This window comes from Vicugna pacos, chromosome 9 (assembly GCF_048564905.1).
Source record: "Vicugna pacos chromosome 9, VicPac4, whole genome shotgun sequence".
Lineage (NCBI taxonomy): Eukaryota > Metazoa > Chordata > Mammalia > Artiodactyla > Camelidae > Vicugna > Vicugna pacos.
This window is the reverse complement of record NC_132995.1, coordinates 28278678-28350591: the sequence shown is the minus strand read 5'-3', so window position 1 is coordinate 28350591 and position 71914 is coordinate 28278678. Positions and strand designations below refer to the sequence as shown.

The following is a 71914-nucleotide window of genomic DNA, read 5'->3' as shown; positions in this document are numbered from 1 at the left end:
TAAAAGCAAGGACCCTGGAATGGGGCCCCTGGGTCCCATGCTGGCTCTGCTTTTCGCCAGCTTGGTGAGGGTGGCATTGGGCTCAGTCCCTTGCCTGGTATTGCACAGAAAGTAAATGGCGATCTGGAGGAAACCTAGGTCTGTCAGGCTACAAAACTCATGTTATCCTGCCTCCCAGAGGCTAGTTACAGCCTTCATACAGAGCCCTTGAGAAAAGAATTCTAACATCCTCAGGGGAACACAGGGTTCTGTTATTCTGCAGACCCGCGGATGACATTGAATGCTCCTGAAAAGTGCAAAGTTGTACTGGGAGCACATCTGGCCTCTGTAGGCGATGAGGAAGGAATTAGACATATGGACCCTTTGGGACTGCAGGTGGACCTGGGAAATCAGAGGCCAGGTTTCCTGGCCATGCAGAGCATTCCTGCCTGGAAGTCAAATGACTCTGGGAAGGTTCCCAGAAGCCCAGTTTGAGACAGGGATCTGAATGTATGGAATCTATTGAAGGAGGGCTTAGAGATGGGGAAAGAAGCAGGAGAGAGAAAGGAAAGCCACTCAGCAAGGCTGCGGTCTAGAGGCAGGTCAAGGCGTGGCCACTGGAGGTGGGGACGCTGCATGGTGAACTGTCCCTTAAGGCTCTTTCCCCTGAGAGGGCCAGCTGTCCACGGGCCATGGGCTGCTCGAGGAAGGATGGGCATAACTCTCCAGGGAAGGTGGCAGCTCTGAGCCATTGGCGGCCAACACTCTCAGTAGCTGGAGACGGGGTCCCCTGACCTGGAATGGGCTCTAGACCAGGCCCCGGCATGAACCCCCCACACAGAGCTGAGATGGGTATGACTAAAGCACTCTCTGTGCCAGCACGCCAGTACTTTCTCACTGACGGTAGCATTGCCTGCTTACGATGATAACAAAATGGAGACTCTTAGCTGGTGGTGGTTTTTAAATTCTCTGCAGTCAATGCACCCTCTGGTTGCAGCTACCCCACCCTCGGTACACTGCTGCACACCAGGGCTTCCCGAGCAGAAGGGAAGCCAGGGGGCCCTTTGCAGAAATGATCAGGGAGCGTCCCATGATGCTGCATATTGTTCAGGACTCTGATTTTACCATCACCCCAAAAGCTGCTCCCCTGGGGACCCACCAGTGTGGTTTGAGGTCTTGTCCTTGAAGGAGGTGTCCACCATCCTCATCTCCAACCTCCCCTTCAGTAAGAGAACAGATTTTCTATCCACAGGAAGAATAATTCAAGTCACAGCCAACCTGACCGTGCTTCACTCTTACTTATGAGAGCCATGAAATCAAACAGCTTCATCTCTGACCTCTAAGGAACGGGACGTGAGAGAGCAGCTTTCTGATGTTGGCATTCAGCAAGTTCAAAAACAATGTCCACGTGGCTCAGGGGTGATCTGGAGAAGACACAAACAAACTGGAAAGGTACGTTCTTAATGACATCACCCTGGGATGGACGATCTCTTCCTCTCAGGAAGGAAAATTCTACACTTGATCTCAGCCAAAAGGCCGAGAAGCGATCACGAAGGAAAATTCTGACATCCCCGTGGTGTCGCTTCCCCTGCGGACAGATCTCCGAACAACTCAGTGCCAAGTCAGGCTGGGGCTGCGTTGATTAAAAAGAGGGTTCTTAGGAGGAGAGAAGGATGAGGGCTGCCTTCTGTGCCAAAGAGACCCGATTCAACACAGACTAACTCAGAGATGAAAGGATACCAGAAACTTGCTCCTGTGTGGCAGACAGAGCTCAGAGTCTGGACAGAGCAGGAATCAGATGAAGGAAGGGAGAAACAATATGTCTGAAAGGCCGGTGGAGCTTTATGGAAACATAGGTTATGAAAAGGCATTAAGAGTCTTCCTTTAAACAAAAGCTGTATCTGTAGCAAATGACTGGTCTCTTTTTCACTGTCCAGAAAAAATTGCAATCTGAAAGGAAAAGCATCTAATATTTTACTTTATCTTCCTCCGCCTCCCACCAACATTGACACTAAAGACATCCTCATCACATAGCTCCATAATTCTACTTGGATTTGGACCCTTTTATCATGCAAGCTCACCTAGAGTTCCAAAAATGAAGGTCTGGAAGAGAAAACTGCATCATTTCTTACGAAAATGGCTTTCTAATTTTTTTTAATCAACCAGCACAACTCATATCCTAATGTTGGTGTGTTATTTCCTGAAATTGTATATAATGGGTTTAGAAAAGTTAAAAAAAAAAAAGAGTTTTGAAGTCTGCTAAATGCCCACCATCTCCATAACCACTCAAATCAGCCTATTTTTTGTAATTCCTTTAAATTAAATATCTTTGATAATAAATGCAAATTAGGGAACAATAAATTATAACTTCTAGGCTGACCAACAACTAATTATATATATTATAATTAACTCCGGTTTCCAACACAAGGTATTTATCTTAATAATCAGCCCATAGACATTAGCATATCTTAAAGGGATTTGTAAAACAGGCTGTACCATTTGAAGAGCCATCTGAACTTCCTCCCCTGGTCTATGAAAGGGTACAGAATCAAAAGAGATGGAATTACTTTAAAAAGAAGTTTGGGCTAAATATAAGTTGAGAATCTCAGATTAGAGGCATAAAACCCTGACTTACAAATATTTCTCCTAAATACACCCTCTGACCATCACTAAAGAGCCTTCAGGTTCTAAAAATCTACAATTTTCACAAAGCTGTTCAAAAGATCTTCAACCCTGCTAGGCTCCCGTGAGTGCATCCTTCAGAATTTGGGGTTGAGGTTTGAACTTTACTGAGAGAGAAGGTCTGATTTTTCAGGCAGCCTCAAACCATTTTCTATGAAAGTCAACAAGAAGAAGCCACTTCTGGTGGTGGAAGGACCGATACTGCTGATTTCAGCCCTATCCCTGCTCTTCCATTCATTTTAGAAGCTTAATTACTTCTCTGGCCCACAGCTGGCTGAGCCCTTGGGATTTATCAACAAGGCCAGGAAGGCCTGCACCGGCTTTCTGAGGCCCAGTTATCAGCCGGCTTTTTGTAAGGTTCAAAGTTTTGCTTCCTCGATTTGCTATGGAGTTCAGGGATGTAGTCTGAATGCATAGGAGAACAGCCCCTCGGAGCTCCCCCTCCCTGCCTGTGTGGCCTGCGTTCCTTACAGACGATGCAAACCTCTTCTTAGGGCTTTTTCTCTGGCGCTCAGGAGACTCTGGCGTGAGCAGTTAAGCCTTTTGATACAGCTGGTAATCCCAGCTCTGGTCATTATCACTGCATTTTCCAACTGTCCCTGGGTAATTGTCCAAGGGACTTAGACAAGTCAGACCCGCCAAAGGCACCACGAAGGTCAAACCACAATAGAGCCTGCCCTGATTTTATCCGGGAGATGGATGCGCAAATCACCTTGATTTCGATTTGGCACCGGGGTTATAAAACGCTTGCAATCACCGATAACACGTAAGCTCAGGCCCAAGCGTGGGACACTGTATTTTACACCCTCTCTGGAGTTTTCCCTCCTGCAACCATAAATCAGCCCGCAAAGCAAGGCATCTGGTCCATGCTAATAAAGAGACAACAGCCGGAAACCCAGGCTGTGCGGGCATGGAGACAGTTTTGGGACTTGGGGAGGGCTCAGGATCTTTAGTTTGTGTCAACTTCAAGGGGGACAGAGCACAGCAGGCTCATTCGGGGAAGCCACACAGGAGACGAGGATCAGCCGGCGAGAAACGCACGCTCGTGTCCCTGTGTGCGCGCAAACCTAGATCACTCAGCACCCGAACAGAGATTCAAAACCTTGACGGTGAGAGGAAGAAATCCAAAGAAGAAAGCAAAGTCCTTCTAATGCACACATTTACTACGTGTGGAAAAGAGAGTGTGATGGGGTGAGAAAGGGAGAAAAAGAAGCAATCTAACCCAAACAGGAAACTAGCTACAGTGTACTGCCTGCCGTGTCTTTCCCGCCTCCCTCCACAAAGGGCTTACATCAAATTCATTTACAGATATTTTTTTAAAGACAGCAAGGCCTTTAAATGCTTAAAGACTCACAGCAGCGGTCAGCATCGTTTATATACCATTTCATAAAGTATCCCAAGTGAGAGACTTTTTGGGTTTTGGGATGTTGAATTACGTATCAGAAAAAGGAAGAAGCAGCCGGTACCTCTAAGGCTTATTGTCCCCTCGGCATAGTGGCCTCTGGCCCCAGTTCTGTTTGTGGAAACTGCTCGGCTCCCCCAACCTTCTGTCTCTCCCTAATCTCCCCCCACAAACCACGTGTGGGAGTCCAAGCCAGTGGGCATCTGGCCTTGCTCCCTGGGGGCAGCAGGGATTTGGGGGAGTGGGGGGGGTGGGGGAAGCAGGGAGGGGATGTAGGGGGACAAGGTCTAACGTGCTGGGGTGGGAGCTACCCAGGAAGGAAAGACAAAATCTAGGTGGGAAAAAAATGCAGGGAGAAGTAATGACTTGCATCGTCTTTTCTGAACATTCTCATTCTTCCAGAGCTTCGAAACTTCTCCACGCATCCACAGCAAGTAAGAAAACATCTAATTGAACGATTCCTCTGTTTGGGGTGACACCCATCGCCCTTTCTCCCCCGAGAAAACAAAAACCAACAGGCTGAATTTGCAGAAAATTTTACTCTACTTCATGCAACTAAAATTTTCTGCAGTTTAAAGAATATCTGCTTCAAAGCCTTCATATTTTTTTTCCTTTTTCAGTTTTATTAGGTAGAATTATGACAGCTTGATGCAAATATATATCATATGGGATGTAAATATATATGCACTTTTTTTTTAGTTTGTGTATGTATACTGATCATTATTTCTAAGAACAGATTAGAGCTTTAGCTTTTTAAACTTACATAGTTATCAAAGGAATAAAGCCAACCATAAAATAAGAATCCACAGAATGCGGTAATCCAATCATAAAGGACAGTCAAATGTGCTCACACATAGTCAAGAAATCAGTTATCTAAGTTATAAATAACAAGTACTTCATTTGTGTCCTTTTTTTAATTTTTTAATTTTTTTTTAGATTCCACATATCAAATCCTTCATATATTTTAAGGTTTTGGGGGGTTTTTTTGTTTGTTTGTTTGTTTTGTAGTTCTGAGTATTTTTTAAGAGTGAGCATGATTTGGGTTTGAAGGTGAAGAAACAAGAAACTGATCCCTGGGTGTAAGTAGCCTTGCATTTAAGTAACCCACAGAGCAGTGTTTACCAAGCAGGAATCCTGTTTCTTAACAGATTATCATTCTATGCTTCCCTTTTTCTTTTCATCGGAGTGGAAAACACAACACACACACACACACCCCGCTTCTTTTTTTAAACCATCCTTTCTCTGTGATATCTTATCGAGTAAGAGAATAAGTTACTAAAGGGAAAATTGCATTGGGTTTCGAATGAGGAAGAATCCTACAAATTCTCCAAGTCCAGAGTCTTGAAGATAATTTATGTTTCTGGTATCTGGCTCATTGTATCCAAATTAAACTCTCCAACAGTGGTACACAGTTTAAACGGACACAAAACAAAACAAAAAGATAAGAATAAAAGGAAGCTCCCTGCTGCACTTTGCCCGAGGTCACCGTGTCAATTTGAAACAACAGAAAGAAAAGAAAGAAACAAAGTAGATATCACAGCCTCCCTCCCCAAAGGCAGAGGCTGTGCTCAGTGATTAGAGCGAGAAACCCGCACCCCTTGGCTGTGCAGGTGCCCGTCTCTCTCCTGCACGCGGTAGAGGTTTGGGTACATCTGCCCATCTGTGTGTAAAACGGGCCACCCCAAACCCCAAACGCAGGCTCATCTCTCATTGACCCGGCCAAGTGGGTGCACACAAACCAGACAGACCTTTCTGGATGTTGCCCCCTAGATTGAAAAGACAGAATTCAGAGGAGCCCGGCCTCCTGGGAGCTTGGCCAGCTGCGTGAGTCCCCAGCCAAAGGCCAGGAGGCTGACCTGCTCCTAAAAAGAGTCCCTGAGAGCTGGAGAAGTGGGTGTGCGCATCCTCTGAGGTGGTGGGTGGTGGGAAGGAGGCGGGGGGTGTGGGAGCCTATCTTGGAGACAGACCCCTGATGCAGGGTGGGGGTTACTGTGTGTCCTTCATTTTTTCTTCACATCTCTGAGACCTCAGGGGACTTCATCTCACCTCATCTGGTCACTGCTCTAGGCAGCCATGAGGCCTGTGGCATTACCCTGTCCGGGCCTCAGTTTCCACAGCGGGAAAGGCGATAATGACCCTGGGCTTCACAGTAAAATGCTGAGGGCCGGCCTGGGTATCCGATGAGCCCGGCCACCTGTGAGCTCTGAGAGGGAGGTGAGGCCTCCGGCCAGCACCTCTCCCCGCAGATGAGGGAAGAACTAGTTCCTATTGGTGCCATTGGGATTGGGAGACTGAGATAATACGCGTAAAGGACTTAGGGGGTTGCCAGGCACACCATAAGGCCCAAAGTAAAACAAGAGTGTTTGCCTGTGTGTTTGTTTGAAAAAATATGTATTATCCTTAAAAAAGGAGGAGAGGGACTCAGCCAACTTGAGTATCACAAAAGCATTCCTCCTAAGAGAGGTTCCCTAATACACCCAGGAGACACGTCCACCCCAAAGGACCTCAGCGCTGCCACTTGTGTGCTTGTAAAGGTTACCAGATCAAAGGGGACCTAGGAAACGCACAGATTGAGTCATCCTTTGTCGAGGCTGAGACCTTGAAGTGTTGGGGATCAGAAAAGGCAACCTTTCATGAAGGCTTTAAAAGATATCAGGTAAGTGAGAACATGGCAGAGCCCCAGCAGCCGCCGGGGTACACCAGGCTCACCATCAACTCCTGCTGCCAGCATCACACATCGATTCCAAAAACGCCGGATCCAAAATCGCGCTGAGTGGTGGGCCCAGGAGGCAGCGGTGAATTTGGGGATGATGAAGACGCTGGTGATGTCGAAGTAGTGTTTCTAACCCTGTACAGTGCAATCCACAGTGTCTTCTTATCTCAGCCGAACCAGATGAATAGATTCGATCTTGTAAGTGGACATTGAGAAAGTTCACCGTTGCATCAAAGAGTTAATCCAGTATTCTTTATGGATATTATATTTAGGCTCTTACATTCTTTTCTTGTTGTTGTTATAGTATTTACTTATTATCATTTATTCATTTTTATTGAAGTACAGTCAGTTCACAAAGCGTTGTCAATTCCTGGCGTACAGCATGTTTCAGTCATACATACACGTACATGTATTCCTTTCTATATTCTTTTTCATTAGAGGCTACTATAAGGTACTGCATATAGCCCCCTGTGCTCTACAGTAGAAACTTGTTATAAGAATAAAAACCTATTTTATATGTAGTAGTAAGTATCTGCCAATCTCGAGCTCCCAATTTATTTAGGCTCTTACACTCTTTTTTTTTAAACTGATGTATAGTTGATTTCCCATGTTGTGGTAGTTTCAGATGCACAGCAAAGCTGCACATACATATGTGTATTCATTTTCAGATTCTGTCCCATTATAGGTTATTACAAGATATTGAACATAGTGCCCTGTGCTACACAGGATTTGTTGTGTGGGATCTTATGGTCTTACTAGTGATTCAAAGTTCTGAGGGGGAGGATATAGCTCAAGGGGTAGAGCACATGCTTAGCATGCGCAAGGTCCTGGGTTCAACCCCCAGTACCTCCGTTAAAAAAAATAAATAAACCTAATTACCTCCCCCACTGCTAAAAATAATAAAATAATACAGTAATAAACAAAGTTCTGATGTGGGCGAGGACGTGGAGGATTGAAAGAGCCGAGTGCTGCATAAGACAGCTGGAAGCTCTGGCTCTTGCTCCTGCTGCCAGGTCCGCTGGCAAGAATGGACGGGGTGGTGGGGGGCGTGCAAATCACACACCCCACACACACCCCTGATTCTCTCTTCGAGCATTTGCCTCCCCCAGGGCACACTTTTTCCACATCTATCAGGATGTGCATGTGTGTCTTGTTCTCACCGTCTCCTCTCCCGGCCCCTCCTCCCCCGGCCCCTCCTCCGTCTCTTTCTGACGGCAGGACTCCACACCTCCCACAGACATCGTTCTTGATAATTATAGTTTATCGATTCTCCTGCTGCCCCCGGCGCCGTGTTCTTCATCTCAGGTGAAACACCGTCGCGTCATCCATCACAGCCTGCCTTTCTCCAGAGGCAAAGGGCTGCGGGTTCCAATCCAGAGAGATAGCTGCTACCTTGGGTGGAGGCCAGGGAACCTCTCAGAGGTAGACCTGACCCCTCCCCAGCTCTTAGCCCCCCCACCCCACCCCCACTCAGGCTCTGGGGGCTTAGTCAGGAGGGCAGTTGAAATCATCATATAGGTAAACCCGCATTGACGGGTACCACATGCCAGGCAAAGTGTAAGTGCTATTCGCAGGGACAACAGTCTGCACATCCTCGCAGACTCCTCCTACTCACCCCTACAAAGGAGGCTCAGAGAGGTGCAGGGCTCGCCTGAAGCCACACAGCTACGAAGTGTCCCAGCTTAGGGATCTGCACCCGAGCCTGCACACACAGATTCCCAGCTGTCCCCCGAAAGAAAGGCAGACCAGTGATGTCGGTGAGGCAGATGGTGTGAGTTGAAGGAAAAATGCCCCAAGATGCTGGTAAAAAAAAAAAAAGTGCCCCCTGAGACTCCCGTGACTGGCAGATGCCCCGCCTATTGCCACCCAGAAAGAGAGGGTCCCCAGGCAGCCCAAGCCAGTGCCCCAGCTGCTGTCGGAGACGACCTGGCTCCCAGGCTGTTTACTTCTCAGCCATAAACAGGAAGGCCATAAAAGGGGCCCCTTTGGGTCAGCCACTCAGGGGTTTCTCTCTCCTCCTCCTCTTCCTTTTCCTCCTCCCGCAGTACGTGTCCCCAGGCAGAGGGGGTGTTTCCTCCAGAGTCCTGCTACCTCCCAAGTGCTTTGTCCCTTTGCCTTAAAGTGTCTGTCTCCCCTGGGCTGGACATTCCAACTGTGAAAGTCACTCCTTGGAGAACAGGGTTAATCCCCGCGCCACCCCAGAGATCCCCAGGACATGTGGCCAACAGTGACAGCAACGCTCTGACCTCCCCCCAGTCTCCGCTGCCCCACCTACTTGCTGAAACTAATGGATAACTAGAAATGACCCATTTCCTGAAAAGAGAAAACTGCAATTCTCAAAGAAACCTGGAAAGAAAGAGGCCAGGCTATTGAGAGATGAGGAGAGAAGCCACGAAAGAAAAATTAGCCTGCAAGTCTCAAAGAATGTTCTCTGCCACATTCTTTCCCAAGAGATTCGGGGGTGGGGGGGGGGGGATTCCACGGCCAAGCAGGGTCCCATGTTGCCCTCTCTTTTTTTTTTTTTAAGTACAGTCAATTTACAATTGTGTTAGTGTTACAATTTACAATTGTGTGTTGTGTTAGTTTCTAATGTACAGCATAGTGCTTCAGTTATACATATATGTATTCTTTTTTATATTCTTTTTCATTATAGGCTATTAAAAGATATTAGACGTAATATCTGTGCTGTACAGTAGGACCTTGTTGTCTACCTGTTTTATATATAGTAAGTGTGTATCTACAAATGTCAGACTCCTGGTTTATCCCTCCCTACTCCCTTTACCCCCTGGTAACCATAACCTTGTTCTCTCTGTCTGTGAGTCTGTCTCTGTTTTGTAAATAAGTTCACTTGTGTCCTTTTATTTTGCCTTCCTGGAGATGCTCAGTGCTCATGGCCTATTAAAGTTCTGAGAAGTCCCGCCAAGGGCCTTATTGCATTGTGTAAGTCAGTTTCCCAAATGTTTTTTGTCCACAAGGTTCTATTTCCACAGATGTCCCACTTATTCTTACAGCATCTCACGTTCCCCTCTGTGCTTTGGGAACCTGTGGGTTAATGCACGAGCTCAGATGTTCTGGACCCACACTAGGTTCATCTGACCATGACTTTGCCTGTCAGAGCCTTAGTGTTGAGAGTCACGTGGGCCTGGCCTTCTTAACTACTCATTGTTTAACTCCCCGAGAACGTGCTGAGTCCACAGACAAACAGCGGAAGAAGAGACAGGCAGATGGAAATACCTTGGCCTCATCAGGGATTTATGAAGGACCTTTGGGTCCAAGTAGATCTCCGGTTTCCAGGAAGCCCCTTCTCTCTTTGGCTCAATGACACTCAGCCACATCCTGCTCAATCCCGCAGGCTCACGGTCACAGTCATGCTCCCAGCTACGCATCGCACAGAACCACGAGTGTTTCCTCGAGGGGTATTTGGGTGTGAGGATGGTGGCTTCATAGAGAAATCTGAATAACCGTAACAAACACTTTCTATGTGATTGAGTCCTTGAAAATGTATGCGACTCTCTTTACTTCCAGGAACAACCCCCAACCCGGGTCATCTTACTGCATGAGACCGCTTCTCTCTGGACACTGGACAGATGCCTGTAACCCCGTGTGCCCAGTCCTACCAGCACCTCGAAGCCTTTTCCTCATCTCTTCCCACCCACCCCCTTTTCTGTCCATCTCTGTCCAGGTTGTAACCCTGACTCTGTCACTTAGGCAAACCTCTTCCTGGCCTGAATTTTCTGTTGCTTCTTGTCTTTTGTTTTGTTATTTTAATGAGAAATTGGATGCTATACGGTCCCAACCAGTGAACCAAATCAAGCTCACTGATGTCATGGCCTAGCCACGTTCAAAAAAGGAAAATGACTTCAATCGGTTGCCTAAGTATAATCATTGGGATTTCACATGAAAACTCTAGATTTATGGCCTCTCTTTTAAAAACCCAGAAGATCTGGCAATGATTGGCTCACATTCCTCTTTTACAACCATCAGCTGGAGCTGAGTAGCAGCTTCTGGGTTCATGGGACAAATATCTCCAGTTTAGGAAAGACCCCACCCTTCCCTGGTATCACTGGGAAACTGAGACACTGACCCCAGCTCCACCACTGATTAGCTGTGTGACCCAGAGCAAGTGACTAAGCCTTTCTATGCTTCGATTTGTCATCTGGAAAATGGGAGCAATAATAGCCTATATACATCAGTTAGGTTAAGCTAGGTTTGCTGTGGTTAAAAAAAATATATATATATCCAAACAGACATACACTACTATGTATAAAATAAATAAACAAGAACCTATTGTATAGCACAGGGAACTCTATTCAATATCTTGTAATAACCTATGATGGAAAAGAATCTGAATCACTTTGCTGTACATCTGAAACTAACACAACTTTGTAAATCAACTGTACTTCAATTAAAAAAAATCTCAAAAATCTTCAAGATTTAACAGACCAAGAGCTTATTTCCCACTCGCAATCTGTGTTCACTGCGGGTTGACATGGGGCAGGAGGCAGAGAGGGGCTGCTCTGATCACTGTAATGACTCACAGTCCCAGGGCAAAGGAGGATCCGTATGAGCACACACCCACATCATCCGTGCACGGACGTGAAAGTCACGATCGCGGAGGAAAGCCAGGACTCACACACCGATTATCAAAACTTCCTCCTGGAAGTGACGCACATGAAGCTTATCCACATCCCACTGGCCAGTACAAGTCACGTGGCCTGGCTAACGTCACAGGGCAGGAACGTGTGACCCTAACCTGTGCCCTGGAGGAAAAGGGAACCCCAGGCAGGTTTACCATAAGGCTTCTTCCTTGGGTGCCTTCCAGGACCCTGCCCCTCATTTTATATCAGTAGCTCTGTATTCCTTTTCTTTAAGAGGACCCCCAGATCGCACAAGCTTCAGACCCTACAAAACCCGGACCCACCTCTGGCCAGAGACATTTGTTAAGAACTCTGCTGGCTCCTCCCCCACCCCCGCCCCGACCTCATGGCCTTGCTGTTCCAATGAAGTGAGTGAACCAGGGGCACTTTGAAGACAGTGTCCAGCCCTGGGTCTGCACTCCGTCAGGATCGGACTCTATTATTACTAGAACAAAAGTAAACACTTACACAGTTCTGACTCATGCTGGACACAAAACAAACACACACACCACACACACACTAAATTTTCTTGGTAAGGAGCTCTGGTTCATCAGGAAGTGATCATTAAACAACATGGAAAATTGCCACAATAAAATAGCTAAGTATTGTGTTGTGAGCGTGAGAGTGTGTGTGTGTGTGTTTGTGTTGGGGGATCCTGGGATGGAAAGTCAAGGCACCTGTGACCTTAAAGGAGTTTTATCCCTTTCCTGGACCTCGGTCTCCCCTTGTGTCCACAGGACATGGTGCCGGATGACTTGTCTGCTCCGTGATGCTAAGTCACAGGCCCGTTTCAGGGGTGTGGGCAGCACAGGTGGGACTACTACTTGTGGCAGAGAAAGCAGATTGCTTCTGCAGGCAATCCCACCTCTGCAAACCATCCATCTGGGAGGTCAGCCTGCAGACACTGCTCCTCTCCATATTATAGGCCTGTGTGTCTTGCCCTTAGTCATCCAAATAAAGCATCCCGCCATCCACTTCCGGCGGCCTCTGGGCACCCTGCCCCCACACGTTGTCACAGGCTCACAGCTGTGAGTCCTTTTTCCAACAAGGTTTTCTGGTCAGCGACAAGGGATGAAAGCAAAGACTTCTTTGATGAAGCAAACTCTTCGCCTGACATGTTCTCTGAATTTTCTTTCTTCAGTCCTCCTTTGCAAGTTCCCAGTGGCATCGTCTCCCAATGCTCACGTTTTTTACTATTTGAAGGAAGGAGGAAGCAAAGGAAACTCCCCCACCCTAAGTCACAAATAACAGCCCCCTTCAAGTTGCCTTGCCTGCATTTACTGGCTGAGTGCCCTGGGCAAGTTCTTCAATCTCCCTGAGTCTATTTCCTCACCTGTAAATGTGAAGACACCTGCCCTGCCGGCATCTGAGCATCACTGGTAGGACTTAATTAGATGGAAGTGTTTCACTACGTGTAAAACATCTTATAAATGTAATGTGGTTGGGAGGAGTGGATCACCATTAATTCTGCTCTGATTTCTCTGAGTTAGCAGTATTTGTTTTTTATTGCTGTATAACGAATGAATTACCACATATTTAGCGGCTTAAGAACAACACTCATTTATTATGTCACGGTTTTGTGGAACAGAAGTTGGGGTGGGCTTACTGGGGTTCTCTACGCAGAATCTCACAAGGACAAAATTTCGTAAGGTGGACTCTTTCCTGGTAGCTCTGGAAGAATCTGCTGTCAGCGTCACTGAGGTTGTCGGCATGATCTCGTTCCTTGTAGCTGCAGGTCTAATGTCCTCCCATCTCTGCTGGCTCTCAGCGGGGGTTGGGGGTGGTCACTCTCGGCTTCTCCAGGCCACTCACGTTCCTTCCTATATGGCCTCTTCACCTTCAAAGCCAGTGAGGGGACTTCAGGTCCTTCTCGCTGTTTCAGTCAAGGGCTCCACTGATTGGGTCAGACTCACCCAGACAATGTCCCCGTCGTAAGGTCAATGTACCTGCACTTTCCTTCCATCTACACAATTCCTTCACAACAGTACCTGCATTAGGATTGATCAGATAACCAGAAGAAGAGAATCTTGGAAAGGGATGAACATTGTTAGAATTCCGCCTGCCACACAGGGATTCTTATGAGGAAGGTGAGGAAGTGAAGAAAGGAAAGCCCAGCCAAATGATCTGGGGAAATGCTGGGTTGAGCAGAGTGAAAGTAATTTTGTTGGCTAGGTTTTCACTTCTGGACTTATCAGAGCCATTGACAGACTATGTGACTCTTCGAGATGTACAATTTCCCAATATATTGGGCTTTGGTGTCCTTTCCTGCTAGAATACTTGTTATTCCTCTTCACCAAGTTTGGGAAAGAATTATCCAATTTTTAAAATGAATTTTAGCTCTTTGGATAACAAGGACCCAGGATGCTATATGGGGAATTCCCTGTATCTCTGTACCTCATTTTTGGAGACTTGTAACCTCATACTTCCGAGTTGACTCATTACTGTTAGGTATCCTTCAAGGCACAGTCTGGGATGCCCAGTTATCAAAAGGAGTTAATTCTTTGTGGTCATCCAAGAGGCCTCTGCACTACTTCCTCTACAGGTGAGGTCCATAGTGTTGTGCCAATGAGGCCACCCCAAGAAGGCTGCAGTTTCCATAACCCAATCCTCTGCCCCAGAACTCAGTTTGCTTTCGGTTAAATCTGAAAGGCCAGAGGACTATACCTACAAAAGCCAGAGGGAAGGGACGGTGAGCTTCACTGAAGCTGGGCCTCTGTTCATTGCCCTTGCGGTCTGGGCTTCCCTTGACCATGCCCTGAAGCAGAGAGGAATTCCATCTTGGAAGGTACAGACCTCTAGTGAGCACCCCCGTCATCCCCTCCCTGGTCCAGGCTGGTACCTCTTTCTGCGGCTGTCTCAGGGCTGCAGCTCAGGCTGGATCTCTGGGCACTCCACAGCTTAACCCTGTCCATTCAGGTTAGGAGCTTTGGTGCAAATTTCACACGATCTCCCCGACATCGATCTCCAAGTATTTATTTTTTTATTTATTTTCAATCCATTTATCTGTGACTCTATGCTTGATGTCAGCTTGTGGTTTGTTTTCCCTCTAAGGGTCCCCCGGCCATCTTTTGGGGAAATAGCAGTAAGTTTCGGGACCTCTAATAAACTGTAACTTCAGATGGAAGGTTGCTCTTGCTGGAGGCGAGCGATTAAACATTTTAATAGTGCAGCAAACTTATCAACAGACTCACAAAAAAGAAAAGGAAGCGATTTTATTCTCTTAGCGTGTGTTTCAGAGTATTTTACTACTGGGGTCAAATGTCTGTCAAAGATTTTTGAAGCCCAGATTTGACTTTGAACAACCTCAAAAGATTTCTGTAACACACACTGCATCGTGCCCTATAAACGGCCCAGGATTTTGCCTGAACATGTCTGACTATCCAGTTCAATATCACCATGGCTCCTAAAAGGTTTTTAATATAGATATTAAATATATCCATATCATCACTTCAGTGAGCGCGTGAGCTGTGCTTTTTCCTCTGGGGTCTTTCGAGCTATTTGCTGCTGACATACACTATTAAAAATAAACCTACCCCGAGGAACTAGTCATTTTACACGGTATTAGGACTAATGTTATCATTTAAGCAGCTCCAGAGATTTGCCAAGTACAGAGGCCCCAGATAACGATGGAAACATGATCGTGTGAGATAATCTTCTGCGCGGAAATGACTTTCATCATCTGTAGTATGTCGTTTAAAAGATGCTTATTTAAGACTTATACTATTGAACGAATATTGATGCCTTCAACAAGAATAAAAAACATCAATGCCACGGTTAGATAAAGGATCAGAATCACTTCCAGGGCTTGGGACTGGACCGGGTCTGAAATACCCGCAGCATCCGTGTAGCGATTAGGGAAGAAGGGTGGAAAGGGAGGAAAGAGATCCATCTCAGTTTCTCTCCCCAGCCTTGTGGGAACACGCAGACACTGGCAAGTACAAGTTTAAGAACTCTGCACCATAACCTTATAAAGAAGGTATGGTTTTTATCCCCCTTTTAGAGATGAGGCAAACTGAGGTTCAGTCAGTTTTCTTAAACTGAAGTTCAAATAAGGTTTGAACCACTTCTAAGATATGGCAAGGCCAAGATTTGAATGGTTCTGACACCAAAGTCCACCTGCTCTGTACAAGTATTGTTCTCAACATTTGTAGAAGGACCAGGACTCTGACAGCCATCTCTTTGCTGCCCATAGGGCAGAGACATAAATTTAGAATGTGATTCAACATTGATTCATCCATTGATTCAGACAACCAACGACTATTTCTTGAGCATCTACAATGCACTAGGCACTGTGCTAGGCACAAGGCATCCAGAAATGAAAATGGCCTAGGTCCCAACCCCAAGACAAAAGTCGGAGGTCCTCATGCAGAATCTTGTAACTGGGTAGAGGTTGGATGCCCACCGTGAATGTCTGCACAGCTTGGTAAAAGTCAGTGCCCATGTCATCTGCCTGCACTGCTCTGAGTAATTTCAACCGGCTGGATGGGAGCCAGGTCCTCTTCAATCCATCTTCAACCCATGACTTCAGACTTGGAGCTCCCAAGAGATGTATTACTCTATATATATAACTAGCTTCTGTTGTTGGCTGTTAGACACCATGACATCTATCCACTGCCTCTTCGATCCTCTAACAGCCCAGGAAAGTAGGCAATATTAGCCCATTTTAAATATGAGAAAACTGAGGCTCAGAGACGTGAAGTGATTTATCCAAGAGCACACAGATGGATGGATATAGTGGAGTGAGGACCTGGGCCTGACCATTGACACTCTTCCCCCTCCCACAAACCCATTACAAAGGACATTACCTGAGAGCTTGAAGCTTGCCAGGTCCTTTCAAGTAGGTACTGATATGATAGCCATTTTAGGGTGAGGGGCCTGAGGCACAGAGAGGTAAGTCACTTGCCCAAGTTCACCCCACCAGGAAGAAGCAGACACACAGCGTAAACCCAGGCCTTCTGACTCCTGACACCAAACTTCCAGGCTCTCCTCATAGGGTGGTTCCCTTTGAAAAAGGCAATCAGGTCTTAGTCATGATTTGCCAGGTCCTCTTTGGTCAGGATGCTCCTACTCTGGGGAACAGAACCCTTACTAAAGGCAAAACATCAGAGAGGAAGTCTCTTCTGGTCCCTCTTTTCCTCACTTGCTCCCAGATGCTAAGATTCCTGCAGCCTCGCCAGGTCTGGGGCTACTGAAAGAACTTTTTTTCAGAAAAGTGTGGGGATCTATTTTGACATGAAAAAGAACAATACTTCCCATGAGGGGTTCAGCATAGGGGAGAAAAGGGGATGCAGAGAGGGCACCAGCGCTGGTTCTGGGGAAGGCGTGGACTAGTGATGGGGTCGGTCTCTGGTTAAGCTGCATGGCTGGTCTGATGGGATTTGGCAAATGCCAGCCCCACCCCACCCCCATCTCCCCCGCTAGTCATTTTTACCTGCTGCATTTACATATACATATGATATCTGTTATCCTAATTATATCTATTTCCCCAGGTACAGACAGACATACCCCGGAGTTGGGGTGCCCATTAGCAGATCATATGGGTCTCTGCAGCTGTGTTTTGATTAGCAGAAAAGGCTCTTTGGCATCGGAGAACTGAAATCACCTCTTAGGGCGTGACAAGCGCAGCCGAGCGTCTCACAAGTGAAAATAGGAGGTTTCTCAAAAGCAGGAGCAAGAACGACCATAAAGAATTAAAAGGAGAATAACCTTTAATAGTTTTGACTGTTAAAGCTCAGCCGCGCTGAAGGCCCGCCATCCATCAGGCACAGGACCTCTCCAGGCTGAGCCAGATTCACCCCCAGACCTGCTTTTGCAGGGAGAGGGCAGGCAGTGAGGGCCCCCAGGGGGAGCCCAACCCACCATTTTTCCAGGCTGGGCTCCATTGGTAGGGGTGGGGGAGGCCACGAAAGTGAAGAGGCCAAGGATGGTTGGAGAAGGGATCAGCCACTTACCTCAATTGATAGGCAAAGTATATGCAAATCATTATGCAAATCACCCAAGCCCTCCTGTAGATCCAGAGGCTCCAGGCACTCCTTTTCGGAGCCATGCATGTAGGTATTTTCAAGTTTGCTCGCTCCCACCATGGACTTCCTGTCCACGCTCTTGCAGTTTCCTTGGGAGAGTCTTGCTTAATGTTACAAATGTGGCTTATGGGTTGGTCCTTTAGCTGTTCAGGGTGTGAATGCTTTGGAATACAAGGTATGTTCACAAGTTCTCTCCTATTTGACCCTTGACGACTCTACAAATGAGCTTGAGCCAGGGTTTCGTGACCCCAGTGGTACTGAGCCTAAAGACATTAATGGGCTTGCCTAACGTCCAGCAGCCCAGCAGCCAGGCTGTGCAGTGAACCCTGCCTTGAACCCCGGTGCCGTAACTTGATTCTCGGGCTCCTCGCTCATCATTTCCCTGATTTAAATATTACACGGCAGAATGGTGGAGGAAGGTCAAGGCAAGGGACATCAGGAGAGGGGATTCTCAGTCTCCTTCTCTCCCCTTCCAAGACAGTGGCAGGGTGTCTCACCAGAAAAGGCCAGGTCAGAGAGGGGAGCCAGGCTTTGTGGACTGGAAATACTTCTCCAGGGATGATGAGGTATTCCCAGGTATGTGTGGTTGATAGTTACTCATTAATTCTTTCTTTCCTTCAACAAATATTTATTGAGGACCTACTATATGCCAGGCATTGTTCTCAGCAGCCTGGGTCAGCTGGAGGCTGATCAGGATCAGCTCTGCTAAGGGTGATGACAAAAGAAAATAGACAGGCTGAGACTCACCCAGGGAGACAAGCCAGTCTCAGGAAGAGCACCTGAGCCAAGAACCCTCATGGAGCTTGAGCCAGCCCTGAAAGTGTGGAGGGGAGGGGGAGCTTTCCTACAGGGGTGTATAACGCAGAGATTCAGAAGGGGAAGGGCTGAGTTTGAGAACCAGAAAGGAGGCGGACCTGGCTGCAGTTGGCTGGGGCTGCCTGGAGCAAGGTTGTAAAGGGCAGATGGTAGAGATGAGCTTGGGAAGGGAAGAAGGAAGGAGCCCAAGGGAGCCTCTGAGTTTTTCTAAAGGTAGTTTTAAGCTACCCCCAAATTGGTGGCTTACAAACACTTTTTTTTAAAAAATTAAATAGATTAAAATGATATAATATTTTTTATGTAGTCATTCTCAAACTTAAGTGTATACCAGAATCACAACCAGAACTTATGATCCAGCCTCTCTTTGAGGGGGTGTGGGGCTAAGAACCTGCATTTCTAATGACTTCCTGCTGCTGCTGCTGGTTCAGGACCACATGTAGGGAACCATCGTGTTAAGAATGTGTCACCTAACACCTGCACCCCAATGTTCATAGCAGCACTATTTACAACAGCCAAGACATGGAGACAGCCTAAATGTCCATCAACAGATGACTGGATAAAGAAGTGTGGTATATTTATACAATGGAATACTACTCAGCCATAAAAACTGACAACATAACGCCATTTGCAGCAACATGGTTGCTCCTGGAGAATGTCATTCTAAGTGAAGCAAGCCAGAAAGAGAAAGAAAAATACCATATGAGATCGCTCATATGTGGAATCTAAAACAAACAAACAAACAACAGAGCATAAATACAAAACAGAAATAGACTCATAGACATAGAATACAAACTTGTGGTTGCCAAGGGGGCAGAGAGTGGGAAGGGATAGACGAGATTTCAAAATTGTAGAATATTTAAACAAGATTATACTGTATAGCACAGGGAAATATACACAAGATCTTATGGTAGCTCACAGAGAAAAAAAATGTGACAATGAATATATATATGTTCATGTATAACTGAAAAATTGTGCTCTACACTGGAATTTGACACAACATTGTAAAATGATTATAAATCAATAAAAAATGTTAAAAAAAAAAAAAGAATGTGTCACCTAGAGGAAGGGCAAGCTTTGTTTTTGGAAACCCTTGTTTCAGTAAGACACATGTTAATGTGTACTAGAATCCTGGTGTAAAATGTATTTTTTAAGAGTGGGTCATGTTCGAAAAAGTTTCAAGCTCCTGAATTAAAGACATCGGACCTCTCTCTAGAAGAGAAATCATCATCCTTTAATGTTCTGCAGGCTCTACAGGAAATCTTGTGAGTTCAATAAAAACGAATACACCTGCAAATATATGAATGAAAAATGAAAGAAAACCCAGCTGGCATAGGAAATAAGATTCTCCTATTCATAACCTTACCTTGGCCTTCATTTCTCCTACTGAACCTTCTAAAATGTTGTGTGGCACTTGGCGTAGAGCCCGGAATCATGCTGGCCCCTGGGCTTCCTGGCTTCTGACTCCCGTGCTCAGCTCTCTGGCCACTGTGACCCTGCTTTCCTGCCCTGGTACCACCTCCACGCTGCCGCTGTTCTCCGGAAGGCCCCTCAGCATTCAGTCCTTAAGATGCAAATCCACTCACCTGTGGTGTCCCATGGCTTGGATGGTTTTCTACACATACCCACGGAATGGTTTCCTCTGTACCATAGCCTTGCTTCTCCGGTAAGTGCACTGGCTCCAGCTTGAAGGTGAGTCTCTATTTCCAACAAAAATGTGTCTGCATCCTGTTTATACTGCAGCTCTGTAGTAAAAAGCATTTATTAGCTAGAGAAAGACATAAACTGGATCACAGGTATCAGTATGATGAATATATTGACTGACCTATGTCTTTATTATAAGTAAAATGAGTTAAACTTACACACATTTATGGCTATTTAAATGTATTGTCATTCCCCTGGTGGACCATGGTCAGCTCCCCAATAGCTGAAGCTCCTCTCTGTCCTCTTGGAAAGGCCATGCACTTTGGGGTTTGACTTCAGCTTCAGGGATAGGTCTGAGGTTAATCACATCCAGCATGTGGTTTACTAGTGGTCACGTGACCTGACTCTGGTCAATGAGACCAAGGGAGAGATTTGCTGGAGACTTCTGATAAAGTTCTTTCATGCACTTTACAGAGAGAAGGAATAGGAAAGTCTACTGCCACTTTCCCCAGTGGGACAGGAGCGAGGAAGCCAGGGGCCCTGATGCCTGTGTTTGCCACCCTGAGGCCACGTGCAAGAGGCTGACCCAGGTCCCTGATGTCATGGCTGAGGTGCAGGATTAACCAGTGCTGGATATGGAGGCTAAGAAATGTCCTTACTGTTAGGTCAGTCTGAGACGAATATCGTGTTACCATCAGCTGAGCTCATCCTAACGGGTGTGGTCCCTAATGAAACACAGAGCCGCTTAGCGGTGAAGAGCTTAATGTCTGGACTCTGAGAATTCAGAGTGCAAATCCCAGCTCTGCCCCTTGATGCCTGTGTGAAATTGGGCAATCTACCCAGGGCTTCTGAGCATCAGTTATATTCATCTGTACAACGAGGCCCCTGATGTTACTGTGGGGGTTATCTGCCAATGTGGGCTGGCTGGAAACCCTGACATTCACCTCCTTTGGGGGAATCCCCCAGTGGTGTGTAGTGTTCGTGAAAGAGAGAGCCTCCCTAGTATTACTCATGCTTAGCAGGCAAGATCTTCTTTTTCCTGCCCTGGTCCAGCCACATGGCAGGTCTTGATGCAAAAACTCGGCAAATCCAGATTGAATGTCCAGGGCGGAGAGAGGATTGGAAGTTAATGGTGATTGGAGCAGCACAGGTGACACACAGAACAGCTTTCTCCTGCCGCCTGGCCCTCTGGGGTTCACTGGGTCCCTGCCCTTTCCATAGCCTTGAGTTCCAGCCTCTGACAATTACCATGAGGCCAAATACCTCAAGGTGCAATGATTATCGCTTATACTGGTAGCCGCCAATATCCTTCCAATAAACCCCCTCCTGGAACAGTGAATCAGCCTGGGTTGCTTGCAGCCAAGAAGGCTGCCAGATAAAAAGGGCCTCCTTTGTAAGGCTATTGTGAAGCTTAACTGAAATTGCACTTGTAAAGCATCACACTGAATGCCTGGTTCAGGACACGTCAGCTATTGAGATTCTTACAGACCCATGAAGGGATGATCTGAGTTAAATACAGGGTTTCAATTGACCAGAAAGGGTACACAGAATCCCAGTTGCCGAATTGGCAACTTTTCCCTCCATAGCCAGATGCTGGCTGCTTCAGGTCTGCTGTTTGCCATCTTCACCATGAACTGACAACGTTTGGTGAACACAACAGAAGGCAGGCACAGATCATCCAAGAGCCACACCAAACAAACAAGAACATTGAGTGATGATTCTGGCAACAGATTCTCCTTCTTCGCCGTGGGATGCTAGCCCTAACGTGAATATCACTTCACAGGCTGGGGGGACTCAGCCGAAGGGCAGCGTTCAGAAGACCTAGTGGTGGAGGGACAAGGGCTCGAAGGCAGAGGTCCAAGATCAGCTCCGGAGTCCAGACAGCTGTCCCAGGGACATGTTCCGTAACCACTGGCCTCTTTATCACCACGCACACTTTGAAGTGGTTGAACCTGCTTTTTACTTGACAGGTCAGATGTGACAGGCATGTGGCTGAACCTTGTCATTTGGTGCATTCCAGACACCAGTGCCATCAACAACATCGTCATCAACAGCATCTTTGCCGTCTTCCTAACATTTATTGAGCTATTATTAAACCCCGGGGACGGCTACACGTTTCCTGAACACTACTTCCTTTAGCCCTTGCAACAACCTTAGGAGCACAGCTACTATTATTGTGAGTAATAAGCAGATGCTTAGAGAACTTGGGTGATTTGCCCAAGGTCACAGAGCTAACAAGTGATGGAGACAGAATTCACCGCTGGATTTGGCCACGCCCTTAACCACTTAGCCCCCTGGACACCCCTCTTCCCACATTCACACTCATACATTTGGACTCGAGTTTCAGCCTGGCTTCTTCTCCACAGACCTTCCTCTGCAGCTGTAGCAGCCACAGAAGAGAACTTCTGCTAAAACTTTTGTGGTTTTTATTTGGAAGATGGGTTATATGCCCTGGTCAGGGCTTGTGCTGGATCCCATCTCCTCTCCATTACAAACTCTTATGTCCGTGCCCTAAAAATGGCCCCTTGGCGCTGATGGCGATACATTGATCATGGCCATTTAATCTCACGTGCAAAGGCAGAGGTTTGGGGACACACTCTTTTCTGTGAGTTTGGGCTGCAGGCTCTGGGCTTGTAAATCTCCCCTGGCACACCAGTGCTGGGGGTGCTAAGAAGAAGCATTATTTATGAATGGGATTCTCTGGCATTCTGCCTCAGATTAATTGCTTTCAATCCTATTTAACAGAGGTCCAATGTGTCAGTGGTGGAAAAATGAATCACAGCCATACCACTTCAATGAGGGAAAAAAATCCAAAGAGGCATGCATCTTTCTGAAAGGTCATTGTGTAGGCAGGCCGGCGGGTCCCTGTTGGGGCACAGAACGGTGATCCGAAGGGAACCATTAGGTACACGGACACCCAAGGCAGGGGGTTGGGTGGGGCTGGGGACTGCAGCTCCTGACTTTTTTCTTCTCTTCCCTCGTTCCAAGGAGGCAACAGCCCAGCCGATCAATAAGATGAGTTGACAGAGGTGCCTGAAGCATAGCCATTTCTCAGGCGGGACATGAATGGCATCTATCACTAGCAGTGAAAAGCCCCTGAGACAGGATGGAGGCTGGTCCCATCACCCGCCTATATATTCTTCTCTGATAAACATACCCCCACAAGCTCACCGCGAAGAAAGCATTTCCAGGAGGCATTGTGCCACCCGTTCATCTTTCCAATGGACATTTTCTCGTGTTGCTCCTCAGCCTTTTCCAGGCTCGTGGCCACTGGCTGGGCCACCTCTAAAGACCTCCCCTACCCCATTTTATTCCTGTGGGTCGTGTTGAGGGAGCAGATCTCCCAGGGAATGCTGGTGGAGGGTTGGTGGCGGCTCCTGGCTCCCGGGGAGGTGTTGCAGAGACCCATGTGCTGTTGAGAGGCATTCCAAATTAAATGACTCCAGGGAGGCCACACCTCATCAGGCCTTCCTCAGTTCTTGGAGAGGAAAAAGCATTATGCTGCCAGAGTCATTGCCTAACATGCCTTTTTTCCCACTCTTCTTTCTTTAAGAAAAAAAAGAGTCTGGGTATTGCAGCCAAGGTGAGTCAAGGGTTCTGCCTCCTCACCCCGGGGCAGATATCCCTTGCTGGGCTTGGTCAGAGCGAGGTGGGGAGCAGCCAAGAGTGCCAGGACCTAGTTCTGAAATAGACAACACAGGCACACGCCCACTGGGGCCCTTTTCTCCCTTCCTCCCTATACATATTGAATGGGAAACCAAAATCACTGCATCCACACATCCTCACTGTAAAGGGCAGCAGGTAGGGTGTGTGAATGGCAAGGAAGGTCTCACTGGCCTCAGTTTGAACCCATAGCATGAAGAGGTTATAGGCCTTAAAAGTTAGGAACATAGCATAATGAGATCATCCCACTCCAAAGTCAGCTTAGAGACCTGTAGAACATTCATGGGTCACACTGAAGAAAGTATTTCCTAGAGGAAAATCTATCTAATCCAGAACTTCTCAGCCCGAGCACCATGCCATCGTAAGCCCCATATGACTATTAGTTGTGGGGGGCTGTCCTATGCATTGTAGGATGTTTAGTGGCATCTGTTGTCTCTACTCACTACATGACAGTAGCACCCTCCCTGCCTCCCACCCCAAGGCATAGCAACCAAAAATGTCTGCCAAATGTCCCCAGGGGCAGAAACTACCCCAAGGGGAAAACACTGCTCCAAGCAAAGCTACAGAGGTGGGAATGAGCCCTGTATGTCCAGCATTTAGAGAGCGACATTCCAGAACTGCTGAATTAACACCCATGTCATCGAGTTGCCAAGCGAACTAAAAGAAATGGGAAGGAGTTCACGACACAACCTTCATCAGCTCCCTTTTCTGGAAGGCCTCTCACGTGCCAAGCTTGTGCCGAGAGCTCAGCACACACCACGCCTGACAAGTATTAGTGGTTATTAATCCCAGTGCCATGCACGGGTGACTCAGAGCAACGGGCAGCCAGAGGCATCCCTTTCGCCAAATATGGCCAATGTGGGATACTGTGGCCAGGATGCATTCCCTGCTGCACAAGGAGAAAGAGCATGTGTTTTCAGCCTCTTCACGGATGTGGCATCGAACTGGGGATCTTTCTGGAACCAGGATGAGCTAGAGAACTGAGCCAGGCTCCTACTGGAAGATCACTGGCCCAGGGAACCCCTTACCCACCCGACCCCCACCTCACATGACTTGTGCATTTGCTGGCCACTTACTTATGCCGTACTACCCCAAGAGTTGGACCTACGGCATCTGCGTCACCCAGGAGCTCGTTAGAAATTCAGAATCTCAGGCCCCAGCCCTGACCTTCCAATGCAGAATGTGCATTCTAACAAGATCCCCAGGTGACTTCTGAATGCACTAAAGTTGAGACACTGCTTTATCAAAACAGTACAAGGCTGCGAGCATCTGTCAGCATTTCCAAGTGTGCACAGACGCACTGCAACAGCTTTCTCTCGCTAGATTCATACATTTAACAATATGAATTGAATGCTTGCCAGGTGTCCTGCCCTAGTGTAGCCCATAGTCCGGAAGCCCCTCACCACCCCCCACCCCAGGCAGGTGACTACAGAGGACGTCCTTCAGGTCACACAGCAGGGAAATGAAGCTCCAACAGACTTGGGGCAAATCCTGCTGATAATAACCAGAGCACGTCTAAGAACTCAGACATCCTTTTCCCAAATCCTGGCTGCTTCTACTGCACCCATACAACTTTTCAGTTACAATCATGAGGGCAAAAAAGAGGAAACAGAAGTTTCTGCCACTGAGTCATAAGAAGGCAGGACTGGGGGCTGGGAGGTCACAGAGACTGACCCCCAGCTTCAGCTATGAACTCATCTAGAACCAGAGACAGTTTAACTCACTGGGGTGGATTGGCTTTGCTCAAAGCACTTCACCAGTTCATCAGTTCCAAATCAAAGGTGTTTAAAGAACACCCATTAAAAAAATACAAAGCAATCACAGCACCTGAGATTTTAATCAGCCTGAACCTTCAAGCTGTATCTTCCGATCCTTTTAACTCGAGATGGAGGTCCAGATTATGTCCACTCTGTGAACTCCAAAATCCCAGCCCAAGTCCTTTTCTCATTTGGGTTTCCTAAAACTTGAAATCGTTTTTGTTGTCATTTAGCTCTATTTAGTGTAGTTTCGTTTTCTCATAAAGATGTCATGAGACCTGGTTTTAGGCATCCAGCAGCTCCAAAGCTATGTGGTGCCAGAGAAATTACTCGAGAGCCTCAGTTTTCTCATCTGTAAAATGGGAAAATGAAAAATAACTTCAGAGAGTTCCTGGGGGCATCCAGCGGGCTAACGTGTGCACTGTACTCAGCCCCAGCCTGAGTCCTGGCATGTAAGCAGCAAATAACAGCTCCCTTCTCCCTCCCTGTTTTTCTGAGAACATCCCAGGGGGCTGCTGAGGGCTGACGACATCTGATGAATCCTCTGAGGGGTTCTCCAACACATCAGGATGAGCTGCTCAGAGTACAAAGGAGGTAGAGCCCGATTCAAACAAAGAGGTTGGAGCCCTTGCTGCCTACAGGACTGCAGGTAGGCTCCCTGGCACCTTGGACAGTGTTCTGTGGGCCTTCTGTGATGCTCGGGAAAATAAGACAGCAGTGAAAGTCTCAGCTGGGGCATGAGTCTGTGGGTCTTAGGGACACCTGACATTCTCGTGTCCTCAGGGAACGCCCTACTACAAGAGCCTTAGACTGCCCCTGAGATAGACGCTAAAAATGCCAGACATCCATTCCCTCAGCCTTCCTTGCAGCTAAAAGCAGCCACCAATGGCCCTGAGAGGACTTTGACTCGGGAACCAAGGCCCAGTAAAGAACCCAGTCTGCTGAAGACGCCCGGGGAGTGGGGGCGGCATCCAGCTTCTGCGGGCTAAGCAGTGGGACTGTTTCCAGTGGTGATGATGGAGATTTTCTGGAGATGAGATCTAGACAGGCTGAGCCTAACTCTCTTGCCCCCCTAAAGAGTCTGTGAGCTGCCTAAGTCCCTTAGGAGATTATTTCTATGTCGAAATGAACCGGTGTCTCTTGCTGACACTAAAAACCCTGATGGAAGCATCTCTCGGTTTAATTTTTGGACTTTTTGGGGGGGGGGGTCATAGATCATTTTATTCCTTATTAAGTACACCACCCAAACTAGGGCTACCAGCAAGCCCATATGGCATTTTATACAAATTTGAAAATCTCCCCCTTCCTCAAAGCAAAAAAAAAGAAAAAAAGTTAATCAGTTCTCAATACTAACAATACTAGAGGAAAACAATAATTTCACATAACTTAACACAGGTAAATGATTCATCATAAAATGATTAAAAATTCAAATGTTTAATGATAATATAAGAAATTTCAGTCACTTGGATCTAATTGTTATAAAATCAACAGACATCTTGCTTTTGTAGAAATAATTCTTTTTGATGGTTTTAATGCTTAACTTTAAAAATAGCTTATATTTTATAAAAATGATCACCAGATTGGTAGTCTTTCTTGTAAAATTGTGGTCTTTATTATTGGTTTTAAAGTATTTAATTTTCTTAATTAATTTATTTATCTTTCTGGTATATAGTATCATGTTTTAGTCACACAGATACATACATACATTCATTTTCATATTCTTTTTCATTATTGGTTACTACAGGATATTGAATATAGTTCCCTGTGCCAACATGGATAGACCTGGAGATCATCATTCTAAGTGAAGTAAGCCAGAAAGAGAAAGAAAAATACCGTATGATATTGCTTATATGTGGAATCTAAAAAAAAAAAAAAGACACAAATGAACTTATTTACAAAACAGAAACAGACTCACAGACATAGAAAACAAACTTATGGTTACCAGGGGGAGAAGTGGGTGGGAAGAGATAAATTGGGATTTTGAGGTTTCCAGATACTAACTACTATATATAAAATAGATAAACAACAAGTTTATACTGTATAGCACAGGGAACTATAATTTCTGGTCTTAAACGTAGCTTGTGGAGAGGAGGAAGCACATACTGATGGAGAAATCCCCACCACTGACCCACCTCCGCTATGTCTGAGTGAGTGCTTCTCAAAATGAGCTCCTGGGAACACATGCATGTGAGTCCACTACCCTGTACCCAGGGCACTGATGAAAATGCAGATCCCTGGCCCTCATTCCTCAGATACTGAATTAGCATCTTTGGAGCTGGGGTTCAGAAATATGCATTTTTAGCAAGCCCCCCCCAATTATTTTGCTCACTGAAGTGTGAGAACCAGTGTTCTAGGGTGCTTCCTAACTGTCTCCACAAAGTCAGCTGGAACATCTCTGTGGCTCAGGATGATAAAGGGAAGAAACTCCTTGCAACCAGAGGCAACTGGCCATGGGGGGTGCGGGGGGGGGGGACTCTGTATGCCACAAGCCCCATCCAGCTTCCCTGTGCACTAAGGGGGACCCATAGCTCACACACCACCACCCTCCTTGTGACCACCCTGGGTGTGAGGTTCTGGACTACTCCAGGGCAACTTACTCAATCTGTGGTCTGCAGACCAGTGTCTGGTCCAGCCTGTTGTCAGTCTGCCACACCATAACCAGAGAAATCGAAAGTAAGCATTTAGAAGCTACTTTGACAGTTTGCCAGAATAATTTTACGTTTGCTGAATCCATACCGGGCATATCTTGTTTGATGGCGCTTTGCAGCTACTTCACTTTTTACAAATTGTGGCAACGCCGCATCTCGTTTAAGTCCATTGGCATCAAGCTTCCAACAGCATTTGCTCACTTCGTGTCTGTGTGTCACATTTTGGTAATTTTCGCAATTTTTCAGGCTTTTTTCATTTTCATTTGTGACGGTGATCCTTGATCAGTGATCTTTGATGTTATGACTATAACTTACCAAAGGCTCAGATGATGGTTAGCATATTTAGCAATAGTCTTTTTAATTAAGGTAGGTACTTTTTTTAGACATAATACTATTGCACACTTTGTAGATTGCAGCATAGTGTAAACATAACTTTTATATGCACTGGGAAACCAAAACATTTGTGTGACTCACTTTATTGCGATATCTGCTTTATTGCAGTGGTCTGGAACCAAACCCACAATTATCTCTGAGGTATGCCTATAATACAGTTTTGGGCTTATATTTTGTGTAACTCTGTTTTCTATTCCATTTTTCCTAGTAATATATTTTATTGTATTTTAACAAAAACATTGGTCCATGATATATTGGAGGAAAAAAAAAAAAAAGCTGGTCCTTCACCAAAAATTGTCCTTCATGACCAAGCCATGGTCTATGGCATTCCAAAATAATCATCCAATCAATAACCCATAAGTCAGTTTGAATAGGGTTAGTGCAGCCTCAGACTCTGAACTCCACCTGGAGATACCTGCCACTGGGGACTGTGACCTTCTCTCTCATCACCCATAAGTCCTCTAACTCCAAGACTGTCCCTTCTCCTCCTGACTTCGGAGTTGACTTTTTGTTTGCTTGGAAAACCACAAGGCAATCTTCATGCTTTTCCCAGGATCAAGGTAAGCGCCAATCCCAGTGCCATCCCCACCCAAGCTAATACTTGTTTCAAGATTAAATGTGACCAAGCCCCCAGGACTTTTAGGGTTCAAGTGTTTAATTATGACAGTGGTAATTACCATCTTCTCTTTAAATTCCTTGTCTAGAACATCCATTTCTAACATTGTTTGAAATGAAAAGCCTAATTTTTCAATTTTACTGACCTATGATTTAAGTATACTGAAGCACACATATGTAAAGTATACAATTTGATCAGTTTCAAAATATGTATATAACTGTGAAACTGTAATCAAGAGGGCAGACATTTCAGTTAGCCCCAAAAGTTTCCTTGTGCCCCTTAACAATCTCTCCTTCCTCCCCCTCCATCCCCAAGTAACAATGAAATCACTAATTTTTTTTCTGTCACTATAAATTGGTTTGCATTTTCTAAAATGTTCTATAAATGAAGTGATCCAATATGTACTTTTTTTGTTCTGGCTTCTTTCACTCAGTGTAATACTTTTGAGATTCATTCACATCAACGTAAGTATTAACAGTGTATTCCTTTTTGTGGCTGAGTAATATTCCATTGCATGGATATACCATAATTTGTTTCATCCACTCAGCTGGAAAAACAAAAACCTTAAAAAAGATCATTAAATTTCCCTAATCTGCCTGAAAGTATAACGAGGAGGAAGAGAAGAAAAGAGGAGAAAGGTGCCAAATTTTCCAAGCCCATTGCCTGCCTAGCATCTTTGCACTTGCTCTTTCCTTGGCCCAGAAGGCTCGTATCCTGAAATCGCTGACACCTTCTCATCACTCACATCTCCACACCAATGTCACTTTCTCAGAGGCCTTCCCCGACCTCCCCAATCATTCTCCTTGTGGCTCCACGCAAGTCACTCTCCATCACTGTATAGTTTCATGCACTCTAAAGTTCTTACCTTTCTCTGAATCTACAGAAATTTCTTTACATCTATCCCCTTCATTAGAATATTGGCTCTAGAAGACCAGAGACATTATCTGTCTTGTTCATGATTATATCCTCCATGCCTAAAATACTGAGCAGATAGTAGGTGCTCAATTAAAGTTGGTCAAATGGATGAATGAATGAATGGGAGGTTTTGCAGACACTATAGATTGAATGCTATTTTTTTAAAGTTGTAAAACCTTCCATTTTGAAAAAATCTCAGAGCTCCCTGATATAGGAAAGATATTTGGGAGGCCACCCACCAACACCGAGGGTGGTGTGAGTGGAGGGGGTGGCTACTCATCAATCAACTCTGAGGCCAGGAGGAGAAAGGACAGAACAACCAAGCCATGGAGACCTGTTTCATGCAACAGTGAGAGACCCCGCCTGGGCCATCGCTGCGGTGCCGGCTGGCTCCGATGCTCCCACAAATCATCCGAAAGCCTAAATCATGTTTAAATCCCTCTGATTGTGACCACCGGGAACTATGAAGGACACTCAGGCATAATTTACATACTGCCAAGCTCCTGAGAGCCTCTAAATAAAGCCCCTGAGGCCCCCCGGGCACCATTTTTGAGGAGAAGGACATCAAGTGACAGATTAAATCGAGTCTGCTCCCTCCATACTGGGAGCGGGAGAAGAAACCTCATTCCCCACTCGCTGACATCTGCGACTGTCTTAAACTCCATTTGCTGTCAGATGCTTCCCAAGGAAGCCGTTACTCCATCGAAACTGGTGCACACGGGCTATTGTCTCTCCCGGTTTACACAACAACGCCACTGCTAACAGGTATTTTTGCTCAGACGCCTTCATTTTCTTTCCAGATTCTAACCATAAAATGTATTTTAATCTCAAAGCACAGAGTATGGGGGAGGTGTTCACAAGAGGACTTTGCATTCTGCCCGTCAATGTGAAATTACATTTGGTCACAACATGGTTATAATAACTAAGTTGGTCCACGCAGCAGCCATCCGAGGCTCTGTGTCCAGAACAGACACACACCTGGGGAGACGAGGACAAGATGACAGGAGGGTTTTCCATGACAATCATTCGATCTGACTACAGAATGCTCTATGGTGTTGAGCATGATTAATTTTTATAATCCAACGAAAATGGAAAGCCAAAAAGCCAGAAACAGAAGGCCAGAGTAAACACTGTAAGTGATTTATACCTTTCAAAGGGCCCAAAGGAAAACAGCACCCGTTTTATCGTTCTGTTTTTCTGCACAACTCAGAGGAGGCCGCACAATCAAAAAGACAAACATGTGAGCCAAATAAAACAACCAGGTGCATACTGGCTGGCATCTAAGCAGCAAGCCACTTACATGTCCACCAGTGCTCAGGAACCTTCTAGAAGCCAGAAGATGATCTGCCCCTGGCCCAAAGGACCCACATGCACGATAGGGCTTGGGCTCATGCACAACCTGCTCTAGTTTCAATTGTCTTTATTAGCAGGGAGCTCCTGTTCGAATATAGAAATTCCCTGAGATCACGCACGGTTCTACCTTTGCTCTTATTCTGTTCCCCTCCGCCCCAACACTGAGCCAGGCGATCATAACACGCTCCCAGGAAATCATCAGTTTGATTAATTGTCCGTAAGCAAGAAAAGGAATGAGGGTGTTTGTTTCATAGCTGTACCCCCATACCTTGCATGTTACTCTGTAGAGTGAATGAATAAATGAGTCAATGGATGGACAGATAAAGAGAGAATGATATTTTAACTATATCGTCCATTTGATCCCCACAACAAGGCTGTGAGGTAATAACAATAATAGTTAACACTTATGTGGTACTAATTTTGTACCAGCCACTATTCTAAAGTCTTCATACATATTAACTCTTTTAACCCTCAAAAGCTCCAGGAAAACAGGACTATTATCTCCATTTAACAGATGAGAAACTGTTGGAGGTATGTGAAGGTCACACTGCCAGGAGGAGGCAAAGCTGAGTCCTTGTAGGATGCTCTTAAGCTCTATGTTTCCTCTCTATTAGCTACATTTTATGGGGCAGGAAACAGGGGAGTGCAATTAATTTGACCAAAGCTGCCCACCACATGGGTGCGTACCTAGGACTATGTTTCCAGGACACTGTCAAATGACAGGGCCAGGATGGAAACACCAATAGCCTGACTCCAACACCCAAGCAGGATGATGAAAAAAGCTTGTCTATGGCAAATATCTGAGTTCAGGAGAAGAGAGATTGTCAGGGGGCCACAGGGGGCTGAGTTAAGAGGCTGGTTTTCTCAGCATAATTCTCCCAAACGAGAGGTGCTCTGGGGTCCAGGAGGGAAAGAGAAAATAAAAACAAACCTGGAAAATGTTTCCATCCCCATGCTCCTGAAATCTTTTTGTTTGGTTTGGAGAAGGAGAGACTTGCCAGCATCATCCCGTTTTCAGGGCCTGGGAAACGCCGCAGCAAGTCCTGAGCCAAGTTCTAAGCAAAAGTTACATCCATTACAACCTGAGTAAGATTCTGAGCAAGGTTTCCAGGGATTGGGTTTTACTATAAAATATGTCAAAGAGTCTGGAGGCTGAGGGGGCCCAGTATGAAGAAAAGAGGCCGGGACAGAATGAGAGTTATAAACAGGGAGAAGAAGAAAAAGTTGGTGCTAGTTCCTGACATTAATGTGTAGGTGTTGATGGTTTCAGGATTGTATCTTAAGAGATAATTGCTTCTGTTTTGAGAAGGCACAAGTTAGCAGGGAGATGCAGGTTTGGAACTGGGAGATGTTAGTCTCTGAAATGTAAAACTCCACGTTAAACTGGATATTTAAGTTGGAAAGAACGGTGTGGTCACCGTGGTTGGCGAGATGAGGGTGAACATTGGGAGAAAGAATTAACAGCGCAACGATTCAGAAAATTTCCTGGAGTTGGAAAAGGTGAAAGAAGAAGAGAGGGGTAGGTTATCTCCCGCCTTTTTTTTTTTTAATTCATTACAATATGAATCTAGAAAGGATGCACAGGATGGATGAATTGAAGTTTGCCATGGGGACCGGGTAAAGCTACAACTCCGACCCACTGTAGCCCCAAGAAGAAATACCTCTCTTCCTCAGAGAAAGCACTTTCTCAGTAGAGAGAAATATTCCCTAAGAAAGTCATAGCTCAGCTGAGACTTGTAGGATTGGTAAATTACCCATAATGTGAGTGACAATCAGGCCTTGCTCACAGGTTGCCAGGCAGAGAAGGGGCAGGACCCTAGAGTGGCTCTGAAACTCCATGTGGCTATTTGATTGATCAAACAGAAACCAAAGGGTGCCTTCCTCTGTGAGCACTGACCGAAGAGAAGGCACCCCCAGGCAGGGCCTCACTGTATGCAGTTTTTTTTAATAAAACCAAGATGCACCTCCCTTTGGGAATTGTTGATCTTGTTCTTTAAAAAGGGACCTTTTACTGGAGAAAAAGGCAGAGTATATGTGTATATTTTTTAATTTGTTGCAAGAGATTTGCTAAACTAGTTCATCTAGGAGTCCCATAGGGAAGTCATTTGCCTGGATCTCTTTTATGAATGAAAATGAGTTTCCCGGCAGACCCCAGCCCCAGGCACACCCCCAAATGCACACAGAGTCCAGGGTTCCACAGACCCCACGCCTATTCCCAACACATAACATATAAGAACTGATTACTAGTCACTGGATCCCAAAGTCCTACTTCTTGAGCTCAGCTCGAAGATGAGAATCTGTGAGCCCTGCTGGGCTTCCTGGACATCCTACTGATAGGTTCCAGGAATTAACTACACTCTTTTGCGTCGTGATGACTTTTTTTTTCAAGCTCAGAAAACCGCAAAGGGATTTTAACCAAAGGGAAGCAAAGGTTTTCTTTTTATAAATTCGATTAGTCTTTTCCACTTTCTCTACTTCGAGACATTTCCTTTGGGAGGAATTTTATACCCTGAGACCCCTTAGCGAGGCACTGTTGCATGCAGGGCGCAGCGAATTAAAGTGCAAGATGCTCAGTGTGGATGGAAAGTACAAATCACATGCACTTGCGGTAGCCAGCGAAGTCAGTTGCTAAATGCCGGCGTGGAGATGGCCCTGAAAGAGAAGAAAGACGAAGTTTGCCGGCAGTATGGGACCCTTGGCTGGGGTGCGTGCGGCTGGTGACCAAGCCCGCCCTCCGCTAGCCACCGCTGAATTTCCCGCCGGAGCCGGCGCCTGGGCGCCTGGTCCCCGCGCTGCACCCGGCGCCGGTCTGGAGATAGCACTTGGCTGCGGGCAGCGGGTTCCCCCAGAAAGTGCGCCTTTTGGTCACGGAGACTTAGCTGCCGGGGAGCGAGCGTGCGTAGCGGCGCTGACAGCACAGAGTCCGCAGGGCCGGGGGTACCCGCCAGAGCCTCTTCCCCAGGCCTCGGGTTCGAAGCTTCTCCAGCGGCCGAGGAGCGGTTAGGATTTGAGCGACAGCAGTTCGGATAAGGAAGCAGTTTCTGAAACTCTCGGGGAAGCGAAGTACCTGGGCTTGGAAAATAACCGAGCCTACGGTGGGCTTTCCAAACTTGATCTTTGCGTTTTATCATTTTTCCTGCCCGCCTCCTCCCACCACTCTGGCCCTAACCCTGGGAAAGAGCTTAAAGGCTAGGGTGCTGGCCAAGTCAATCCTTCCTCCCTCTCTCCCTCCACCCCAATTTTCAGACAAGAAAAATATAAATAAACCCCAGAAGTGGTTAATGCGGGTGCACTCGGCCGCCCGCATCCCAACTCACATCACCACCGCCTTCACCGCCACCATGGTGGCCACTACCACCACCCACTCCGTCCCTCCCACCTCCGGGTAGGGGAGGGACTGGGAACCTGATCTCCGGGCTCCAGCCCCTAATATTTCCCCATCAATAATGTTGATACCATCAATGTGCCTCCACTCCCGTCCGTGGGACGCCGCTGCCGCCTTTTCGCCGCTTTCTGCTTGGCAAGAGAAAACGAAACCTTCTCTCCTACCCTCCTAGCCTTGGCCCGGGGGGCCAGCGGGGCCTGGGGCCGATGGGCTGAGGAAGCAGGGGCGCTGGCGGGGCGCGCGGGGGCGTCCTTCAGTTCCAGGGTAGAGTGTCAAACCCGCGCTGGTGGAAAAGAGGAGGGTCCAGGCCAGGCCTCATTCCAGGCTCCATCCCAAACCTGGGGTCAGACTGGGCCAGAATAAGATATTTTGCGGGTGGCAGAACCAGGCCTCGGGAAAAGGAGGCTCAACACCCTCTCTCCTTCCCAGCATCAGGGGATGAAGCGGAGAGGCTGGGAACTCCCTTGGCGGGGAACTCAGTTGTGGTCTGTGGCCCTGGGACGCAACCCTTCCGCCCCGCCAAACCCACCAAGGACGCTGTAGGTCTTGGGGAAACTGAGGGGACGTATTGGTAGAAACACAGGCATCAAGCCCCCAAAATGTGAGTTTGTACAACTCTCCAAGCGCCTCCTCCGGGTGCGATTCTTGGCGGCCCACGAGGTCACGACCCTTTCGCAGCTGCTGCCACACTTCGGGCCACCCCCATTCCTTAAAGTGGATCAACACCTCAGTGCCAGGCCCTCGGTGGGAACGGCAAGTCCGAGCCCCGTCTGCCCAAGTTCCCCAGCAGCTGCCCCACCCAAGGCTGGGACTTGCGACCCCCGTAGAGCGCACAGGTCTTTTGGGTGAGCAGGACGTGGCGATGGGCTCCAGCTGTGGCACCTCACTCGCTGCCTTCTATCGACCCGCTCAAAAGTAGGAATCAACCCCTACTCTGTCTCCGTTTCTATTAATTTAATTATTTCTTGCCTCGCGGCACACGAAGCCTCACCCGCGCGCCCTGACAGTGCGGCGCCCGCGTCTGCGAACCACGGAACTTGGGCCCGAGACAATGGCCCGTAATTGATGTATTGCCGTCAACAATAAAGGCCAATTCTCCTCTCCCCGCCATTCCAACCATCCCCTCCTCCCATCCCCCGCCTCCACCTCCCCTCTCATCTCTCCGGGCCACAGAAGGAAAGAAAACAAACAAGAAATTAGCGGGGGACACTGCGCACGGAGCAAGACGCCCGCCTGTACGCTTTCGAGGACGTAAAAGAACGAAAAAAGTTATTAAAGTTTGGATTCCCCCCAATTAATTCGTCTCTGCTCGTCCATTTTTAATTAAACATCGCGAAGCTGCTTTTGCTGTGCATTTCGTTTGGTTGTTTGCTTTGGTGTTTTGGGGGAGGGAGAGGTTTCCACCCCCCCCCACCTTAATCACACATAGAACAAGTAAAGAACACGTGCGAAGCTATTCCCGGGAGCTTCCCATGGCGCACGCGGCGCGTACCGGGAAGAAGGGTTTGCGGGATCGCCAGCTCGGCTCCGTTCCCGGCAGCACGCGGTGCCCTGGAGGCCCAGACTTTGAAGAAGCCAAGATTGTTAGAGACGGGTGCGGGCGGCTCCAAACGCGGACATAAGCGAAGAAACGAGTGTGCAAGCGCATACGGACGCGTTCGTCAACCTGGCAGAGTGCGAGTTGGGGTGTTTGCGAGGACCACAGTCTGCGGAGTACGGGGGCTTGGTTTTACATGTGCTCCTGCACACTTTCCCGGGGGGTCTGGGGGAAGCGAGCAGCTCGCACCCCAGGAGCACGCAGATCCATCTTTGCCGAGGGATCTCTTTAAATATTCAGTGAGAAATAATGGCATCTGAAGCACCACCTATGGAAACATTATTATCTTCATTCTTCAACATCAACCCCACTGATAGCTTCGTTTATCTTTTTATCAAAATCTACTGTAACCAACAGGACCTGGGGAGGAAAAGGAGAGCGAGACGAAGAGGGTGTGTGTTCTTGTGTGTGGTCAGGGACCAAGCAAGGGCAGAAGAGAGGAAAAATAGAAGAGAAAAGGTGAAGAAAGGGCGAACAAGGAGAAAGAAAGCAGGGAGAAGTTATACCAAGGGAAAAACAAAAAGGTCGGCAGGAGGGAAACAAACATTCACCCGCACACAAAAGATTTAGATTGGAAAAAAAAAAGACCAAAGACGCTAAAAGAAAGAGTCACTGGGGGAGTGGAGTCGGGTCTGGAGTACCCGAAACTCTATTCAGAAGATTGGTGCCCACTTCGAGCGAACAGATACGGTGCTCTCTAGATTCCATGGCGCTCCCTAATTGGGGCGTCCTTATGAGCCCTCTCCTTTCCCGATCGCAAGATAGGGCAGGGATTGTGTATCTGCACCCCCCACCCCATTACTCAGCCGAAGTTTAGTTTGTCCCTCGGGCGCAGGACTTCGGGAACCTTGGAGCGAGGAGACCCCGAGGAGCGAGGGGAAGAGCTAGGCTGAGCCGAGGACTGAGCCTCAGGTTCGCAGGAGCCAGAGCCCAGCGGAGGGAGTGCGGGTCCCTTGCTCCCGTTCTGGGCTCTGGGGCGCGGGTGGGGAGGATGCATTCCAGCCAGGGGAGATGGAGCTGGTGAGAAAAGTTTGGGGGCCGTGCTCGGCAAGTGCCTGAGAGGTGGAGGCGAGCTTCTGCGGAGCCACACAGCTGCGGACGAGGACCCCCCCCCCAACTCCCGGCTCAGCGCTGCCACCTCCTCTCCAGGAGCCAGGGGTGCGACCCCCTCCCCCAGGGCAGAGAGCCCAGGGGTCCTGGGGACTGGCCTTGCCGGGAGCCCCGCGGGGCAGGGCCGCGCCTCCCGAGGCCAGGGGAGGGTTGCAGCATGCCGGGTAAGCAGCGGCCCCTCCCCTCCCCCCGGCTGGAGCTGAACTCGGATCCCAGGCCGGTCCCCGTTCTCCGCCCGCCCCGGCCTCGGCGGCGCCACTGCCGCCACCGCCTCCCCGCAGAGTGACGCGCCCTGCAGCCAACCGGGGCAGTCGGGGGGGAGGTCCGAGAGGGGTCCTGGGCGGAGCCGGGCCGCCCCCTTATCCCACGGGCTCGGGGCCGCTTCTCCCGAAAACTTCAGCCCTAATTGTCCTGGGAATGTCCGAGGTAGAGAAAAGGAGCGAGGGAACAAGCAAGAGGCTCAAGGATCAGGGCCCTCTGAGGAGGATCGGGGTGGTGGGAGAGCTGACCCTCCCCCCTCAAAGCCCCAAACCCATCACGTTCCCAAACCTTTCCTTGGTCCTCTTCTCCGCGCCCCCGCGAGCCCGGGATCCAGGGGATGGAGAACTCGGGGCGAAGGAGCACCGAGCCAGGAGGCGAGCGGGAGGGAGGCCGGGCCGCGGGCAGGAGGCGGACCGGCGTGGGGCTGGCTCTTCCCCACTCGCTTATTTTTTTTATGGGGGTGGGGGTGGTCTGCTTTCTGGTAGCTCTTAAAGAAACGAAGAAACACTCACGAACTGGGACTTCCTCCCCCAAATCCCGCCACGGGACTCCCTCCCACCGCGGGCCAGCGCGCCTAGCGCCGGAGTTGGGAAGTTCGCTGCGCGCCCGCAGCCCGGGTCCCCAGCCCCCGCCGCCCGGCCCCACCCCCCACCCAGGAGGCTTAATTCCGGGGAGGGCATGCTAATTTGGGTCGGCCCAGCCCGGGATGGGGGGGCCTGGGGGAGGGAGGGGGGCGCAGGCCGGGGCGCCGGGTGCGCAGAGGCGAGGAGGCAGGCCCCCGGCGGCCGGGCCGCGGAGTCCCGGGCGGTCGCGAAGAGGGTTAACCCAGTGTCGGGCGGCGCGGCACGCAGAGCCAGCCCCGCGGCCGGCTTATTGGGCCAGCGCGCGGAGAGACAGGGGTCTGCAGCAAATCACGAACTAATTGATTAAGGCGAGCGGGTTTGAATAGCGCTGGCCCGGTGCCAATCGCCTTTCAAAGAGCCCCTCTATGATTAATCGCAATGCATTATTGATAATCATAATTATAGCAGGACACATGCGCGCTGCGCCCGGGGCCGGGGAGCCGGGGAGGGGGCGGGCGGGCCGGCGGGCGGGGGGAGCCGCCGCCGCCGCCGCCGCTCGATTTCCGTAATTTTGAGAAGATTTTTTTTTAGTAATTTTTTATTCTGCCCCAGCTGATGTTTGAGCCAGCATGTCGCGGAGGAAGCAAGCGAAGCCTCAACATTTCCAATCCGACCCCGAAGTGGCCTCGCTCCCCCGGCGAGATGGTGAGTGCTCCGGCCCGCGCCGCGGACACACACGCGCACACACGCACTCACACTCACGCACACTTGGATCCACGCACACGCGGCCCCCGCGCCCACCGCCCCGCCGCCGCCGCCGCCGCCGCCGCCACCACCACCGCCGCTGCGTCCCCGGTTGCCTTTTCTACTCGGCGATTTTTTTTTTTCTTTTTAATTTTCAATGTGCCTTTACTGGGCTTCCCCCCCTGCCCCGGGGAAAGCAAACACTTCTCCCGGCAGGACCTTTCCGGAGTTGTTGAGTCCTCCTAGGGGGAGGAGAGAGGGCACGTCGGCCTTGCTCCTCTATCCCGGCTTTCCGGGGAGCAGAGCCCGGGACCCGCCGAGCCGTGGCCGTGGCCCGGGTGCCTGGCGGGGCGCGGGTGCGGGCAGAGGCCGTCGGCGCTTGCCTGCGCGGGGCTCCACGCGCTCCCTGGCCCGCGCCCGGGACCCGGCCTGGCTTCTGCCGCCCTGGCCTAGTTGCCTTTGGGAGGGAAGTTTACTTTGTGCTCCAGGCTGAAGTCGGAGCTTGGGGGCAGTTCCCTGCGCCGAGCTCCCTCCCCTCCACCACGCTCCCACTCCCCCTGGGCCTGCGCGGCGGAATGGGATGCCTTTGGGAGTTCAGAGCTGCAAGAAGATGGGGAGCTATGTCGGGGCGCCCGCGCTTGACACGCTGAGGTGGAGGCCGGGGTGGCGACTGCGCTTTTCTGCCGATTGCTCCGCAGACAGAGTGCAGGCGGACGGGGGAAAGTGTCCGGGTCCGGTCGCCCAAGTTTATCCCCGCATCTCCTCTCCCAACACATGCAACCTCCGCCCCCAAGATATCTTTAGACTCGGCAAGCGCCGGCTGAGGATCTTGGTACCTCGTACTTCCAGAAGTCGTAAGGGTCGTTTTTCAGGGCTAGGGGGCTATCTAGCCAGGAGAGAATCACCCTGGAAGAGAAGCACTCGCGTTCTCCGATGGAGGCGACAACTGCGGGGTCCCGAAGGGAATGAAGGGGTCCAGAACAAAGTTTGTGTGAGGGGCTAAGGCCGAGAATGGGAGAGATCCGAGCAGGGAATTGGGGGTACAGAGGGAGGGCACCTCGCGTGCCTCCTTATCCCTAAAGGTGTTTCACTTTAGGGGCCTCTGAGCTCCCAGGCCCAGGGCCGGAGGCGATGGAGCGGCGCCCGGGCTCGGATTCCCGGCACAATGCTCGCCTCTCGGCTGCGGAAGAACAAGCAGCAACCCCCCAGAGCCGCCTCCGCGACGCGGGTGCCTCTCGGGATACTCCAGTCCCGGGCGTCACTTTGGGGTGTGGAGGAGGGAGCTGGACCTCGATAGGGCTCAGAAGGATGCCCTTGGGTCGGCACCTCTGTCCACTTAAACTCTGAGGCCGCCCGGGCCCCGTGGTCCCGGGGTCCTTGCTTAGAGGCCTGCTTCTCAGCAGAGCTGAGGCGCAGGCACCCGCGCAGAGCCCAGGCAGAGAAGCGAAGGGACTCCCACCCGCTTCACCCTGACTGTCCGGGAAGGGGATTCCTGGTGTGGGAGTGCCTGTAAGAAACTGGGGACACCAGAGACCACTAAGAAATTTGTTTACAGTGTTTGTCCCCTTCACCCCAGTACTTTCTCAAGCTTCAAGCCTTACCCAGAATCTGCAATTTCTCAGTCCGCTGAGAAGAACCCCTGGTCCCCGCTTTCTACCGAAGGCGAGACCGAGTACTCGAGGTATATCGAGGTGAAATTACTCAAGGCCGCTGGAACAGTTATTTTTCCGGGTTTTCCCAGCTGGTTTCTTCTGCATCTTGCCCCTACACCCATCTTTCCTAAAGTGAGACCTTCCGCAGGGCAATACTGTTAAAGTTAAAATTTGTAAAGGAAAATCCTAACGGGAGGAGAAGAAAGAGTTTTTTAGTCTTTTTTTTTTGTAAATGTGTACTGATTTTATACATTTTTCAAAAAAGAAAAAAAATGGCTAGATCTTTGCCTTTTTCCTCTTGCCTTCTGAATCCGGAATTTTTAATAGTTAAGGCTTCTCATAAAGCAATAGCATAAAAGGAGTTCACTACCTCGTACCATCATTATTTATGAGGACTTTTTTTTCTTAGTTTATTTGAGCTTTGAGGTAAGTTAATTAAGTAACTGAATCAAGTTCCTTTTCTTTCTTTTCTTTTTTCTCTTTCTTTTACTTTTTTTCCTCCCTTCCTTCCTTCCTTTCGTTTTTCTTTCTTTTTTATTCTCCAAAGCTGGTTCATTGTCCTAAGAAGCAGTAAACTGTTAGGGGCACCATAGGAAACATTCCCCTCCCAGCCCCCTTTCTCACCTCTCCCCACCCCCCTCTTTTTCTCCAGTTGTAATGGTTTTAAGTTATGACTGTTTTTACATGGTTGAACAATAAGTTTGGGAGAAGCTGCCTAGAGGGTAGATTTTGTAATAGGGTTACAGGATTTAGTATGTTGTAATAATATTAGTACACAACTAATCCTCCTCCATGTCTGATTTACAGGAAGGCCTTACACACTCCAGTTCTTTTTATTTGGGAGCAGTTGTAAGATACATGGAATTGAGAGATCACCGCAGGTCTCAAAGTTACCTTTAAAAAGTCACCACATTTTCTGCGGTGTATTCAGCCATCTCCTTTCGTCTCTCCACATAGCACACACACTTCAAGGAGGCGTTGGAGTTTGTTTTTGGGTTTAGGGGTTGGTTGGTTGGTTTTTTACCTGCATAAAGCTTGTTAAATTTTTAGACGTTAGACCTTTACTTAAACAGTGTGGATACTTTTTCTCCTGTCCTCACACAGGCTTAAAATGTGCCACATGAAATGTGGAACATACCATGTTAAATCTAGTTGGGACTCTTAGCAGATGACTCCAGTTTCACAACCTCTGCCCAGAGTGGGACCTAGAAAAGTTTGGAGACCCCCATTTCAGTAGCCCTGAAGGAGCGACTCCCAAGGCTGGGCACAGCCAGAGTCGCTGCATGTCACGCCTGTGTGTGTCTGAGTGTGTGCGCGCGTACAAAGAAAACCCGAGCCAGGCTCTACAGCACCAACAATAACTTCATCAGAACAAGTTCAAGAAAACAAGATTATTTGGTCAGCCTTCCAATGTTCGTATTCTAATTCTACTTCGGTGCAGCTGTAATACCAGAAACACCCTAAAATGAACTTGGGAATTTTCCTGTTTCTTATGAAACCAAGATGATGTATGAAACCAAGAGACACATAGTACTTGTCTCTTAAATGATATTCAACAAGTCTCAGATGACTTGTGGAGGGATGACTGCCACTGTGAAAATTATTTACTGAGGTAATTCTGAGGAAGGGGAACATTAGAATCTGAGGATTTCATATGTGGGTTCTTTACTAGAGATTTGGATTTCAGGAGTGTATATGGGTATGTGTGTGTGTATGTGTTGGGTTTTTCTTCCTTGGGTGGTGGTTTTAAAATTCCTGGAGCTAAATGGATGGCCCATTCAGACTCCATTCATTTCAGTGCGTACATAGCTTTTTCAAGGAAAAGATAATATTGGAAGAAAGATAAAAACATCACGAACTGCAGATAAAACATTGCCTCTCATATAAAGTATCATAAAAATTCCTCTTATTTATATTAATAATGAAATTCTATTATTTACCAAACTAATTTACTCATTGTGAGCAGCTTAATGGCAACACATTGATTTTTAGGCCCAAAAGGTTAGAGAGAACCATAATTAATTGCTTTTTTTGAAAAACCGACACCTGCAAGATAAGGCAGTTGGAAAGAATTCATGTTTAATCAGGCCCATTTTAAGTTTGTGGCCTAAAGGAAGATTTTGGATGAGAAAATGCAAACTGTTTGGGGGGTATTTGCTTCAGGCTGCACATTCTTCCTCAAATGTGAAAAAACAAGCATACAAACAAGTGAAGTGTAGCTGGACAGAGAGAGTGTGCATGAAAGTGAATTTGTGACTGAATGTTTTGTGGTTTATTTCACATCCAGTGTCACCTATGGTTTATAGACACAAGTGCCAATTTATAGGTCCTTCTTTGGGGACTTTATTTCATGTTTTTCTTCTTTTGCGGTAGCAAGTTGTCTCAGCCAGCAGTCTTTTAGAAAGCAGGAAACGTGAAGTTCTAACACAGAGATCTTACTGAAAACCTGGGGAAGAAATAGGTAGACCAGTTGCTCAGTTTTTTGAAATTGTGAAAAGCCAGGCATACAGTAGGAACTAGGGTTCATTTCTTCCACAGACTGAATTCGGTTTTTCTAAGGTACCTCCTGATGCAGTTAGCCCCATCTTCTAAAATATTTTTCGATTACCAAAACTGCAGTCCTCCAGCAGTTGAGTGAAGGAGATGGGAAATTCTTATCCCAAGAACCAGCACCCCTCCCCCTCCAAAAGAAAAAAAGTCGGTGTGCCAGGCTTTGGAAAAACTCGATGTGTCGAGCTGTTTTAACCTCTGCTAGCCTCCTCCCATGCAGAGGTGACAAGGTCCAGATCATAATATGTCCTTCAGTATCTTCTCAGTGACCCCCAAATTGAGTCTTGCTAGTCACTTAGCAGGAAGTTAGTAGTTTATTTTAGTTTCACCTTATCAGCTTGGCTTCTTTCCCTAACCTTATTCCCCTGTCACCCTCAGATGCCAGACCCCCAAAGGGGAAGATTGACAGGTAGTTCCCATAGCTCAGTTTTACCCTCAAACAACAGGGATTTAGTTTCTTGTGCCTTTGCCAATGTTTATGTAGTCAAAGTTTAGATCTCGCCTTAAGCAGTCTCTTTTACGCGTCACTGGAATAGGAAAGCCACAAAGAAGTTTTTGAACAAGCCCTTGCAACTGGAACCCCATCTAGTGTTCAGTCTGATTCATCCAAGGGGAAGACATTTTCCCCTTTCATTTATTGTGGACATTAGGTGGGCTGGTATCATGCGTTTCAAAGGACTGTCTTGTCCGTGTTGTTATTTTTGTAGAGACTTCACTTGCCCTCGTCCACTCAGGAATACACTAATCCCGGTCAGAACACCGAGGGAACTTGGAGGGGGCCAGGAAAACGTGTCCTTTGGTTACAGATCGCATAGAAGAAACTTAAGACAGTGCCGAAAATATGCAGCGCATATGTGGGAGTGTTTAAAATTGCTTTGGAATCTTAAGCTGGACATTCAGACGCAGGCTTTTCCCAGGTCTGTGAAAGAAGAAGAAAGGGGGGGGGGGGAAGAGAAAAGACCAATCGATCAAAAATGTGTGTGATAGCCCTTCTAAATTGGTCTACGAAAAGGAATAGCCTATTAAAATGACAGGCTCCAAAATCACAATCTGGAGAGGTTTTCTTAAAAATGTGAGTGTGACCTGAAGGTAATGAGAAGTAAAAGTGCCGGATCTTTCCAAGAAGCGCCAAAAAAGAAAACTAAACATGGAACAGGAGGGCTGTTGTTCTGTGTTGTTTTGTTTTGTTTTGTTTCCTGGCTGGCAAAACCCTTCAGTGTGGGGCATAGTTTTATTTTGGTTGCCTCAGCAGACAGTTACACGGGAACCCTTCAGCGCTCTGCCTCCTGTCCTGCAGGGTTTCAGTTCAGATGATGAAAAACTGACACATTTAAACTGAGCATCAAGTACCTAAATAGTACAATAAGAACTAAAACATCTGGGATTTTCATATAAATTGGAAGGAGCTATAAGATCACCTCTTCCCCTGACCCAGAGGAAAACAACAACAACAAAATTCTAAATATCTTTTTTGTGCGTACCTACTTAAAAAACCACCACTTCTTAAATTTTCCTATAAGGCCAGGATTACAAATAACTTTAACCTGTGTGCAGCATCCATGGAAGAGGAACTGGAATGTTATTTTCACCATAGTACAGGGATCGAGGCAACTGTATTTACTATAATGGGGTCACCAGTTGCAATCCTGTGTAACAGATTATTGCAAGAGATACAAGATAGCAGACGATTCAGAAAATGAATTAGAACATGTGAGTTTGTGTGTGTAAGTGTGTGTGTGTGTGTATGTGTGTATCTGATTACAACTTAAAATACTCCCTTTGGTAGTTAAAGATTCAGACTAGTCCTCATGTTTTGTCGTTTTTTTAAAAAGCTGGTTCATTGGAATCCTGTTCAGAATGCAGATAGATTTATTAAAGTTAGAACTGTTACAGTGTAGCGACACCTGCTTTTGAAATAAATCAAAATAGATAGCAGGATTATTTTTATTTATTTTTTTTTTTTGGTGTTCATAAACATCAGGAAATTAAATTAGTTGACTCTACAGTGAGATCAAATGTCAGCTTATTAAAATGTTGTGAAAATCCAAGCTAAAATATGGGCAGCTTTTTTTTTTTAACACAGTCTCTTTCTTAGAAGCAAGCAGGCATTTATTTTTAAGTGTCTATATTTTCCATCCAGTTAGCACAATCCCAAATATAAAAACGTTCAGGTTGAAAAACTTGAAAATTCTCAAGTGAGTCTTGAAGTAGCACAAATGCAGACCTTGAGCACAGGAAGGTAATAATCAGCTAAATCCTGTAAAGTAACCTTCTTTTTATTTTCTCTCTATATTATGAGAATATCAGATGTTTGCAAGTTATAAAGAATTAAAATGCCCTTTAATCGTGAGCACAGATGTGCTAAATATTTGAAGCAACTACATTGTAATGTGTACAATTGATGAAGTCAGTTTTCTGATTTCCCTTGCTAGTTATTTAGTTCTGAATCTGTCATTATTTGTCTAAGCCCAGCTGACCAAGCAAAACTGTGTTTTAAAGTGGCTTTATGTTTTGATAAATGTGAGCTGGTTGAAAAGTATTTTCCACTGAATGCAGAGCTTAATAGAACATGCTGACATAATAGTTTTAATGCATTTTGTTGAAAATGTGTGAACAAACAGAATAGCTTTTGTTCCTTCATAATTGGCTGTAAAAGTAGATGGAAACATAACCATTACATATGGAAATGTGCAAAGAGAAAGAAATAACGTTTCTGTTGAATATATTAGGAATTGCATTTCCTAGTTTAAAATAAGCATCTGAGATGGATGCATCATTTAAAATTGGTTGTCAAAATAAGAAGCTTTAGACAGAATTTTTGTCACATTATTTTTGTCCCAAGTGAAGCAACATAACTTTAGCGAATTTCGTTTAATATTTTGTTGATATTATTTTAAGGCAGGGAGAGAGACAGAAAGTGCTTAAAACAGCACCTTGAAGGTGCATAGGAATCCTGTGCCGAGTTAGGGTGATTAAACATTAAATTAAAACTGAATCATTATTGGTATGTTCTGCTACAACTCAGATTTGTTTGATATTGTTAACGCATTTTGCACTATACCCTTGTGGAGATTAAAAGATGGGTATTAGGAAAGCTGGCTTGTTAAGTAGAACTTAGCTACTCAAATAACACTCCCAGTGAATAGAGTGGCATATACTGGCATACTTTACCAGCGCTCTAACCGGCATCACTCAAGGCAGACAGAGTTAAGGAATTTTCAGAAGTTAGTATTTGGATATTAATTATATTTTCTGGAATGCAAAACTACTCAAGCTTGCTTTCTTTCTTTTCTCTCTCTCTCTCTCTCTTTTTTTTTTCCCCCCTTTTTGATGTTTACTACAAAGAGGGCAAATGGCTGGCTCTTTTGAGTTGACTCTTAAGTTTACCCAAAAAAAGCAGCATTTTGATTTTGCATTTATTCATATTTGCAATTAGTTTTTTTTTTTTTTTCCCTGCAAGTTTTCCGGTAGATTCAATTTGGAAGTCATGGAAACTAACTATTATCTGATTCAGTTCTGCAGAAAAGCATGCAGGGAGGTAATCCTTGAATTAAACAGTTTTTTTTTTTTTTCCACAGCCTTCGGAGATGACCACACACCATTTGTACAACAGAAGTTGGTGTTCCCCATGCTGGGCAAACAATGGGACGCCATCCTGTCTTTGAATAGGATGTTAGCTTGGAGTTGGAGATTTTTATGTTTAATTTACAAATGGATCTTAGTGAGAAGAAATCTGAGCAACCAGTGGAAACAAACATGAAATAAAGGGATTTTATAATGAAAGGTTCAGGACAATCTGTTAAACAATTGATAACAGTTAAGAGCAAACTGTTTTTAAAGGCATTCAGACGGGGAGAATGGCGAAGCATTTCCAAACTGGAAACCAAGAATTATTTCTTCGCCTTCCCTTAACTGCACTTCTTTAAGCTGATGTTTAATCAGAAATGTAAATCTTGTGCCAGTTTTTATAGATGCAAAGAGCAATTTTGATGGAATATTTAGAGGCATGATATTGCCATTTGAAGCATGGTGGCATATATTCCTTGATTAGTGGAGTGGTAGCCACGGTTGCATTCTTTACTTTTAAAAATAAACGTGCCATGGGGTGATATATAGGTGCCAGGCAGGCCTTGTAACGGATTATGACCATTGTGTTTCTCTGGGGTGCGCGCGTGTGCACGTGGGCGTGCACGCATTGCTTTCTCTTTTGTATTCAACTGAGTCCCGAGCTGTCTGGAGGATTTGTTACTGATGTGGCTACAGTGTGTTTGTCACGAATCAGACTTAGCTCAGGTTCTAGGTAGGGGCTGGAGGTGATTTTCAAGTTGTCAGTCTTCAGCCTGGTGATACGCATTTTTTTTTTCCCCTTGTCAACCACTGATTGGAACCTGAATGACTACAAATTAGTTTAGTGACAGAACAAACTGTCACAGATATCTTTGAATCAGTTGAAAATGAATAAGGTTGACAGAAACTCAGGAGCCTAATAAGTCCTCAGGATGGTGGCTGGACCCTCTCTGGATGAGCAGACAATAAGGTGTATAAATATTGGAAATCAATATTTTGCTATGGAATTTCATTATGCACCGATGTCCGCAGTTCATAGTATTTTATATTTTGATGGATGACCTGAAGGCCGTGGCTCTCTGAGATACCATCTTGATAGGAAGGCCTTCAACATCCTTAAAATTTAATTATGAGCGTTCTTAGGGAATATTGATTGTGTTTCAGGGGCCCTAGTTTTGAGTTTCCAGGGTAGAAAAGAGTTGCCTGACCTCTTCCTCTCGTGTCGAAGTCATAGATGGCTCTGGGTGTCCCAGTTCCCTCGCTAACCCGTCTCCTTCTGACATTTGCAGGAGACACGGAGAAGGGTCAACCCAATCGCACCCCCAAGAGCAAGGACGCCCACGTCTGCGGCCGGTGCTGCGCCGAGTTCTTTGAATTATCAGATCTTCTGCTCCACAAGAAGAACTGTACTAAAAACCAATTAGTTTTAATCGTCAATGAGAGTCCCGCCTCCCCACCCGAAACCTTCTCCCCCAGCCCCACTCCCGAGAACCCTGAGGAACAAATGAGCGACCCGGTGAACAAAGCAGAGCAGGTCGACGGCAGTGACCTTCCGGAGCACCACGGACCGGACAGGGACGAGTCCATGGAGGTGGAGGCCCCGGTGGCTAACGCGGGCGGCAGTGGCACCCTGAGTGGCAGTGCCAGCAGCGCCACCCCGAGCTGCGGCAGCAGCTCCTCCACAGGTACCTCAGCGATCACAACCTCTCTACCTCAACTCGGGGACCTGACGACACTGGGCAACTTCTCCGTGATCAACAGCAATGTCATCATTGAGAACCTCCAGAGCACCAAGGTGGCAGTGGCCCAGTTCTCCCAGGAAGCAAGGTGCACGGGGGCCTCTGGAGGCAAGCTGGCCGTCCCCGCCCTGATGGAGCAGCTCTTAGCGCTGCAGCAGCAGCAAATCCACCAGCTGCAACTGATCGAACAGATTCGTCACCAAATATTGCTGTTGGCATCTCAGAATGCAGACCTGCCAACATCTTCTAGTCCTTCTCAAGGTACTTTACGAACAGCTGCCAACCCCTTGTCCACACTAAGTTCCCATTTATCTCAGCAGCTGGCGGCAGCAGCTGGGTTAGCACAGAGCCTTGCTAGCCAATCTGCCAGCATCAGCGGTGTGAAACAGCTCCCCCCCATCCAGCTACCTCAGAGCGGTTCTGGCAACACCATCATTCCACCCCAGTCCCACAGCGGCTCTTCCCCCAACGTGAACGTGCTGGCGGCAGCAGGTCCCACCCCATCCTCAGAAAAAGTGGCTCCGAGTACTGGTGCCTCCCACGCCAGCAGCCCGGCAGTCTCAGCATCGTCCTCACCAGCTTTTGCAATAAGCAGTTTATTGAGTCCTGCGTCTAATCCACTTCTACCTCAGCCGGCCCCTGCTAACTCGGTTTTCCCCGGCCCTTTGCCCAACATCGGCACGACGGCAGAGGATTTAAACTCCTTGTCTGCCTTGGCCCAGCAGAGGAAAAGCAAGCCACCAAATGTCACCGCCTTCGAAGCGAAAAGCGCTTCCGACGAGGCGTTCTTCAAACACAAGTGCAGGTTCTGCGCGAAGGTCTTCGGCAGCGACAGTGCCTTGCAGATCCACCTCCGCTCCCACACCGGGGAGAGGCCCTTCAAGTGCAACATCTGCGGGAACAGGTTCTCCACCAAGGGGAACCTCAAAGTCCACTTTCAGCGCCACAAAGAGAAATACCCTCACATCCAGATGAACCCCTACCCCGTGCCTGAGCATCTGGACAACATCCCCACTAGTACCGGCATCCCCTACGGCATGTCCATTCCTCCTGAAAAGCCAGTCACCAGCTGGCTAGACACCAAACCGGTCCTGCCCACTCTGACCACGTCCGTCGGTCTGCCGTTGCCCCCAACCCTCCCGAGCCTCACCCCCTTCATCAAGACCGAAGAGCCAGCCCCGATCCCCATCAGCCAGTCTGCCGCCAGCCCCCCGGGCTCCGACAAAAGTGACTTGGGGGCCCCCGAGCCGGCCCTGAGAAACCCGGGTGGGCTCCCGGAGGAAGCTGAGGGCCCCACTGGGCCACCCCCCAGTGGCAAAACTGAAGAGAGTGGCGGGGTCACCAGCTCAGCCCCAGCCCTGAGCGCAGGTGCACTGAGCTCCCTTGCGCCCGACAGTGGCCCGGGTGGCACCTCCACCTTCACCAACCCTTTGTTGCCGCTCATGTCCGAGCAGTTCAAGGCAAAGTTTCCTTTCGGGGGACTCTTGGACTCCACCCAGGCCTCAGAGACATCCAAGCTTCAGCAACTGGTGGAAAACATTGACAAGAAGGCCACTGACCCCAATGAGTGCGTCATCTGCCACCGGGTCCTCAGCTGTCAGAGCGCCTTGAAGATGCACTACAGGACCCACACGGGGGAGAGGCCCTTTAAGTGCAAGATCTGTGGCCGGGCTTTCACCACGAAAGGGAACCTGAAAACCCACTACAGCGTGCATCGCGCTATGCCCCCGCTCCGAGTCCAGCACTCCTGCCCCATCTGCCAGAAGAAGTTCACGAACGCTGTTGTGCTACAGCAGCACATTCGAATGCACATGGGAGGCCAGATCCCCAACACCCCAGTCCCTGACAGCTACCCCGAGTCCATGGAGTCTGACACCGGCTCCTTCGATGAGAAGAATTTCGATGACCTGGACAACTTCTCCGATGAAAACATGGAAGACTGTCCCGAGGGCAGCATCCCGGACACGCCCAAGTCCGCGGATGCATCCCAAGACAGCCTGTCTTCCTCGCCTCTGCCTCTTGAGATGTCGAGCATCGCCGCTTTGGAAAATCAGATGAAGATGATCAATGCTGGCCTGGCTGAGCAGCTGCAGGCCAGCCTGAAGTCGGTGGAGAACGGGTCCGTCGAGGGGGACATCCTGACCAACGATTCATCCTCGGTGGGCGGTGACATGGAGAGCCAAAGTGCTGGCAGCCCGGCCATCTCAGAGTCTACCTCTTCCATGCAGGCTCTGTCCCCATCCAACAGCACCCAGGAGTTCCACAAGTCACCCGGCGCCGAGGAGAAGCCACAGAGAGCAGCAGCAAGTGAGTTCGCCAACGGTTTGTCTCCCACCCCAGTGAATGGTGGGGCTTTGGATCTGACATCGAGTCACACCGAGAAAATCATCAAAGAAGATTCTTTGGGGATCCTCTTCCCTTTCAGAGACCGGGGGAAATTTAAAAACACTGCTTGCGACATTTGTGGCAAGACATTTGCTTGTCAGAGTGCCTTGGACATTCACTACAGAAGTCATACCAAAGAGAGACCATTTATTTGCACAGTTTGTAATCGTGGCTTTTCCACCAAGGGTAATTTGAAGCAACACATGTTGACACATCAGATGCGAGATCTACCATCACAGCTCTTCGAGCCCAGTTCCAACCTTGGCCCCAATCAGAACTCGGCGGTGATTCCCGCCAACTCGTTGGCATCTCTTATCAAAACAGAGGTCAACGGCTTTGTGCATGTTACTCCTCAGGACAATAAGGACACCCCCGCCAGCCACGTTCCTGCTGGGCCTCTGTCATCCTCCGCCACGTCCCCAGTGCTGCTCCCAGCTCTGCCCAGGAGAACCCCCAAACAGCACTACTGCAACACGTGTGGCAAGACCTTCTCCTCGTCGAGCGCCCTGCAGATTCACGAGAGAACTCACACTGGAGAGAAACCCTTCGCTTGCACGATTTGTGGGAGAGCCTTCACCACAAAAGGCAATCTGAAGGTATCTCGCTCCATCTGTACCTCACCCAGACCCACCCCCACCACCCGCTTTCCCTTGTGGCCACTGAATATTTGTAATGCACGCTCCCAGAGTCGTCGGCCCAGAGAATCAGGGAGACAGCTCTGGCGAGGGAACCGGCTGCATGTGGCTGATCTGGAGAAATGTGGGTGCCTGGGCAGGTCAGGCTCACAGCGGGGACCAGGGCAGGCTGCAGCTGGCTGGATGTCAGAGTGCATTGAATAATCTGGTACCTAAGTGGTGCAGCAGCCTAGCTCTGTTGTCTTGCTAAGTGCACCAAATGAATCGCTTTACCCACCAAGTGAGACAGCCCAGCGTTGCCATGGGGTATTGATTAAAGATCTCCATGTGGCCTGCGTGCAGCCCGTATCACTTAATAATTACAGTTCTCCTCGGCGTGTGCATCTACTTTTTTCATAACTACGTGGCCCAGCACGGTTTGTCTTTCTAAAAACAGTAATGTCACCACTCTGCTAATGGGTATTATGATAATTGATTATACAGCATTTCCTACTGATACGTGCTGGAAAGAAAGCAAATATGCTTAAGTTCTAGAGCAACAGTTGAGCACTCTGACTGTGTACATTTTTCTGTTGACAGAGTATTTCTCTAGAGATCGCTGCCAGTAATGCGAGATGAATAATTACTTTCTGGCTTTTTCTCTCCACGCACGGGCCCTCCAATGGGCAATCAGTGAGGGGCACTTTCTTCCCATCTGAAAAGGACATTTATAGGGTAAAGGGTGTCAGATACAATACTTACCATTGCAATGAGAGTGGACATAACAATTCTAACCCTGAAAGGAGCTATCTGCGACTGACTGGCTTGCTTGAGGCCATTATAAGCTAAATGCAGGTAATAAAAAAAGAGTAACTAAGGCATCCTGGCCCAGGCAGAGGAGAGGCCACCCAGGGCTGCTGTAGAGAGCGAGCACCTTATTACTAGTGGACTGGAGGGGACGGTTCCCCTTACCCTCCCCACTGTCTGGCACATAATAAGAATAGACATTGCGGCCACTTGCTTTGTTGAGTGTTGGGTTGTGAGTTGAGACAGATTCAACTATTAAGCCTCTCCTTTCCTCTCTCCCCCTGCCCCTTTTCCCCTCCTCCTCTCTCTCCCCTCATCCCAGGTACACATGGGCACTCACATGTGGAATAGCACCCCTGCCCGCCGGGGTCGGCGGCTCTCCGTGGATGGCCCCATGACATTTCTAGGAGGCAATCCTGTAAAGTTCCCAGAAATGTTCCAGAAGGATTTGGCGGCCAGGTCAGGCAGTGGGGATCCTTCCGGGTTCTGGAATCAGTATGCAGCAGCGCTCTCCAACGGGCTGGCGATGAAGGCCAATGAGATCTCTGTCATCCAGAACGGGGGCATCCCTCCCATTCCGGGCAGCCTGGGCAGCGGGAGCAGCTCGCCGGTCAGTGGGCTGACCGGGAACCTGGAGAAGCTCCAGAACTCAGAGCCCAACGCACCCCTGGCCGGCCTGGAGAAGATGGCAAGCAGCGAGAACGGGACCAGCTTCCGATTCACCCGCTTCGTGGAAGACAGCAAAGAGATCGTCACGAGTTAAAGGCACCCGGGCAGGAGGAAGAAAGAGCCTTCCTGTTCAGAAGGAGACCCACGGTGGCCTCCAGCTCCTCACCCCGTGCCCCCCAGTTTCTGGTCCCCCCACCCCCCGCCCGATCTCTGAACTACAACATTCTGCAGACATTCTTTTGTACTTTGTTCAACTTCTAGAGTTCCAAGAAAGCTTATTTATTAGTGATATAACCTTGCTTTGCAAACAGAATGCAAGCGTTAACTTTGGTCTTCTGTATTTTGGGACTAAATACTAATTGACTAGCGTCCTGTAAACTTGCTGTAACATTTATGGCAACTGCAAGTTGCCCTGCTAGGCGGTCTTAATCTGGCATTAACTTATTTTCCATATCCAGTTTAATATGAATCTGGTGTTGATGCAATGCCTCAGTGATGCATTAGATCTCTAATAAAGTCTGTATATAAATGTACACTTTGATCCTGCTGGAGAATTTTATCAGCAAACACATTGTCTAATCTTTTGAAACAAATTTAAGGAAAGGACTGAAAGTACAGACTGAACTGTGTGGTTCTTTGAAAGGTTTGGGGTTTTTTGTTTTTTGTTTTTTGTTTGGTTGTTTTTTTTTTTTTAATTTTGATTCTAAAATTCAATCTGCCTTTTTTTTTTGTAGATTTAACCATTTCCGTTTTGAACTGCTATTTGTATTGTGCTTTTTACTTGAGTCGTCCTCAATGTTAATAAGTTTCTGTACAGTGATAAGCACGCAGAATTCTTTAGAGAAAATACCAGTGTTGTTTTGGTAGTTGAAACTGAGACGTAACATTTTGCCTTGTAGGTATATTCACAATAGAAAATGTGTGCTGGAATTTCACAATGCTGCTAAGTATAGCATCTTGAACAACCTTCAGTGGAGAAAATGTAGATGCTCTTGTATATACGATAAGAAGTATCACTTTCATTAAAATGTACATATGTTCCTTACAAGAGCAAATGCTTCTTCTTGATCAAGAGAGCAGGTATAGTGTTCGTTTATTTTGTATTAGGTATGGAAGAAAAAAATTGGACTGTTACATGCACTTTCTTGGAAAGTTGAAAGGAAGGGGGGGGGTCCAATTTCTTTAACATTTAATACTTACTAACAACAGAGATACTGTAATTTTACTCAAGTAATCAAATACATTTTTTTTGCAACAGATAAAACGAAATACTGTGTCTGTGTTTTTAGAGTGCATTTCTATTTAGCCAGGCCCTGAAATGTATTTTAACATATCCCCAGGCACCAGTAAATTGTTTATGCGTGTATCTCACTCTCTAAATAAGGAATTGTAAAAGGCGTAACAGAAACAGGTTTGCATGGGCATGTGTTTCCTTTTTCTTTCTTTCTTCCTTTTTTTTAAATTTGGAGAATCTATATATTCTCCCAATATCAATTACTTGCTTGGCCACTCTTCTTACAACCCCCCTGTCCCCCCAAAATAAGGACAAAAAATGATAGGAAAGAAAAAGTTGGTATTGGAGGGTCCATCCGACCAGGTAAGTTTCCTTAAGCGAGGCATTTGTGCCCACTGAGACTTCGGCTTTTTTTTTTTTTTTTTTTTTTTCAGCTGTTCCAGTTTCACTTCCCTTGATTCAGTCGTTTTTCCAGGCGGCTGAGAGCAGCGTTGCTGGAGAATTCCCGGTGCAGCGGGGGTTATATAATCTGACTCTGAAACTGGGCCTCAACCCAGAGAGGTCAACTTGGTCTTTATTTAATTAGTCTTTCAGGCATTTACACACACGCATATTTGAAAGAAAAGGTCCATTACAAAGGATGCGTAGAGTCAACTTGAACCTTGCATCATCAAAATTCAATCTGATTCTTCCTCTCCCTTTTGTTCTAGGGGAAACATGTTTTTCTCCTAAGCACTATTTTGGGGTAAGCAAACGGACGGGGTGGAACTTGGTGTCTAGAGGGGTCTGCGAATTTTTCCTTCCAGAGAGGCGGTGAATCGTCAGCAGCCGGTGGCCCTGCGCCCAGGTAAGGGAGAAGGGTCGTCGGGGCCACCTTCCAGTAGAAGTTTCCACCGGGGTGCAGGCCACTCAGTGGCCACTCGGGGCGCGCCTCTCCAGGCTGGGTGGTCTGGGGGCCCAAGCGGGGCGTGCCGGAAGGCGGGCGCTGATCCCAGCCAGGACAGTGCGGGGACTGGCGCCCCCCAACCACCAGAGGGCACGGGCGGGGGTGTGCGCGGCGGTGTGCTGCCGGGCATCCTCCGTCGTTTCAGCACGCAATTGGTGTTTCTCGACGGCGCCGCTCCCAGGGAGACCCCTCTGCTCGAGAGTGGGGACGAGGCGAGAAGGCAGAATTCCGGCAGTTCTAGTTCTGTACCGGCCAGAGGGGGACGTTTTCACTGCGAAAGAGGCGTCCATCCTCCTCCCACGGCTGGGCGCGAAGATGACGGGGTGTCCGGGCCTGTGTGGTCTTAGGATCCGGGCGCTTCTCCCTGGACCGAGCCTGGGGACCTGTGGGGGCATCCGAGGGCTGCTGGCCACCGAGAGGGGCAAGCGCGCTCACGCACCCCCGCCGCCACCCCAACCCCGGCTCCACCGTCCCCGCGCCGCGCTCGCCTCTCCAAAAGGGTCCCCTGGGACGAGCCCCGAAGCCGTTCCCAAGCACACGCCCAGCGGCGGGACCCGCTCGCCCGGCCCCCTCCCTCCGGTGGCCGCGGCGCTGTCGCCACCCCCGCCCCCAACCTGGGGCTCCCACCGACGGCGGGCGCGGGGGGTCATGGCCCTGGGCCACCTCGGGGGCGCGTCCGTTTCCTCCAGGTGGGTGGGGAGCGGGCAATTTTGTCTTTACCCTCTCACCACCCACCTCCTCCCTTCTAGCGTTTTCTGATGAGTTAAGGGGAGCCAAGCAGTTTTTCGTTTGGACAGGCTTTCCGAGGCAACCGAAGCCCTTAGGAGAGGGTCTGAGCCTCGGGGTTTCTGTCTGCGTTTCTCTCCCACCCGCCTCCCTCTCTGCTTGGCTCCCTGCCTATCCATTCATCAATCGACTATGTTTCTAATCCGTTGATCATTACCTGCCCATTCCCCTTTCCATTCATTTCCAAAACCAGAAATCGCCCTCAGCTCTGCTTCTTCTCTCAGTGTGGGAAATACACTCAGATTTTCGGCTTAGCCCAGCAGAAGAGAAATGGATTTATATTTATAAAGCAACAGGGTCTATTTTAAGGCAGATGTGAACGCACCGCCCCCACCCGCTCCCGCCAAGCCTCGCCTCACGTTTTCGCCTATTTTTCCCCCTTCTGAAGCTAGAGGTGCGTGGAGATAGGTTTGGAATCGCCAAGAACCAAAATGTCCTGGGTTGTTGCTGCCTGGAATGACGGCAGCCAAGTTCACACAAATGTTTAACTAAAAATATTCATTTTGGTGACATTTCCCCAGTTCTTTTTTTTTTTTTTGAGGTGGGGGGCGCCAGGGGAATGTGATTTGTTGTAAAAAGAAAACAAGAAAGTACAGCGGATAATGTTAAAAAAAAAAACCTTATGTCCATCACTCAAAATTTATATAAACGTTAGCAACGTGAGTTTGTTTTTCGCGTTTCTGAGTAACCGTACTTTTTCTTTTTCTCTCTGTCTCCCTGCGTGGCTGTCATTCTTTCACCCTTTTCTCCTTCCTTCCTTTCCGGTCCTGCCTTACCTATATATTCTTTTGTGTGTTTCCCCTCCCTCTTCTCTATGGCTCTCCACCCCCACTTCGCATTTACACACTGCGATGCTTCCCTCTTTCTGGAAAACAGACTTGCAGGAGCAGTTTGGTGATTGACAGGGACCTAGGGAGGGAAAGAGGAGACCAATGACAGACCCCAGCTACCCACGGCCCCTCAGGCCAGTGGCTGTGAGGCGGGGAGCACAGAGTGAGGAAGGGGGCAGGTTCCCGCAGACCAGCTGAAGATCTTGAAGCTCTCTGAGCGTTGAGGTTTTGCATCACAGTCCCCTGGGGCCAGGTTTATTCAGTTGAGGTTTAGAGGGCTGAGGAACAGTTTTTGTTGTTTTTTTTTTTTAACTGTAGGAATACATGTCCATCCAGAAAATCCTAAATGATTTGCTTTTGACATCCATTTCTAGGAGATTATTTGCTTATTGTTTTTGGCGTGTTGTGAACGTCAAGAATGAGAGAGCTTAAAAAAAAAAGAAAGAAAAACTCCCACTCTGTTAAAACTTAGCAGTCCTGTTAGAAAAATAAAGCTTTGGAACCTTTTACTAGGAGTTACACATCCCTACCCCCAATGAAACAAATGTCAAAGGAAGTAACAAAAATGGGGGAAAAAAATGTAAAGTGAATTGCAAAGGGCTCCACCGTCGGGGGGCAATCTGAGATTCACAGAAAGTGGAGACGGATAAGACAGGAATTAGGTCATCTCGTCCAGACCCCAGGAAATATGTTTAGATCAAAGCCTGCTCCGTTAGAATAAACAAAACAGGGCCCAATGGGCCTTACCAATATTTTCATCTCCGTGCTAAGAGCTGCTAATCTAACCGGCTCTATTTGATGAAAGGGGAAAAAATTACAACTGTAAAAATGGCTCAGTAAAAAAAAAAAAAGAAAGAAAAAAAAAGTCCTCTCAACTCTACTAGGAAGATAAAGATTTAGATTTGAGCTAAAAAGTAACAAGATCCAGGCCCAGATCCACACAAACTTCCTGGAATTTTAGCACTAAGTACATTATCTAATCCCAGGCATTGTTCCGTCCTTGCCAGCACCCCCTGCCCACCCCCACCCCCGTGCAACTGAGCATACCGAATGATTTACATAAAAAAATTGTTAAATTTTAACTGCAGTCTAAGAACCTTGCAGGAGGCAGACTTTTGGGTTCATTTACTCCACATTCCTTAAGGACCTACCACCACCAGCCTCACTGTCCACCCCCCCACCCGCAGTTGGAGCTACGTGTTGGCTTTATTGTTAGGGATGGTTCTTTAAGCCCCATCTTCAAGTTTGGTCTCTCTTTCCACTAAGCAGATAGATGGAGACAGGGAGCTAGGGTCTTAGAAGCCTGGCTTTGGGTCCACTCAGCAGCCGTAGGTATTTTAGCATCTAAGCCTGAGTACTGGATAAGGCTTTCTTTTACTGCAGAGCAGATGGCCTTAAAGCAACTGCCAGCGAACATTTGATAGATAGAAACATTCAAAAAAGGGACAGGAAATCCCAGAGAAGGAAAATTCACCCAGGCTAAATCCAGGGTTGCCGTTCCTTGCTGAGCCTGGTTTCCTCTTAACTGTTTAAACATATGATTTGGCTCCTCTTGTGTTTCTACATCCATCTGAGCTCAACTTTAACAAAGACTGAGGGACCGCCTGTCAGCTTGGCTCCGGTCCTCTCTAAAGCCAGGACAACAGGGGTGGGGGATGTGACAGGACTTTATAAACACCACCAGGAACAGGCCATCTTCTGTGTGGGCCCCTTGGCTGCTCACCTTTCTGAGGACAGTTCCAGGATCAGCTTTTTCCTGCCGTTCTATGGACGGCCTTGAAGACACATGGCACCGCGCTGGAAGCTGCACAGGCCGGTCCTCCCTTGTGAGACCTGGGATGAGACCCAGTCCAGCTGAATCGTGTGATGACGTGATGCAGAATGGCCATGGGTCACATCGTCTTGTAATCACAGCCACGTTCCCTGGAGGCCCAGACAGTTGCCTGTAAACATGGGTAAGAATACGAATGCAGCAGGCTCCTCTCCTGATGGAAGGGACATGAAGGGGAGTACGAACCAGCCTGCAGGGCTGCTTCAGTATTTAGAATTTGGGATGCTCCACCAGCCTCATCTCACATCCATCCTGTGAAACAGGCAAGGCCACTGTCACTTAAAAGGTGACAAAACTGACACCCAGAGAACAGAGAAGGAACAGTTGGATGCCAGGAAACCTGGAGCCATGATTTGCTCAGTAGTCAACCCTGGGGCACCATCCTAACTTCTGGGATCCATGGACTGATATCCCTATCTGTACCATGAAAGGTTCAGTCTCCATCAGTGCTTCCCTGAAGCTGCCATCAGAGACTTAGCACATTCACAATTTTGCATCATCAGAGTCACTTATGCCATTATCCATTTGGTAATTTCTTTTAAGTTTCTCCCTTTTTAAAACTTAAGTGTATTTATGTTCGAAGGACTAGGAAATGTGGGATTCCGTTCTCTCCAGAAGTCCTTCTAGTCCTGTGCAGGAGAAAGCCTTACAATCCACATGCATTTGGCGATGTGCCCCGAATCCAAGTAATACAGACACATCCTGCTCTCCCATTGGCTACATCCTTTCTTCATTTCCTTCTAACCAGCTGCCTCTTGCTTTAGATGAAAGTGAGGTCTGTGGGTCTTAAAGATTTCTGTTTCTCCACCCCTCTACCTGTCGACACTGGAACTGGAAATAGCCCGGAATTTTCCAGCTGTGGGTTGGGATGCATTCGTGCATGAGGAAATCAGTCTAGCAGGTGACCTCCAGCATTATCTTTTAAGTGTAATAGAATAGGAAATAGCAGCAGACATCACACTCTCCACTTAGGGTCAGTGGTGTCCTATGAAGCTCTGTTTCGGCCATGTACATGTGTGCCCCTCCCTGCACATGGGTACCGGGCCACAATGATAAAGATCCTTCTTAACATGAGCTGCCGTCCAAAAGCTTGAAAGCCCCTGACAAAGGCCCTGAAAAATGCAGTTCTCTCCTCTTTTTCTCAGTTGCAATCACAGAACAGGGGCTTTCGAGAGAGGTGGGGGGCTGGGGGTCAGGCTTAGGGGTAGGGAGAGTCCTGTGGAACCCTGCTCCTCAGATCTCTTTGCACACACGCATCCATTAGGCAGAGTTTCTAGCTGCTGCCTGTGCAGGTAAGGAGAGGCCAACGGCTGGGCTCGTGGTGCTAGAAAGCCTGTATTCTCCTCTCCTGGGCTGCTTCCATGTGGATAAGTTTAATAACCTTTTGCCAAAAAAAAAAAAAAAAAAAGGAGAATTCTTCAACACACCCATGAGTGCAAAAAAGAAAACAAAAACTGCATAGGAAAACATAATTTCTGCCACAAGCTGCATTGTCCCTTTAAGAACCCTCCCCCGTTGGTCATTGGGCCCCAGCTCTGGGGTAACTAAGACAACATCTCTCCCCAGTCCTGCCATTTCTAAGCATCCTTAGTCACTGTGCTAACGAGACAGGGCTTACTATAGCCTAACAGCACGTCATCCTGAGTAATCATTTCTAGAAGAGCTCTTTTAAAAGCGCTGCTCAGATAGGGAGGTTGTCTGCAGACCTTAACAAAGGTCAGATTCTGTCTAACATGTGCGCACACGGACACACATCTGCCTAAATCTTCAGAGCTAGGAGTGACCAGGAAGGAACTTCTTGGGCTGCATAGAAGTTAGTGTGAGAGCTGGAGCCTGAGTTTTGATAACTAAATAAACTGCACCCCCTCCATCTGGGTGCAGGCATGACTGACTTATCCAAGGTCGGCTGATCAGTTGAAGATCAGGATAGAGTTTCTTGACCTGGATTCTCAGTCAAAGACTTCTTACGTAAAATATAATAAAAAAAGTTACTATGGTAGTTCCCATTCTGGGCATCAGTTCATCAGCCCTCTCTTATCCATGGCCTGTGCAGTGCTGGCCCCCCAGGGCGGGATGTATTTCCCTGCCCCTTCTGGTCTGGCCACATGACTTGATGTGCCAAGCCTGGGCCCCAAGATACCTGCATGTTTCTACTTGTACCCTTGTGCCTCTGCCATCACCGTGAAAAGAACGTGCCCACCAGTCTTGGGAAGAGAGTAAAAGCCACCCCCTGCCAAGCCCAGCCAAGATCAGCTGAGTCCCAGCCAGCACCTGCGTGAGTCCCACTGAACAGAGCCTACCCGCAGATCTGGGGGAATAGATGGGTGTGGTTTTAATCCACTGAGCTGGTATGTGGTTCCTTACTAACATCATGGGGCCCACAGTCAACCATTTCAATAAGAAGTACCTGGATATATGCCTAGGAGTGAGACTGCTGGGTCACATGGTGAGTCTATTTTTAGTTTTTTGAGGAATCTCCATACTGTTTTCCATAATGGCTGCACCAAACTACACTCCCACCAACTGTAGGAGGGCTCCCTTTCCTCCAAACCCTCTTCAGTATCTATTATTCGTAGACTTTTCAATGATGGCCATTCTGACTGGTGTGGGGTGATACCTCATTGTTGTTTTGATATGGATTTCTCTGATAATTAGTGATATTGAGCATTTTTTCATGTGTCTGTTGGCTATTTGTATGATTTCATTGGAGAGTTGCTTGTTTAGGTCTTCTGCCCATTTTTGGATTGGGTTATTTGTTTTTTTCTTATTAAGCTGTATGAGCTATTTATATATTTTAGAGATTAAGTCCATGTCATTCTCTTTTTTTGCAAATTTTCCTGGGCATATATCCAGAGGGAACCTTAATTCAAAAAGACACACGCACCCCAGTGTTCATAGCAGCACTATTTACAATAGCCAAGACATGAAAACAGTCTAAATGTCCATTGACAGATGACTGGATAAAGAAATTGTGGTATATTTATACAATGAAATACTACTCAACAGTAAAAAAATAATAAAATAATGCCATTTGCAGCAACATAGATGGACCTGGAGAATGTCATTCTAAGTGAAGTAAGCCAGAAAGAGAAAGAAAAATACCATATGATATCACTTATCTGTGGAATCTAAAAAAAAGAAAAAAAAGAAAAAAGACTAAGTTGTTTACAAAACAGAAACAGACTCACAGACATAGAAAACAAACTTATGGTTATGGGGAAGGGGATTGGAAGGGATAATTGGGAGTTCTAGATTTGCAGATACTAACTACTATACACAAAATAGATAAAAAATAAGTTTATACTGTATAGCACAGGGAACTATATTTCAATATCTTGTAACCTACGGTGAAAAAGAATATGAAATATATATATGTTCCTATATAACTGAAGCATTGTGCTGTACACCAGAAACTGACATAACATTGTAAACTGACTATACTTCAATAAAGATATTTTTTTAAAAAGTATCTTGCAGTCACAAAATATCAGATGTTTCAGAGGCTTTACTTGCATTAACTCACTCAATCCCTGTAACAACTGCAAGAGGGGGGCGCTATCCTTGCACCCATTTTATGGATAAGGGACCTAAGGTGCAGAGAGGTTCAGTGAAATATTAAGTGCACACATCTGGTAAGCAGCAGGAATTTAAACCCGGACAATTTCACTCCATCACTCACATGCTCCGTTCTTAACCATTCTGGTCTCCCTTCCTCCATCACAAATACTCCCAAAGAGAATAAGTACCCGCCAGTCTCTCCTGAACTAAACCCCAGGCCCAGAATTCTACAATAAATAAATTGAATCTCTGCACCTTCCCCTTTCCCTACTCTGTTTATAGGTCTCCAGAGAAGTTGAATCCTCTGGAATTCACAGGCACATGATCTGCTCTCTAAACACCTCCTTCTAACAGGAGAACCTTCCTGACCACGGTCCTTGGAGCTCAGCATGCAGCGTTGACAGAAGTAGCAGGGATCCCCACGAACTGTGACTCCACACCCTGACTCCAGGACCTTCCTTCAGCGAGCGCTGGCTGCTTTATGGATGTGATGGTCATTATCTCCCCTGTAAAGACCTTGTTTACATTTAGAGTTCAAATTACGCTGGTATCTTTTCCACTGAGAAAATGGGGCATCCACCCAGCCATGTGGGGGGCTTTATTCCTCCCTCTTCCCCTCTCTCAGGGGACCACCAGTCAACCCTTTTTCCTTTTTGCTTTTCACAGCCTGCACGTCACCGTCACACCGTCTTTCTCGGAGCTGGGAAATGTTGCATCTGAATGATCACAGTGAAAACATGATTTGCAGGCATGAGCAGCTGATATATTTTTGTCTCCCTGGGAAGAGGATCGATGAGGTTCACATTTTCTGATGCTCCTAAAACGATATTTGAAAATTCCTGGGAAATCAAGGAAATGTTTAGGGAAATAGTTAACATTTGAGGAAATTTAGGAAATCATAGAGGAGGATCAAGTTGTCATGTTCTGGACGAACTGTGAAGGAGGGAAGATGAGTCACCTCTCTTGGTGCCCAGCCCCTGACTGGCCAGTGTGTTAGTTTCTTCAGGCTGCTGTAACAAACCAAAGGGCAGAAACTTAGTCTCCCAGAATTTTGGTTGCTAGAGGTCAAAGTGTTGGCAGAGCCATGAAGCCTCCGAAGTCTCTAGGGGAGAATCTTTGCCACGCCTTTCTCTTAGTATCGGATGTCACCAGCCGTTCTTGGCTTGTAGACACGTCACTCCAATCTCTGCCTCTGGCATCACGTGGGGTTTTCCCTGTGTGTCTTCACATTATCTCCCTCTGTGCACTTCTGTCTCTGTCTCTTCTCCTCTTCTTATAAGGACACTAGTCATATTGAATTGGAGTCCACTCTAAAGACCTCATCTCAACCTAGGTTTATTTGCCAAGACACTAAATCCAAATGAGGGGACATTTGCAGATACAGAGAGTTGGAAGGAGGCAGTCACAGTAGCTCAGGTGAGACAAAAAGAGGACCGAGAGGAGAAGAAAGGGTGAAAGAGCTTGGGGGTATTTTTGAACAGATCTCACAGCCCAGAAAAGCCACAGCTCTCAGCTTAAAAGATGCCCAGAGACCTCGCGTCACAAAATGGAGACCTACCGGCTGAGTTAGCCTGCATATGTGTTTTATTTGGCTCCCAAGGCATATTTCACAAATTTAAAAGCTTTGCCCACACTTGAAAGTCAGGAGATCTCATATAAAAGTTCACATTTCCAGATTTTCTTCTTTTGAGTGTCAGGTGATGTAGCATCCTCACTTTCCCAGGTTTCCAAAATTGGCTGGCATGAAGGCATCACTGTCCCCTTTCGAGGGAGCCAACCGGTTCTCCACTTTTCTTCTATTCCCACCCAGACCACCTCACTCATCTGCCACTCTCTGTACACATTTGACTCTTCTCCCTAGATGTGGTCCAATCAGCTCCTTTTGCACAGGAGGAAAGGAAGGCCACGTGGCAGGAACACCTTGTGTTACTGGTGGATGCAGCTACAGATGGATTTGACAGAGGAAGGCTAGGGTAGGACGGGACACAGATGCCCTCCAGGTAAAGGGAGGCAGATAATTCACAGCAAGAGGACATCTCAGCAGAAGGGCTCTGCCAGGAAGCAGATCTTTGGGTTCAGACTGGACCCTGGATTTCCTGCAGATGTCTTTGCTGGAGATGCTAAATTCAGAAAGGGAGAGAAAGCTTTCCCTTTCTGATGGCTTGAAGCTGGGACTGAGGTGGGGAAAAGGAAGTTTCCCTGATCATTCTTTGCACGCCGGAGGCTTGATGCTTTACGAAGCACTCTTACGTTCACTGTTTCCCTTAACTGTACAGGACGGAGCAGAGCAGATGGTAACACCATTCCTTTTAGACAGATGAGGAAACCAAGGTCCAGGGGATTTAATGAGGTCTTTCCAGGGGGCTGGATAGTAAGTGGCAGAGAACTGTTTAAATCCAGCATCTTTCTCTGCTAGCCCGATGCTCTTTCTAATGAAACGCTTCCTATTTTAGGAGTGGTAATTGCCCTCTGGCCAAAAGGCTCTCCCTCCTTTGAGTCTGGAAGGTTCAATTCAGACCCAGCCATAACAAAGACTGAAAAAGATTAGCTTCCCACAGATCTAGATGGAGTTATCTAGAGAGAGCAAGAATGACCAGAGCCTCCCTTCCGTTCCTCCCTCCCCTCTTCTCTCTGCCCTCACCAATTTCTTTCCTTCATCAAATGGTTATTAAAATCTTATTAAACCGTGAAGCATCCCATGACGTTGGGCAGTTTAGTGAGCCCCATGGTTGCCTTTTGGGGCTCGCAGAGCGGTGGAGCCCACAGCCAGGGAGCCCACGGAGCAGGGAGGTGAGCTAGAAGTCTGTGCACGGGACGCTGCGATGTAGCCACAAAAAGGCGCAGGGGCTCAGGGAACCGTCTCCGGCCTTGGGAACGGGTTGGCTTGCTACACGGAGTTCGTTTATTCACTCATTCAGCAAGCATTTAGGGAGCTCTCCACCAGGCACCCTTCTCAGTTCTGGGATGCATCAGTGACTGGAGCAGACTGACCACCTGCCCTCGGGGAGCTGGCACCCTTGTGAAAAGGCTGGAGGAAAGGGTCGTGTGGCTTTAGGCTGCTACTTCTCTAATGCACTAAAAGAGTGACTGCATTTCCTGGGGCTTCTGCTTCTGTAAGTCTGGAGGACAGGAAACCCCCCCCCCCCCCGCTAAAGAAGCCCTGGATTCCGGAACAATCCTCTCTGCAAAAGCTTAGCCAAGACAGTCACGGACTGCACCCAGAAACCTGAGTGAAACAGTCCCCATCGCTGTCCCAGGAAGGGGTGCTACCCCGAGGTGAGATGCTCTGGTCTCCTTCCTGTCTTAATTACCCTCAACCAGGGTAGGGACACAGATCAGAGCTTTTCCAGAAGAAGCATCTTTATGGCTGATGCAGGCAGAAAAAGAACAGCAGCAGCCACTGCCCCCAAAGAAAGAAAGAAAGTTTAAAAAGAGAGCCCTCCGTATCTGTGAGTCCTCATTCATACTCTGGGGTAAATCTGTGAAACACACCCTGGGTAGGTGAACTTGACCATCATCACCAGCTGATGAACATGGAGGAGACACACTGCTTCTGTTCTCAAGCCTGGCTGCATCTTACTTTAATATCTTGTCATAAAAGAGAGAGCTGATAGAAATTGGGACCTTCCTGATTCTAGTTTCCTTTAACAGAATGCAGCACTTGGGGAGAAAGCAGAGTGCTTCTCCTTGAATTAGTGGTGGTTGCTAGAAATAATAGCTTTCAGCTTCAAAGGACAAAGAGATAAAGTTAGGAGCCGCGGTCAGCCGACAGAAACATCTCTTGATTAGAGAGAGCCACAGGGGAAACACAGAGCTCCTGTAAACGTGGTCTTTTCCTGACCACCGAAGGAAAAGCAGCAAGACTTGTCCTAGAATGAGAGAAAGCTGTCGCCTTAAGAAAATAAAAACTCCACGTTAATGAGAAAAGAGAGAGAGATTTTACACAGTAAAGGGAGAATGTATAGATGCTAATGCAAAGTGTGGTGAGGTTAGTAAAGAATTACAAAGCATGCTGAGTAACAAAAGGGACCAAGAACAAGACTGATGATTGTTAAGGGTTAATGACAGAAGACTCTATTGATACTATAGTGTTTGTCTTTCTTTAAGTCTTACATATTTTTTAAATGTAAAATACTAGTAAAACATAGTAAATTATTTATGGTTAGTTGCTTTAATAAGGATCTTTCCCTCTCTTTAAAAAATATAAATGGTCAAATCATTTTCAGTGTCTATTACTCAGTCAAGTGCACTTTTATAAAGCCAACAAGTTCAGAGTTCAAGGTTTCCTTTCAGACATGACAGGTCAGTCCAAGGAGGCTGAGCATTGGGATAACAGAGAACAGATTTTTATTTGGCTTTTTTTTTTTAAACTGGGTTCTCCTAATACCAGAGAAAACTGTTAGTGTAATCGAGTATTTCGTTACTGTCTAATCATTTATCACAAAAATCATACAGTTTCCATTTTCTTCTCTATAGAAGTTTTATTATTATATATAATGCACTGATGTAAGTTGGTGTTTCTCAGACCTTCCTGGAAATCACTGAAATGTTGTCGAAATGCAGGTTCTGATTCAGTAGATCTGGGCGAGGGGCCTAAGAATCTTCCTTTGTAATAAGCTCTCAGGTGATGCAGGGGATGCTGATTCATGGACCACATTCTGAGTAGCAAAACTGAATTAGTTCACAGAACACCTCCACAATTTTTGAGAAAAGTGTCTACTTCAAACCATGGTTCTCAAAATTTCCAATGTATCAAAATCACCTTGAAAGCTTGTTTTAAGTCACAGATTCCCGGGCTCTGGCCCCAAATAATCTGATTCATTGCTGCCACCTTCCAGTGCACGTGGACCTAAGCCTGGCTGTGCCAAGGCTGTCTAATCAGGGGCCTGCGTACTTTCCAGCCCAGGCTCCAGCCACTTTCCCTCTTGCTCGCAAAGCTCCAACTTCAGTGGCCTTTCTTCTCTTCTTTGAATGTTCCAGGCCTGCTCTGTATGTTTGGACATATAAATGCATGCCTGAGAAACAGCCCCTAGATCTTCCCCATTTCCCTATGACTCTCTCCTCTTGTTTCTTAATTCTCAGTTTCAATGTCACCTCCTCCAAGAGGCCTTCCAGGACCACCCAGTCTTAAATAGTACTTTCTCCCATATTCTCTCTTTTTGACACATCATTGTATTTTATTGCCATCACAGCTCTTATTTCTCTCTGGAATTATCTTGTTCATGTACATATTTCTTGATTTACTGTCCCTCTTCCATGAAAGCAGGGACCCTACCTGCCTTGTTCCCCCACTGAATTCTCAGGACCCAGGCCCAAATGCCAGCATATGGAATGAACGAATGAGTATATGCAGGTTGAGAAGTCAGGTATAAAATAAAATAAACAATGTCAAGAATTCTGGCCTTAGAAACTTAAGACTGCAGAGTGAAGCAGATGTGAAGGCTTAATGAATAAAAGGATCAGATGAGTAGAAAAGGAATTGCTACGCTTCCTTCAGGGTGTGGAAGAAAATTAAATTAGGACTGGAAGACGGCAGTGTGTTTGCAGCTTTGTGTTCATATGCTGTATAATACAAGATGCCTTGTTTTTTCCTGTGTCTGCTTTATTTTTTTTTTAATTTTATTGAATTATAGTCAGTTTACAATGTTGTGTCTGCTGTGTCTGCTTTAAAATAATGCAAATCCATGTTCATGGTAGACAATTTGGGAGGACGGAAAAATTTAAACACAAAAAGATATACTGCATTACCCTACCACCCAAAAATAACAATGGTTTTCATTATCTTAAGGTTTTGCTAAAGGTGTTTTCCCTTTAGAGTATTTGCAATATTGGAAAATGCATGTGTCTTACAGGATACATACCTGGCAATATGCTTCTGTGTTCTGCTCTTTCATTTAACATTGTGAGATGAGCATATTCTCATGCCTATAAAGTGTCCTTAAAAACATATTTTAATGGTTGTTTAATACTCCACTAAATGGGTAGAAATCCATCACTTATTTTCTTTATTATTATTATTATTATTTTTTACTCCATTGTCCAGAAAAGCACTCTAACTTTGTGCTCTCTTTAAAGTGGAATAGAAAGGTCTAATAAACGAATTTTCCCCTTGATGAGAGTAGCAGATCTCAACTGGGGGGTGATTTGGCCCCCCAGGAGATATTTTTGTTTGTCACAACGGAGGGAGGGGGTGCTATTGGCACCTAGTGGGTAGAGGCCAGTTTTGCTACACACACAGGACAGTCCCCACAGCAAAGAATTATCTGGCCAGAAGGTCAATAGTGCTGGTGAAGTTCAATAGAACTTACTGTCCAGGACAGCGTCAGGGTGAATATTCAACACCCACGTAAAATTCAAATTAGCATTCTACCATGAAAGTTCAGGACTTTGCCCTGGAATTCTGCTTCAGAGTAATTAGAACTCCAGGTAGTCGACTCTGGCATAATTGATATTTACTTGCAAAAATTTTAATTGATTGCAAATGTTTAAATGACAATAAAAGAATGTGAAGCTGGAGCTTATATGTATATATTCATTTCTAGTTACTTTTTATTGAAGTATAGTTGATGTACAATACTACGTAAGTTACAAATGTACAATATAATGATTCACAAGTTTTAAAGTTTATACTCCATTTATAATTATTATAAAACATTTGCTATATTCACTTTTCTTATTTTATTTATTTATTTATTTATTTATAGATTACATTTTGAGAGATTTTACATATATATATAATATATATATATATATCTTGAGAACTTCATGGTCCTGGAGTTCATCCTCACTCGGGTCTAAACTCTCACACAGACATGGAGGACCCAAGAGTGTACAATCCCAGGCTGTGAATCACGCTCAGTAGAAAACACTTTCTCAGGCAGAGAAGTGATTCAGCTGATACACAAATCATTTCAAACTTCCAAAGGGGATTTTGATGAACATTTAGTTAAATTTGGATATTTGGAATCCTCTTCCCTGAGCCTTTTCTTTGAATGGAGGTTCCCCTCCTAGATGGCGTTTGCCATGTGTGAGCGTGTCTGGGGACTTCCAGGTGGAGTTAGCAGAGTCATCAAAACCCACCCCTCTTCCCTCCTTTTGAGAAATATGCGTGTCCCTTTTATCCCAGATTTCAGTCTTTGGGACTTAACCCAACCTTCGCAGAGACAACTGGTGGAGAGACAATTTGTTATGAGACATCCCCCAGGATGATCCAAAAACCATCGGTTCAATGCAGAACAAAGGAATGTTTGCGGCTCCTTTTCTTCTACCTGCATTCTTCCTGGGGTTTATTGTAAATGGAGGAGAAGTTTAACTTGGAAATGTTTGGGATCGTGTTTCAGATATTTAAAAGATGAAAGAAAGAGCCTTCCCGAGGAGGTGCTGGGCAAGAGATGTAACACACTGGGATCAGGAATCACTTTCGGAGCTGTAACAATGGAAATGCGATCTTTAGCTAACACGGACTAGGAATTTAGAGCGGGTGAGCGTGGGCTGAGGTCAGTGATTCACGCCTGGAGATCGATTTTGTTCCTTTGACCTAGATCCCTTCTGTGTGCTGCACTTGTTGACATCCTTACCTTCTGCAATCTTTTATGTGGCTCCTCTGCAGAGCCTCAGACCTGTGCTGAGGGGTCAGCACGGCTTCGCTTGCCGTCGCATCATCTTCGAGGAGGAAGACGTCTCCCCTTCCCCTCATCTGCTCTCCCTGGGGTTAGATGCATCTTTGGGTTCTCTTGGGCTCTATCGCTAATGGCATAGACTGGGTCATTTGGGACGCCTGGGAGAAGGGGCAGGGGTGGGGCAGAGGGGACAGGAAAGATAGAGCTTCGAAACCGGAAGACAATTTAAAATAAGCAATCAGGGGCTGAAAGAAGCTATGTTGGCTACAAAATAAGTACAGGAATAAAAGAGATGGATGGAAAGTCAATTCCTAGGGCTCTCTCTTCCAGGTGATGTGTGGTCTTTTATTTTTCTGCTCTTGGTCTACAACCTTTGGTTTCCAAATGCTCATCTTTTTTGTAACGTTCCATTAAAATATTGATTTGGCTGCTGCAAATGATACCAGCCAATGCTCTCAGGATCTGCTGGGTTATAGAAAGGCAGGCCCACTCCTCACTGGCAAGAGATACACATCTGCAGACACAAAGGCACCCAAATATGCAGGTGGCAGCAGAGAACACACACACACGCGTGCACACACACAGGCACACACTTTGGAGACTGCTGTAAACTTAGGCGATGTGGCAAGTGTGATTTGTTCATATTGAACTAAATCCAAGATTCAAATCTTTGGACTGGAATGGATGTGGGTGGTGAGAATGGCAGGTTGAAAGAAGTCACTTCAAAAAATAAACAAACCTACTTCCCACTGCAGAATTCCTCAGAATAGCGACTCCAACTCAAGTAAAAGCCACGAGGTCGGGTCTTGATTTATCATTTCAATCAGTTTCGTCTTTGATTGAACAAATACTAGGCAGCATCTGTCTGCCTGCCAGATACCACAGCGATGCCCAGTGAATATATGAGCATTGCCTTGAAGAATTAGATCTAAGTGGGCTGTAAGACAATTTTACACATAGTTGCAGCATAAGTTATCACACCCCGGTTCAAACTGACTTTTCAAAGTATGAGTATTGGAATTGGTACTTAAGATACCTTTCAAATAGTTCCAGTCATTGCAACTGGCCCTCCCAGTGGACCAGACAATCCAGGTTGTGGGGAACACTTTTTTTTAACTCACCTATGGACAATGGGATCTGTAAGTTGGAGTCTTTGTGAAAATGTAGGGAGCTTCCTTATCAGTGGGGCTGACAGTACTCCAATTCTAGCATTTTTAACCCCAGAATAATTTTGCCTGACACTAAAGGAAGCTGAGAACTACAAAGGGTGAGTGATGCCACCAAGGTCACACAGCTTGTTATTTGAAAGAGTTGGGAATAGAACCCAGCATTGTACATTTTTTCCCCTTCCCCATGGCTTCCTGCCACAGTATGCTGCTTTCAAGTCAAACAAGGATCTTCCCTGAATGAAGTTTATGTGCCTCAAGACACGTCCTGATTCAGGCAGCAGAGATAAGGCAATTCCACTGAGATCAACCAGGCAAAACATGTAGAGCAAAATGCCTGCTACATAACAGCCCAAGGGACCTGAATGACCATCCGCATCTCCATCACCCTCCAGGTTTCCATCATCATGGTGCATCTGGCTTTTTAAGGAAATCCAATCTAGGCAAACCTCAACTTCAAACTGTTCATCTCACGTCTCAAAAAAAAAAAAAAACCTTCACTTTACAAAGGTATCTTCAATGGTGTTCATTTAAATTTTCATCTGCCCTCCAAAAAATTGACACAAATGGGATATTATTGAGCAGAGGAAGACATATTTACTCTCAACTTTGAGTACATATTTGCATCACATAAGAAACGTTAACTAGATTTTCATTTGTACTGTCCACATGACAATAATAATAAAAAAGGACCATAAAGTCTGGAAATATATATGCTAGTTGTTTTTAAGACTGAAGATATTCTTGACCACATTATTTATTATTTGCCTACGTTTCCAGACTTTATGGACATCCTGTAGATCATAAACATAGTAAAGACGAATAAATTGCTTGCCACTTTGGAGGAATTCCTAATGTTTTGCATGCTTGGTTTAAAAAAACTTGTATTTCATGATGGAATCTCTGTGTTTATAAACAAAACCCCAAAAATTTACAGCAAAAGAAATCATTTTGACTTTCTTTCTCAATATTGGTTCCATAAACCATGACCAGATTATGACAAATCCTAACTCGAAGGATGATTGAGTCATTTTGTTTGAGTTAGTTTAATGTGTTCAGGACT

The 71914-nt window shown here is 47.0% G+C and overlaps 1 protein-coding gene across 1 annotated transcript; it reads left to right on the top strand.

The window, feature by feature from the left end:
- Positions 1-38783: 38783 nt before the first annotated feature.
- On the top strand, positions 38784-53051 carry SALL1 (spalt like transcription factor 1). The gene is made up of 3 exons (XM_072968824.1): positions 38784-38859; positions 47957-51387; positions 52535-53051. The coding sequence occupies exons 1-3, from the start codon at positions 38784-38786 to the stop codon at positions 52973-52975; spliced, it is 3948 nt and encodes a 1315-aa protein (XP_072824925.1). The 3' UTR covers positions 52976-53051.
- The last annotated feature ends 18863 nt before the right edge of the window (positions 53052-71914 follow it).

Bases quoted from the DNA above. Each gene is read 5' to 3' on its own strand.
- SALL1 (XM_072968824.1), top strand. From the start codon at position 38,784: ATGTCGCGGAGGAAGCAAGCGAAGCCTCAACATTTCCAATCCGACCCC. The intron at 38,860-47,956 runs GTGAGTGCTCCG...TGACATTTGCAG, and splicing joins CTCGCTCCCCCGGCGAGATG to GAGACACGGAGAAGGGTCAA. The intron at 51,388-52,534 runs GTATCTCGCTCC...CCCTCATCCCAG, and splicing joins CCACAAAAGGCAATCTGAAG to GTACACATGGGCACTCACAT.